Genomic DNA, 72,089 nt, shown 5'->3' on the forward strand with positions numbered 1-72,089 from the left:
GCAGGGGCGGATTAAGCTTGGGCGGGGCCCCAGGCTGAAACTTTTTGGGGGCCCCTGATATATATATATATATATATATATATATATATATATATATATATATATATCCTAATCAGCATACTATTCAAGATATTAATGGATTATTTATAACTTATAGGAACATTCGACGCCGATATTTACAAAACTGCTAATTTAGAAAGCTGTCAATTGTGTTCAATTACCTTCTTCTTCTTCTCTTATTCTTCGTTCTTAATTTTAGTGTTGGAAGGGATCCCCTCCAAGATAATTAAGTATACGTGTCAACTGGTTATGCGCCATTGAGACCATTGACTCCGATTTCAGCCTGCTTTTCTTTTTTTTAAATTTGTTTCCATAGCCTTTGTCTACAAACTACAGCAGATGTTTGATTTTGGAGTTGTCTCTCCTAGAAGAGTAGCAATTCCCAGCTAACGAGCCTCATCTGCCCGAGGATTTGAACTCGAGACATTTCGGTTAAGCATCCACGAGCTTTATCGACTCGACCACGCCGATTCCCTAACATCTAACCAATATGTACTCATTTTTAGCTGCGTACCTGGTGGTTGGACGATGTCCCGCGTCTGGTGGTGGGGGAAGTTAAGCCAGGTGAGCGCCTACGGATGAATAAGCGACCAACATGTAGTGTTTCAAACCAACATCTTCGTGAGACTGATTTTGTCCACAGTTTGCCATTTAGTTGGAGTCAGTGGCGTAGGCAGTGGGGGGGGGGGGGGGTTAGGGGGGGTCATAACCCCCCCCCCCATAGACCCCTCGGTATATATATAAAAAGTATGATGGGGGTGGAAATCGAAAGTTTGAGGGGGGTGCAAATCGAAAGTTTGAGGGGGGGGGGGGGTGCAAATCGAAAGTTCGTCCCCGGGTAAAAATTGGAACCCCCCCCCCCCCTTGAGACGATCCTGTCTACGCCACTGGTTGGAGTTCACTACGTCGAGGCCTGCCTGGCTAATTGGAGTCAACCTCCTGAGCCGGTATATCCGTGTCAAGATAGTTATTATACTGTCATTCAATAATTTATATTGGGCATATTATAATGTCGTTATAGAGCAGACTATAAAGACTGTTGGCACTTGTTTGATTGCAGATGCAAAAAGACAAAAGATAATTTCAAATTACTCTATGTAGGAAATTATTAATAACATACAGAGGTTAAACTAGGCCCAACTAAAACAGTAAGCACGGTATTAGCGTAAAAAAACCACACCTCCATCCTCATAGGTGTGATCCATTTATGAGGCCAACAAAACGTTGGATTTCCACAGGCGTCCATTTAAAGAAAGTCATCCCTGGCCTGTAAACCCGATATTAACGTTCACTAAAAGTAAAGGCTTACAAGTGTTTTAAAAAGTTTAAATCATAGAGTGTTCACACCAGCTTCATGTCATTTATGTTTCAGAATTCGACCGCTGTTTGTGTTTTTAACTCTAAAATTAACCCAATTTATTGTCATAAGCAAACGCTGTCCGGGCTGGTATTTATACTAAAGTGTGTTCTCGAGTTTGATATTTTGATCAAAAATTGAAATAAACTTGTGATTCAAATATTAAAAAACAATTCACTTAAAACGGAAATTTACTATGACTGAAAAAGAAAATTTGGGGGCCCCTAAAAATCGGGGGCCCCTGGCTGCAGCCCCCTCAGCACCCCCCTTAATCCGCCACTGGTCAGGGGTTTCCAACTGGTGCATCCTCCCTCACCCACCCATCCTGTATCATTTCCTCACTTCACCCCCCCCCACCAAACTTTCATCCACGTCTGTTCCTTACCGCCCCCACTTCAAACCCCCCCCCCCCCTGTTCACCAGACAAAACTCGAAGATGGATTACCAAAGTGGCAATTGTTGTAAGCCCACAAATCATTTTTTGTTCAAGACAGCGGTGATGGTTTTAGCCACATGTGGCTGTGGGAGAAACAATGTGCGCACCACATAGCGCATCACGGGAGTGCACCACGTGAGTTGTGAGTGCACCACGTGAGTTGTGAGTGCACCATGTGAGTCATGTGTGCCTCATATTTGATGTAATCGCACCATGTAAGATGTAATCGCACAGTGTAAGATGTAATCGCACCATGTAAGATGTAATCGCACCATGTAAGATGTAATCGCACCATATAAGATGTAATCGCACCATGTAATCGCACCGTGTAAGCGCACCGTGTTGAACCACACCACGTGTCCCATCTGTTGGACGGGGAGAGTGGCAGTCACGTGATGTATGGCAGAGTTGCAACAGCAACATGCACAACATGTGCCCAATCTTCTGGCTTGTTTAGATACAAGTTGCAGCAACATGTGCACGATGTAACAAGTTCACTTTATAGATTTGGTAGCTTGTTAAGACAAAAGTCGTAGCAACAAGTTCACGATGTAACAAGTTCACTTTATAGTTTCAGGTGGCTTGTTTAGATACAATTTGCAGCACGATGTAGCAAGTTCACTTTATAGTTTCTTGTAATAAGACAAAAGTCGCAGCAACAAGTTCACGACCGAGTGGCAGGAAAGCATAGATCACTTAGAGGTTGAACAAGTGATGTTGACTAGAAAATCTAGGCTTATATACACCATGGTCACATGTTTTAGTCTATTATGTTTTGAATGAACGCTGTTTAAAGAAAAACCATCCGCAATAATCAACACTAAATTTTTAAGAAAATTATATTTCTGTCATATATACTTGCATTATAAGTTTATAACGTGATAACTGATATACAGCTGTACATAGAGCGCGGGCAGCGAGTTATACAAGCTGGAGGTTGTAGTTTAACATCGAGGGAACTAATTGGTACCGGCTGCTTTAGATTAGGATTTTTTTCTTCGTGTCTGTAGACAATGGCTGAATTGATGTAGACAAAACAGGTTTTTTTTTTAAATTCTTTTGTATTGGGTAACTGACGCTGCTTAAGGCTACTTGAATGTTCATTTACAGTCTTAGTGGCGCTGTTTAGGGCTATACAGCCATACCACACAACCACACAGCCATACCACACAGCCATATCACGCAACCACACATCCATTCCACACAACCACACAGCCATACCACACAACCACACAGCCATGCCAATCAGAGACACAACCACACACCTTTATCTCTTAGCACAACTCTCACACACACAATTTTCACCACACAGCCCCACCGCTCACACACATCAATCACACACATCCCTCACACACATCCCTCACACACAACCCTCACACACCTATCTACCACAAAGCCCGCACGACTCTAAACCCACACGTATCACACAAGATGTGGACGTTGATTTAAACCGCTTCTAGAATTGTGATGGTCACTGTTGCGCTTATGGGGGGGGGGGGGGGGGGGCACCGGCCCTACATGACGTCATGTCATGTGATCTCAAACTTAATAAACTGGTTTAAGTGTACTTCGTGTGTGGTCTACTTTTTTCTGCCATAAATGTTATGGTCCAATGTTTATAAATGTTCAGCGTTTGATCGTCATACGGTACAGATCAAAGTTTGAAGGCTCGGGTGTGTGATCTGTATACAAGCAATACAAGCCAATGTTTATCTTAGCTTTTGTTTTTAGCTTGTGTTGGGGTTTAGTCAAATCAGGGCACACAATTCTAAGTGGACTGTAACACAATGTGTGGGAATGTATAAGTGAGGGGATAGTTGTGTGGGGATAGGTCTGTGGGCTAGGTGTTTGTAGTTTGGTGAGTGTGTGGATTTGAGTGTGAGGATTGCTCTGTGGCCTAGGTGTGTGTGTGTAAATGGGTGAGTGTGTGGATAGAATGTGGATGTGTGTGTGACTAAGAGTGTGTGGATATGTGCATGTGTGATAGAAGTGTGTGGATAAGTGCATTGGTGGATAGGTGCTCGTGTAAATAGGAGTGCGTGTGGATAGTTGTGTGTGTGGATGTGTATGGATAGGTGCATATGTGGATAGGTGTGTGTGTGTGTGTGGATAGGTGCATGTGGGTAAAGAACGATAAGAAAACATTTGCCCCTTACCTCTCCGTGTATGTAGTTGTTACCTTACATGGGATCGAACAACCAAACTTAGGAACATTCGAGTGGTGGTATCTCTACCCCCCCCCCCCCCCCCCAACCCAGGCACGATACAGCGTCTACTGGGTTCCTGTCGGGAGAGGGCCACCGTGCTCCGCCCCCGCCCCTCTCACCCGCCGGCCCGCGTCTTAGAATGCAACCTGTAGCTGGCCGTGAACCTACCGTCTGCCAGTCACCAGCCGTCGGTGGGGGGAGGGGGAGACAGACCGGCGTTTGTTGTGGTCAGTTCTCTACTGAAGGATGATTCACGTGGGACCTAACTTGGGGAACATGTTCAGGTATTTAGGGACGTGCGGCCAGGAACTAGCATAAACACGGGGAACATTGGCCAGGAACTAGCATAAACACGGGGAACATTGGCCAAGTATGAGGAACTAATTGTTTTTTCTGTGACGCTGTTGGCTCAAGTGGATTCTTGCACTTTTGTTTGTTTCTTTCATCAGTGTAAGTGGTGCTTACGTCAGTAGCACACGACAGTAGATAACGTATGGCTGAAATTGTTTTCTAATGGCCTGATTAATTCTGGTACGTAATTAGTGGCCATTCACTGCTGACTAGATCAGGAGTTTGTGATGAATGAATTGAAGGATAGGTCTATATCGTCAGTGCATTAGGACAGTCAGTCAGTCAGTTTGATGTGTGTGTTTAGTTACGTTTAAGCTTCGTCGTGTTAACAAATCTGGATTAAGTTCGTGAAAATGTTGAAACGGAAAAAGGAAAAGAATCGAAGCGCTTATTCTAAGGTAATGTAGATCTTTGTAATTAGGCCGAAATATATTTTTCTAATTGGTTTCTTTAATCAACATAAAAGTAAAATTTAATTAGATCTCTAAAGCTAAAATTGTTTGTTTCTGTAATTACCTCATCAACAATGAATTTAATTAATGTAGTAATTAGTGTTAAGTGTCGTTCTGATGTGCTCGGCACTAGTTTTGTATTCAGCCATTCCTCTAGTCTCTACATGGACCTAACCACACAGGTGATCCAGGATTTGTAGGGTTAACATCCATTCTTTTTTTCTTTTTTATATGGCTGGGATGAGAGGCGTGCTGTAATTAAAGCAGTTCCACTCTAATGCGTCTAATTGTCAATAGGTTAAACCTACCCCCCCCCCCCCCCCCCCAGTTTTTTTCAGATCTCTCCCCGCACAATATATATATATATATATATATATATATATATATATATATATATATATATATATATATATATATATATATACGGTCCGCATCCCATAGATGTTTCAAATGCCCTTCTCTCCCCTCCCCCACTTGGGAGAAATCTGCGTGAAAGCTACCCTGCCCACACCCATATGCCCTATCTATACTGTATTGGCTACTTCCCACCTCCCAACATAAACATTACAGCCAGTGTAAGGAGTTTAATTACCGTAGACTAATTAAGTTTTAAGTTGATTAAAAAGTCTTTTACGTTCAATATGCCCTTGACCTGCAACCGAAAGTGTGAATACTCCCCCCCCCCCTCACACATACATGCACACAAATACAAGCTGTTAAACGATTCTACATATATCACTGATCCGTGTTTACCTAAGGTGATTAACACTGACATATTGAGGGCCTGTAAATATATTCAACCTGGTGATACAGTTTTATTATAGGCCTAACACACTAGGGTAGACATGGATATACAGAAGGTCTTTACACATGAGGTATATTTAAATAATACATGTGCGTGCACAGTGTACCTGTACATGTAAATATTTGTACATTTAGTTCGCCCAATGCTGTCCGAATACATGCTTTGAACACAACTTTATAGATATGCTGAAAATAAAAAAAAAAATGGTTTCTACAATCTTGATTGATTGCTGCAAATTTCAAGCCATTGAACAGTGTAGATGTTGGGGGGGGGGGGGGGGGGTAGGGCTACTGTAAAGTAAAGGGAAATAATAGTAATACATAAAAGAAAGGGGAGACTACATTAACAAAAAAACAAAGTTGGAAGGGAGGGGGGGGGGGACTACACTATAAAAACAGCCTACAAACTGTACTAACAAAGTACAGTAAAGGGAGCTCAAATATTGATATTGAGTCGGTCTCTGTAGGGTCATTGAATCCTCTTTTCGTACCCCAAATTGTAAGGACGGTAGCTTACACTAAGTGAACAATTTTCTGTAGAGATCTACCTACACAAAGATGATCTAAGTTTACCTCTGGTGTCATTATTTACATGTTTTACTGTTTGACACCCCCCCCCCTTTTCTCCACGCCTCCCCCCCCCCCTTCTTCTCAGGTCACGTCTGTAAGTTGACAAGCACAAATATCTCGAGTCCCACAAACACACACGGGTACGGGCCTTTCATAACACTGGCTGGGCTGACATGTATAGGGTGACCGCGGCGTGTGTGTGTCGTGTTGTGCCCCTTTTGTCACACGCTACAGACCTGTTTTTTTTTTCCTGGATCTACGTGCATTCTGTCTTCACTGATAAGAGACATTGCGGGGGTCTTTTTTTTTTTTTTTTTTTTTTTTTTTTTTTTTTTTTTTTTTTTAGATCTGTAGTGGCATTTAGGTCGAGGGGGTCGGGGGTGTAGTATGTCGTGTGAAGCGGGGGTGGGGGAAGGGAAATGTCACAGTAATATTTTCTAGGTCGAACAGCTGAGTTAAAACAAAAGTAGGTTAACGCAATTTGAAAGTTTGTACGTGTGGGACTTAAAATGGGTTCGTTGTACAGTTGTAGTGATGGAGAAATGACCACGTTTGGGGGAGGGGTGGGAGGGCACACGATCGTCCATTTACACGTACTCAAACTGTCAAATTAAAGATATCGATACCGTAAAATTAACAACTTCGATAAGATTCGAGTACCCCCGCTGACCTATATTTTTCTTAATCCCTCAAAGATTATCCCATATCAGTTGACCCCGGGCCTGACACCCCCCTGGTATCTCACAATGGGCCGGTCTACGCCCGGGGGTGCGAGATTGGCCGTTGGTGATTATCTTTTAAGTGGCGCGTGAATCATGACAATGGTGCTGTATCGTGGACGTACGGCGGTACAACAGCCCTCCAAATAGCTCCTTGATGATGCCCCATCACTCACAATACAAAGGTCATGGTCGCTGGGATTAGGGGGCGGGGCGGAGAGCGCTGCGACCACCAGTCTCATAAAAACAAGCGAGGGTCTCAAATTTAGACTCAGAGGCCTGACATTCTTCTGATGTTCGAGTACATATTTTTAAGCTTTTATCTATCTTAATATTGAACTAGAAGACAACTTTCTTTGAGCAGTCCTGCGCTTTTAGACTTTCTGTAAGCTTTTAGACTTTTTCTAAGCTTTTAGACTTTCTGTAAGCTTTTAGACTTCCTGTAAGCTTTTAGACTTTCTGTAAGCTTTTAGACTTTCTGTAAGCTTTTAGACTTTCTGTAAGCATTCTTAGCCTCTAGAGTCACAACCCTCTGACTGTTTTCTTACTGACAGTTGTCATCAATGATCACTCGAATCTCTGTTACATTTTTTTCTTCCTTGCTCACCCATCAACATTCCAATCAGAAAGTTAATGTTTTCAAGGGAGTTAATCTGTAAATAAAATTATCTACACAAAGGTTTTCTACAACAAGTCATTAAGTCAAGTCAAATCTCAATGTAGTTAAAAACATACTAAAACTGTTTCTGTAGTACACTGACATTATTTCTAAGCAACAAAAATAGAATATTTTTTCGGTTACTTACCAATGTTTTGTTACTTTAAAAAAGTATAAATGACGTGTGTATATAATGCTATAAATACTTTACTACAATTGTTCCACGTTACATCCGAGTGTCCCTGCTACAAGTGGGCCGTCCCATGCCCAGATTGAGCGACGATATTGTCTCATCCAACTGAACATGCAACATCACAATAGGATTGTTCCACAACACGGGTGACTCCACTACAAATGTGTCTGACTCACTAGTGACTCTACCACTTCATCACGCGCATCTTTGACTTGTTACACTTATAAACCTGCTCATACTGGTTGATTTTTGATACGCAATTTTTTTGTGTCTAGCATTTGCCAGTAAATCTTTGAGCTCATTGTGTTTGAAGTAATCGGATTTCTAGCTTTGAACGATGAGCATTGTTTTAAATGACTGTGTTCATAGCATCTTTGTGGTGTGTGGTTTAACATTGTAATTAGTTCTGTAATATCCTTGCAATTAATTAACATGTGGAGGATACGATTAGAAAGAAATAAAGGAATAAGCGACTTAACTTTATTCTCTATGGTAACGTATGAGTTAATTTTTTTTATCTATGTGAGTAAATCAACAATTGACTTGTGTACGAAAATTACAAACATACAATTTAAATTACTTGTTCCTGATAATTACATTTGCGTATGTGGGTTTATAGATGTTTCTTAAAAACACAACAAATTTGCTCGTAGTTTACAAGTCTCGGATCTGCGTGTGTCTGTGCTTGTGTGTGTGTGTGTGTGTGTACCTTTTGTAGTGCTAGGAAATGGATTGTAGCGATGGCGATGATTTGACGTAGTTAATAGTTTTGTTGGTGATAGATCATTAATCTTAACGTCAAGATGGGAGAGGGGGAATCATGTGGTTATGGCTATCTTTTCATTGCATTATAAATCCGCCTCAATGGGGTCAATTCTCTCCCCCTTTGTTATTAAATAAGCCGTTTATTTCCCCTGAACACCTCGCCACCACAAAACGTCAGTGTTGCTCTTTAAATAAGTAAAAACATTTGTACAACCATTAGCTGCGCTATTTTTGTTGGGTTGGTGGAGACACTAGAGGCCATCTGGCTGGCCAAATGTCAGCGCGCCCCGGGGTGTCTGGTTGGCGCCCTGAAGAGGGCGATAACTCAGGTGGCGACCCCAACACTAGTACCCCTGTTTTAGTCTATGGGGTTCTGTTAGGGTGATGCGGTGGATTCTGTTAGGGTGAAGTGGTGGATTCTGTTAGGGTGAAGTGATGGGTTCTGTTAGGGTGATGTGGTGGGTTCTGTTAAGGTGAAGTGGTGGGTTCTGTTAGGGTGGAGTGGTGGGTTCTGTTAGGGTGAAGTGGTGGGTTCTGTTAGGGTGATGTGGTGGGTTCTGTTAGGGTGGAGTGGTGGGTTCCGTTAGGGTGGAGTTATGGGTTCTGTTAGGGTGGAGTAGTGGGTTCTGTTAGGGTGGAGTGATTTTGGGTGAATCGTCGTCTTGCGGTAAGCTCCTACATATTGGCTAACACGGAAAAACTTGCGCAGAACCGTATTGCAAAATCTTAGGGAAAGATTAGCACATCGTCTTAAATAACAATACGCAGGAAAAACAAAGACATGAAACAAACTATACGTTAGTAAGGATAAGAAAAGGCTGGATAAAACTAATAATTTGAATGAAATACACAAAAAATACATGGATGTTTTAAACTTAAGAAAGAAGTAACATTCATACAATGACGATGTCTATTTTTAGTGTTTGTTTGAAGTAAAAAATAACAAACCCAATAATTTAAAAAAACTGCAAACGAAGCGCAGAATGTCTGTATTTGTTGGCAATAATTCACTCATGCACCAATGTCACATTAGACATGAGTGTCTCAATGTGCAGGCCGTTACTTAACATCGTTCATCTGTTCACGTCGACTTTTGACGTCACACAACAGACAATTAACGCGGCATAGCGGTATTTCTTTCAGCTGTTAAACATGGACTTCCGTCTTGTGTTAACATTTTGTCTGTAATTAATACATCAACATACCCACCTATGTTCTGATTATGGATAATTATCATCAAGAACAGTTTGTGTGTGATTAGTTTCCTACGAAGCACATTTGATATTCCAAAATTTTCAGGTAATTACTCAACTATCTCCTGTGTTTATATCTTTACAACATTCAGTGTCCAGATCCACAGAAGGTCGTAGATCAACTATTGCTGACTTGCCATTTTGGCATTACATTCGGGTTACTTCCGTGTCGATTCCCTTTTGGCTTATTTCTTTCTCTCATTAGTCGTATTGCCAATTTGGCAACTATTTTGTCAACGGTTTTGGTAAAAGATTGGTCCACTGAACGGGTAACTTCATTTATTAAGCTGTTAAAATTAAAGACTGGTCCCTTGAACAGGTAACTCGTTTAATTAAGCTTTTATCTGCGCTGTTATTCATAAAAAAAAAAAATATAAAAAAATCAACTCACCGTTTTAAAAATCTCGATGTATTGATACAACGCCATTTAATGTACCATCGCTCTTAGCTTCAACCATGGACATTTCATAGCGTAAATCTAAAGATGTATTCTCTGTTTCATGTACACTTTCAAGGCGTGATGCTAAAGTAGGCTGCCAATTGAAGTAAAAAGCGGAAATAATTTAAAATAAGTTGTAGTACAAATTATTGATCACTGTTAAACCAGAAATGGTACAATAGATCTAATCCTTCCCCGGGCACTTAAAAAAACTTTTCACAACTCCTTTGATGAAAACAAAATATTTTCTTTAATTAAATTATATTTTCTTTTTTAATTTTCACGAAAAATACTTCCAGTAATCAAATTTTTACAGTAGGCCCTATTTCAATCCGTTTTTTTTTTCTTTGTATTTTTGTCATCATGTTTAGTTTCATAGATCGCCGTAAAAGCCAAAAGCCATGTTAACTTACCATAAGATTTGTTTGTTTTTTCTTTGATGTTTTAATGGATGAATTGTGTGTATTTTACTTCTAAATTTTTTGTGTGGTTTTATTTCCTGAATAAAAAAAAAATTACATTTTCTGGCACTTTCCTTGGCACGGTAGACAGGTACAAAAGATGCAGGTGAGGTGTGAGAAAGGTGGAAGCTGATCCCCAGGTGCTAGAGGTGGGATTAGATAAGGGGATCTTGTAGCGCTGTCAATGAGAAGGCACCGGAAGTGGGATCAGAATTGATGGCACAGATAACAGGACTCGGGGAGTCCTCGTTTAAACCTGGTGCTAACAATAGGAGTCAGTCCTCGTTTAAACCTGGTGCTAACAATAGGAGTCAGTCCTCGTTTAAACCTGGTGCTAACAATAGGAGTCAGTCCTTATTTAACCCTGGTGGTAACAATAGGAGTCAGTCCTCGTTTAAACCTGGTGCTAACAATAGGAGTCAGTCCTCGTTTAAACCTGGTGCTAACAATAGGAGTCAGTCCTCGTTTAAACCTGGTGCTAACAATGGGAGTCAGTCCTCGTTTAAACCTGGTGCTAACAATAGGAGTCAGTCCTCGTTTAAACCTGGTGCTAACAATGGGAGTCAGTCCTCGTTTAAACCTGGTGCTAACAATAGGAGTCAGTCCTCGTTTAAACCTGGTGCTAACAATAGGAATCAGACCTCGTTTAAACCTGGTGCTAACAATAGGAGTCAGTCCTCGTTTAAACCTGGTGCTAACAATAGGAGTCAGTCCTCGTTTAAACCTGGTGCTAACAATAGGAGTCAGTCCTCGTTTAAACCTGGTGCTAACAATAGGAGTCAGTCCTCGTTTAAACCTGGTGCTAACAATAGGAGTCAGTCCTCGTTTAAACCTGGTGCTAACAATAGGAGTCAGTCCTTATTTAACCCTGGTGGTAACAATAGGAGTCAGTCCTCGTTTAAACCTGGTGCTAACAATAGGAGTCAGTCCTCGTTTAAACCTGGTGCTAACAATAGGAGTCAGCCCTCGTTTAAACCTGGTGCTAACAATAGGAGTCAGTCCTCGTTTAAACCTGGTGCTAACAATAGGAATCAGACCTCGTTTAAACCTGGTGCTAACAATAGGAGTCAGTCCTCGTTTAAACCTGGTGCTAACAATAGGAGTCAGTCCTCGTTTAAACCTGGTGCTAACAATAGGAGTCAGTCCTCGTTTAAACCTGGTGCTAACAATAGGAGTCAGTCCTCGTTTAAACCTGGTGCTAACAATAGGAGTCAGTCCTCGTTTAAACCTGGTGCTAACAATAGGAGTCAGTCCTCGTTTAAACCTGGTGCTAACAATAGGAGTCAGCCCTCGTTTAAACCTGGTGCTAACAATAGGAGTCAGTCCTCGTTTAAACCTGGTGCTAACAATAGGAGTCAGCCCTCGTTTAAACCTGGTGCTAACAATAGGAGTCAGACCTCGTTTAAACCTGGTGCTAACAATAGGAGTCAGTCCTCGTTTAAACCTGGTGCTAACAATAGGAGTCAGTCCTCGTTTAAACCTGGTGCTAATAATAGGAGTCAGTCCTCGTTTAAACCTGGTGCTAACAATAGGAGTCAGTCCTCGTTTAAACCTGGTGCTTACAATAGGAGTCAGTCCTCGTTTAAACCTGGTGCTAAAAATAGGAGTCAGTCGTTTAAACCTGGTGCTAACAATAGGAGTCAGTCCTCGTTTAAACCTGGTGCTAACAATAGGAGTCAGTTCTCGTTTAAACCTGGTGCTAACAATAGGAGTCAGTCCTCGTTTAAACCTGGTGCTAACAATAGGAGTCAGTCCTCGTTTAAACCTGGTGCTAACAATAGGAGTCAGTCCTCGTTTAAACCTGGTGCTAACAATAGGAGTCAGTCCTTATTTAACCCTGGTGGTAACAATAGGAGTCAGTCCTCGTTTAAACCTGGTGCTAACAATAGGAGTCAGCCCTCGTTTAAACCTGGTGCTAACAATAGGAGTCAGTCCTCGTTTAAACCTGGTGCTAACAATAGGAATCAGACCTCGTTTAAACCTGGTGCTAACAATAGGAGTCAGTCCTCGTTTAAACCTGGTGCTAACAATAGGAGTCAGTCCTCGTTTAAACCTGGTGCTAACAATAGGAGTCAGTCCTCGTTTAAACCTGGTGCTAACAATAGGAGTCAGTCCTCGTTTAAACCTGGTGCTAACAATAGGAGTCAGTCCTCGTTTAAACCTGGTGCTAACAATAGGAGTCAGTCCTCGTTTAAACCTGGTGCTAACAATAGGAGTCAGCCCTCGTTTAAACCTGGTGCTAACAATAGGAGTCAGTCCTCGTTTAAACCTGGTGCTAACAATAGGAGTCAGCCCTCGTTTAAACCTGGTGCTAACAATAGGAGTCAGACCTCGTTTAAACCTGGTGCTAACAATAGGAGTCAGTCCTCGTTTAAACCTGGTGCTAATATAGGAGTCAGTCCTCGTTTAAACCTGGTGCTAATAATAGGAGTCAGTCCTCGTTTAAACCTGGTGCTAACAATAGGAGTCAGTCCTCGTTTAAACCTGGTGCTTACAATAGGAGTCAGTCCTCGTTTAAACCTGGTGCTAAAAATAGGAGTCAGTCGTTTAAACCTGGTGCTAACAATAGGAGTCAGTTCTTGTTTAACCCTGGTTTTGATGGCGCCTACAGCCAAACCATAAGTCAAACAGATCTAACCCCCGCTTTAAAACTGGCATCTTTGGATCTTGTCTTACCGTGTGTCTGAATTCATTAACGTCGTCACGCTTGTTTTTTTTTCTCTAATTAGTGAGGTTCAAGGCCAGTCTGTTCCTCATCATGCGGTTGGATTTTTTACATCTCTTAACGAATGAGTAGATCATTAGGATAATACGTGTGCAGAACAACAAACATGCAGTCCCGACTTCAAACATTATTCTAACCATCGTACAGACATAAACCTGACTTACTCTAACCCTTGTACAGACATAGCCCTGACTTACTCTAACCATCGTACAGACATAACCCTGACTTACTCTAACCATTGAACAGACATATGCCTGACTTACTCTAACCGTTGTTTTGACTTTGACCCTAAACCCAACCCCAACCTGCTAAACATATCTCCTCAGTACAAAACATCTTTACCTCAGTACCAAACATCGTCAAACATCTTTACCTCAGTACCAAACATCTTTACCTCAGCACCAAACATCTTTACCTCAGCACCAAACATCTTTACCTCAGTACCAAACATCTTTACCTCAGCACCAAACATCTTTACCTCAGCACCAAACATCTTTACCTCAGTACCAAACATCTTTACCTCAGCACCAAACATCTTTACCTCAGCACCAAACATCTTTACCTCAGCACCAAACATCTTTACCTCAGTACCAAACATGTTTACCTCAGCACCAAACATCTTTACCTCAGCACCAAACATCCTCAAACATCTTTACCTCAGTACCAAACATCTTTACCTCAGCACCAAACATCTTTACCTCAGCACCAAACATCTTTACCGCAGTACCAAACATCTTTACCGCAGCACCAAACATCTTTACCTCAGTACCAAACATCTTTACCTCAGTACCAAACATCTTTACCTCAGTACCAAACATCTTTACCTCAGTACCAAACATCTTTACCTCAGCACCAAACATCCTCAAACATCTTTACCTCAGCACCAAACATCGTCAAACATCTTTACCTCAGCACCAAACATCGTCAAACATCTTTACCTCAGCACCAAACATCTTTACCTCAGCACCAAACATCTTTACCTCAGCACCAAACATCTTTACCTCAGCACCAAACATCTTTACCTCAGTACCAAACATCTTTACCTCAGTACCAAACATCTTTACCTCAGCACCAAACATCTTTACCTCAGCACCAAACATCGTCAAACATCTTTACCTCAGCACCAAACATCTTTACCTCAGCACCAAACATCGTCAAACATCTTTACCTCAGCACCAAACATCTTTACCTCAGCACCAAACATCTTTACCTCAGCACCAAACATCTTTACCTCAGCACCAAACATCGTCAAACATCTTTACCTCAGCACCAAACATCTTTACCTCAGCACCAAACATCGTCAAACATCTTTACCTCAGTACCAAACATCTTTACCTCAGCACCAAACATCTTTACCTCAGCACCAAACATCGTCAAACATCTTTACCTCAGTACCAAACATCTTTACCTCAGCACCAAACATCTTTACCTCAGCACCAAACATCGTCAAACATCTTTACCTCAGCACCAAACATCTTTACCTCAGTACCAAACATCTTTACCTCAGCACCAAACATCGTCAAACATCTTTACCTCAGCACCAAACATCTTTACCTCAGCACCAAACATCGTCAAACATCTTTACCTCAGTACCAAACATCCTCAAACATCTTTACCTCAGTACCAAACATCCTCAAACATCTTTACCTCAGCACCAAACATCTTTACCTCAGCACCAAACATCTTTACCTCAGCACCAAACATCTTTACCTCAGTACCAAACATGTTTACCTCAGCACCAAACATCGTCAAACATCTTTACCTCAGTACCAAACATCTTTACCTCAGCACCAAACATCGTCAAACATCTTTACCTCAGCACCAAACATCTTTACCTCAGCACCAAACATCTTTACCTCAGCACCAAACATCTTTACCTCAGTACCAAACATCCTCAAACATCTTTACCTCAGCACCAAACATCTCCACCTGACGGCGATGAAGGAACAAAGATGACCTACACACTGACAAATCTCGTATGTAACTTGTGAAGGGAGCTGCTCTATAGTGTGGTGTCTGATGGCTGAGCTATCTGTATCAGCCATCAGTGTCGTGGGTTCGAGACCCGCCTAGCCTGTCTTATAAAAACTAATTTACAAAAAAAATAATTAAAAATCATTAAACAGCCGCCCAGTTTTAACATCGTGTCTTAATCATTCCTTTATCAAATGAAGCAACACAAATTTGGAGAAAAAAAAGGAATTATATTTCAATATAAGAACCGCATCGTGTATTTACAGTTTAAATCTAACCACCAGAATTCTGTTTTCAATTGCTTATCGAACCTTGAAAATATGTTTTATTTTTAGTTGTTTCCAAAAAAACATAAAAAAAAAACAACAACAAAAAAAAAACAACATAAAAACACTTCTGAAACAATTTAATGGCAAGTGGAAAAGCAGCCCATCCATCTCCACCCCCCCACCCCACCATCTCACCTGTTCCCTCATTGTTTCCTCCTTACCTGCCCCCCCCCCCCCCCCCCCCCAGCAATGGACGGTAAACATGGACTCTCTCACCACTATAACCTGTGCCAGACAAAAAACGGAAAGTTTATTGTTTCTCTAACGTACACGTATCCTCTACTTCCCCCACCCTAACCCCGGTTCAGACTTGACATGTATGTATCTTTTGTCTGAGTCGGGATTACATTATACACATACAACCATATGTAAACATAATATTAGCAATATATACTATGTATCTTGCACGCGAAATCTAAACTTCTTTACATTCTGTTGTTTATAAATCTTTCTCGTGTTGTAGTCTTTATGGTAGAGCATTTATTACCACAATATTATGGTGAAAATATACTGATATTGCCAGATCTTTCAGAGTAGGTACTAGGTTCAGGGTCTTTGTCATTTGTATGACGCTACACTGGTTCAACATCGCTGTCATCTGTATAACGCTACACTGGTTGATGATGTTCATCATCGCGGTCATCTATCTGATGGCTCAGTGGTTAATGATGTTACACATCTCTCTCATCAGGTTAAATTGCTAATGAGCCCGTTGAGCCCGGCTCACACCTGCCTTTGTTCCAGATATAGACCCGGGCCTATCGTCTAAGGGATTGTTTGTTTAGTTGTGTGGAAGGGGGGGGGGTAAGTTTACATCCCCTACGCCCCTATCTTGCACGGGTGGGGGGTAGTAACAGCTAAGGATTCTGGGTCATGAAAAGAACGAGTGTTGTCCCTTTGTTGGTGAGCAGAAAGTTCACATAGCTAGTAGTATCGTGGGGATAGAAACGTCTCGTGCAACATGGTTCACAGTTGGTGGTAGGAAGGTGTCATACCGTGGTGTTTATTTTTAATGGTGTTCCCAGCGTTTCTCAAATAGTCTTCTTGGTGGAGCTCTTCACCAGTCTATTGTCACACAGCTGCAGCATTTTGTTAAAAATATCTCCCTCCTCAACCCCTTTGTTATATAAGGATTAGAAATGATTAGTACACTCAATAGGAATGTACTAATCGTGTACTAATGGCTACAAATCAGCCATCTACAAGAATTATGAGTGATATTTCGTTTCTTATTTAAACTTGCTTAGCGTTTTTTATTCTTCTTATTGATTTCATTGGTTAAACAAACTCGTTGACGACTTAGTAAAAACGACACAAAAAATCAATTTAGTTTTCTTTATAATAATATTAGGATTAAAATAAACTAATAGCTTCTTTAAAAGAAATAAAATATCTGAATGAATTTTTAATGAATGAAACAGGATTAAAATAATTAATTAATGAACTCTGCAGGCCAACATGCAAGTCGCTAGTCTCCCGTCACAATCAACATCCTCCCTACCCACCCCAGCTACAGCAACACGGTCAATAATTTCTCGAATTTTCTTTGTCCACACAGTCGCAATGCTTCACGTGGACATCTGAAGAGAAACTTTTTTTTTTCAAAAGCATCCAGATTTTTAATGCGATTTTTTTATTGATTAAAAAATAATGGCACACGATGATTCATTAACCCAACACTGTTAAGCTCATGATAACCAGAAGATTAGATACACATCTTGGAGCATTTCTAGACTTCTGCGCTACAATTTATTTCAGCTTATGGGGAAAAGGAGGGGGGGGATAGTAACCATGGGCGCCATCCTGTACACTAAAAATCACCAACTAGTTAATAATTCACGCCATCTTTTTGTATGATGAATGACGTTTGAGAGAGGAGCAGAGAGGGTGGAATTGATGCTTACTGGTGTGGAATCACACGGTAGATAAGTTCAGTTTAATAACGTCAACATTACATGCCGAAAAAACATTTCAATAGGCGTGGAACAAATGTGTGTGTACAGCGTAAGACGGTCCCGCCGTTATGATGATACCATTCTCGCCAGTCTGTTTTTAACAAACAATGTACCGGGGAAATGATGGGGAAATTCCTGTCGGATTCCTGCAGACGACCATGTCGTGAGGTGAATGGCTCCCGTTGTCAGGCGGGATAATTGAACAAACACACAAAAGATGGCGCTAATAATGAATGTTGACGTCACGGGGTCACACGCTCGGCTTGGGGTACCACCCCCCCCTACCTCGTCACATGAACCATAAACGACAATGTTAATAATGCGAGCCCAGAAATATGACGTTGTAATGAAGGCTGTCAGATTTTATTACAGTGTTTTTCTTGCGGTTTTCATTTTGAAATATAATGGGCTTGCATGTAGATTCATCTGAACAATGTGTTCTGATAACATATAGATCTGATATCTTTTTAAAAAATCCAGGTCTACGTGTAACATCAACTTTATAATAAATGTTATATGAATATATTGACAGGTGCTACTATACCAACTGTAATAAAAGGTGTATAGACCTCGGCCAAAATAAATGTTTAAAAAAGTATTATGAACAGAGATCCAGGCTTAAAATCTATTGGCTTTGTAGACCTGTATAATGAGCATTTTCATGTGTTTTTTTTTTTTTTTTTTTTTTTTTTTTTTTTTTTTTTAAGATATTTTTTTCAGCGTAAATGTTTAGGATTTTTTTTTAAAGCCCTGCTGTGTTTATTTCACCTGCCAGTTTGGCCGCGTTTGTGATTGTTATTTTAAGCAATTAAAATCTGAGCTGTTTTTACCATCGCTTGCAGTTTTTGAAGAAATGCATCTTTCTCTGCTAATGGTTAAATGATCATTCTGATGAAATTTGGGAGGAGCGTATGGGTTAGAAAGAAAATGCTTTGAAGTAGGAACATTATTATGATTATTCTCGTTGTCTAAAAAAATATTACAGTAATTTATTACGTTTGAGCTTTATTATTCCAAACACACCATTGCCTTAAGTCCTACGGCTAGCTTGTAGCACACTTCTACTTCAAAACTTCCTAATTGACATAAGCCTGGTTTATCGCTTCGAATACCCCCCCCCCTCCTCCGCCTCAATTAGTAAATACCATGTCTGTCTTCTTTACTCGTACGTTTTGTAGTCTTTAGATGATCTTGGTAGTGTCTGGATCTGACCCCTCTTATTGATGACCCCTACTTGCAGTAACAAAATAAGCAGCTCTGAACCCCCCCCCCCCCCCCCTCTGTCAAATGTTGGTCTACTTAAAATACATTCAAAACTTGCAATCTGTTAATGGTAGTGCACCTATAAACATAAATAATATCTTTTGACCCAACTATTGCATAGATTCAACAAAAAAACTTTCCATAAATTCAACAAAAACCTTTCCATAAATTCAACAAAAACCTTTCCATAAATTCAACAAAAACCTTTCCATAAATTCAACAAAAACCTTTCCATAAATTCAACAAAAACCTTTCCATAAATTCAACAAAAACCTTTCCATAAATTCAACAAAAACCTTTCCATAAATTCAACAAAAACCTTTCTATAAATTCAACAAAAACCTTTCCATAAATTCAACAAAAACCTTTCCATAAATTCAACAAAAACCTTTCTATAAATTCAACAAAAACCTTTCCATAAATTCAACAAAAACCTTTCCATAGATTCAACAAAAACCTGTCCATAGATGTAACACACAAAACAAATCTCCACCCCATCGAACCACTTGACATCATAGACTCTTAGGTAATTCAGGTTCTATTTTCACAGTTTAATACCATTTCACTGGGTAAAACATTAGCGAATACCTGCCAGAAAAATCCGTTGGTTTTAAGATTTTTTTTTACACTGTTGCTCCAAATTAGTATATCTGGATTTTTAAAAATCTGCTAGCGTTCGCCATTTTTTCTGCGTTAATGATTGATTGCCAGCCTAATTACCCCGCCCCTCTCAAGGTAGCAGAACAGTTTACAGGTGTCAGTCAGGAACAGCTTCCTCCAAACAATGACCGTCAATACCCCCCCCCCCCTCAACCACTCGTCGTTTCCTGTTGTTAATCCCCCCCCCCCCTGCACATACTGATAGACATACATCATATGGAAGGTCACTTTATCAAGCCTCCATCGCCATTTACTGCTGACCCTACGAAGTTTTAATCAACCGCAAGCCATGTGTATTACGTAGCGGGTAGTGTTAATGAGATGACGCACTAATTAAAGGTAGTATTAGTTACATAAAACACTAATTGGGTGTGGTAATCATGGATTGTGACGTATTGTCTCTATACTCGCCCCGCACCCCAGTCTTTTACACATCTAAACGATGTAGTCATAGTAGACAAACTTGAGGAAAGATATGCCAGATGGCAACAATAAAAAGCTAAATAAGAAGTAAACGGGCTATCGGTGATTAAAGTGTGACGATATGAAATAGAGATATGCAAAAAGTTGTTTGATGGCATTAAAAGACAACTCCTTAGCTCTAAAAAATAATTAATGCATCTCGTGGGGGAGGGTGGAAGGGGAGGGGGTAAAGCGGCAAAGTCTCCTCCCGGAGTTTCAATTTCCACCCCCCCCCCCCTCCTCCTTGGAGAAAAAAATATGGAAGAAGCCCTGGCCATATTTCATGTGAAGGCTTATTCACTAAACTATACATGCATTTATATAATCTTATATGCTATATATAATTACTAGTTTCCCTCATTGTAGCTACCCTTTTAGTCTATATCTAATCCCGAGTATCGTGGTTTCAAGCAGCTTGACATTTCACCCCATTTACAATTATTTACAATGAATACCTTTTGTAATGGGTGAGTGAGTTTGTTAAATGTTTTTCTAAACTAGACCAATGACCCGTGATAGTTTGGTTACTAGTATTGAATGGACCAATAAAATATCTTTCATTGTGTTCAACCAAAGATATGGGTCTCGTCCGCTGGTTCCGCTATGCTAGTTTGCCGAACGATTTGAGTTCATTAGTTCACTGGCATATAATTCGGGTAAAACCATTTTTAGAACTTAAAAGCTTTTTTTTTTTAATTATTTGTTTTTCTAAGTTTAAAAAAAAAAACACTTTAAACCGGAACTAATTTAGTTTTGGTATTAAATTCTTTAAAAATCTGGCAAAATTTTGAAGTTTTGCTTTGGATTCATCTTTCAAAAATCAGCGACATTTAAATTTATTCATGTAAATTAAATAGATCTAATCTAGAATAGATTGATTTAGTTTAATTCAGCGTAGAGGGTAGAGCCACTTAGTGCATATAGGCTTACCGCTTAGTAGACAGTCCTAGGCTTTTAGGAGTAGCTTTATTAACCTTTAACTTTTTACTCTCCTCCACTAGACTCCTTAACTCCTAGACTGTTAGCCTAAGTCTAGATCTAGATCTAAGTAGTTACTAGAATCTAGATCTATGTCTAGACCAGATCTAGAATCAAGACTAGTATATCTAGATTCTACTAGATCTAGATCTAGTAGTACAAACTATTACTAGAGATCTAGATTCTAAATCTATAGGCCTATTACAATCTAGGATTCTCTAGAATGTTTTTTTTTTAGATAAAAAAAAATATTTTGACTTTTTTTTAACGTCAAATAATGTTTAGATCTTTTTGCTAGTTTTTTTTTTTTTTGATGGAAGCAAAACATTACCAAAAGACATCATTTAAAACTATTAAATATTTCTGTTTTCAGATGCTGGGGAACATAGCCAGTGATTTGGATTCTCTTCTCACTGACCTCTGTCACAAAGAAAAAACCAGCAAGGGGGATAACTCAGGAACACTTCATTCATCAGATACTCTGGGCAAAGATTCTTTCTTCTCCTCAGCTGGCAACACTAGCAGGCGACAAGATGATGTCGTGTAAGTATTCTCTCTGTTGTCGTGTAAGTATTCTCTCTGTTGTCGTGTAAGTATTCTCTCTTTTGTCGTGTAAGTATTCTCTCTGTTGTCCTGTAAGTATTCCCTCTGTTGTCCTGTAAGTATTCTCTCTGTTGTCCTGTAAGTATTCTCTCTGTTGTCCTGTAAGTATTCTCTCTGTTGTCCTGTAAGTATTCCCTCTGTTGTCCTGTAAGTATTCCCTCTGTTGTCCTGTAAGTATTCTCTCTGTTGTCGTGTAAGTATTCTCTCTGTTGTCGTGTAAGTATTCTCTCTGTTGTCGTGTAAGTATTCTCTCTGTTGTCGTGTAAGTATTCTCTCTGTTGTCGTGTAAGTATTCTCTCTGTTGTCGTGTAAGTATTCTCTCTGTTGTCGTGTAAGTATTCTCTCTGTTGTCATGTAAGTATTCTGTTGTTGTGTAAATATTCTCTCTGTTGTCATGTAAGTATTCTCTCTGTTGTCATGTAAGTATTCTCTCTGTTGTCATGTAAGTATTCTGTTGTTGTGTAAATATTCTCTCTGTTGTCATGTAAGTATTCTCTCTGTTCACTTCACCTGGCCGGTCAATGAGTGACCCACCTTGTTTTGTGACTGTTGCTGTGTTAGTCGCCAAATCTCCCTGTTAAAATTTTCCATTCAGTAGTAATCCTCTTTAACTGCTAGCCAAATGTAGTGAAGGCCTGTGAAAGCTGAACAAATATTTGTGTAAATAGTGCAGCACTGAGTCTTCATTGCTTTAGTTCTCTATGGGCATGTTTGTTTATATTTTGTTTTAAGTAGGCTACCCAAGAATAACTGTAAGATCAATATTTTAAAATCCACTCTGTTGCCTATATATAACTTATAAATTTATTTTTTAATGCATTACAATTTATTTAGTAAAAAGTGATGATAAACACTGTTAAATGTAATATTGTTTGCTTTTTCACATCCCACCAACACTGTAATCATTACTTAAACAACCAACATAAACCCTAACACTGTAGTATAGCTAAGCCAGCCTTACCCAAATGTCTGTTATTTTCTTTACGAAAAACTCCAGCCCATCCTAGTATTTTAAAATTCAAATAACAGATCAATCCAGAAACTACGCAAATAAGTTGAGTGTCAGTCCCCTATTGAATTCCTCGTATTGACTTTTTAACTCATTAATCTCCACTCCCTATGTTTTTCACAGTCCTTGAATTATACCTGTATTTTTTTTTTTTTGCAAACCTAATCTTGCCCTCTAATCATTCATGCTGGGTTAAAAAATTAAACCTAAGCCTTCAAACGTTGTTCAAGTTTACAGGTAAACACAGTTGGTAAAAACCACTAGCAAGGTGTGTAGATATGAATGACCATGATCTTGAGATGATCTCTACATACTAATGTAGTGTAAGCTAAGTGTGATTTGTTGAGGTGATCATTAAAGAATTGTCACCAATTAACTGAATTGTAATTAGTGAAAAATTAGTTTTTTGTAAAATCAGCCTTGTCCCACCAAAAAACCTTCTACTAAGTTGTTTAACTCATTTTACCTCATTATTTTTTAAAAAATACATGCTTAAACCTAGGACTACATGTAACCAATTCTTTCTTTACATTTTTTGAAAAAGCTCTTGTAGCAAAGCTTATCTGTTGAGTTCATTTTAAATGCAACACCATCATAACCAAACCCTTGCATTTAGTTGAAAGCTTTGTGGTTGTGTGTGCATATAAAAATATTTCTTTTAAGTAAACAGAGCGTATAAACTTCAGTGTCAGTTTAGATAATGCGTACTACAGTTATGAATGACTGCCTGAATGGCTGACAAATTGCGTATGAATTACCTGGTATTGTACACTCCCTGTTTAAGTGGGAGGCCCCCACATGGAGGTATAAATTATGGGAAGGTGTTTTCTATTTGAAAGGATTTAGGATTTAACCTGTTATTAAATAGAGTCAACCCTTCCTTATCTGAAAATGTTTGAATAATTAGTTATTTTAAATGCTAGTATTTCATCACCTTGTAAAAAGGGGAGGGGCTAAACGGGTATTTTAAATATGAATATGTCACAAGCGTGCCCTTCACGTGTGCTGTAAACGTATGGTTAAACAAGTTTACATAAGCTGTTTCATATCCTGTACGTTTCTCAGTATGAGTTTGACTAGCATGGTGAAGACATCTGTGTTGTGAACATATTCTAGGATTGTATTTGTAGAGCCTGGAGAAAGATGTACCAGGACACCCTAATGTGTTTGCTGTCTGTCAAGTTCAAAATTTGGCAGTTATTAAAATTGTAGGCCAAAGAATTTTTTTTTCGTTTTTAAATATTTTTATTTTTTATTGCAGCATTTAAAAATAAGCCTTCAGTTTAAGAGTATTGTTTTTTTTTTAATTTATTAAACCAACCGTGATATCCTTGTGTATGTACATGCCAAACTCACCTGTGTTTATTTAGTAGATAAACAAATGTGTTGTTTTGTTTACCTATAGATAGTGTGTGTATCACTCATGTTGTCAGACTTAATCTTCTAATAATACATTAGAATGGGATGGTCCTGTAGTCAGCTATAGAAATAGAGTCCTAGAGGTGTGGCATGGCCACTGCAATTAGCAGTTGCAGTGATAAATGCCATCATGTGCACCACCTGCTTTATGTGGGTCTGCTGTCAAAAGTAACTTGTCTTTTTATCTAGTTTTTTCCATACAGCCAGCTATGTTTAGGACATTTTCTACAGCACTTTGTCTAGCTTGCTACTTCCTTATAATAGTTTTATTCTACAGCTATTTGTATTGTTTTGTTCTTGCTTGTAGAAGTTTTATTCTACAGCTATTTGTCTTGTTTTCTACTTGCTTGTGATAATTTTATTCTACAGCTATTTGTCTCGTTTTCTACAAGCTTGTGATAGTTTTATTCTACAGCTATTTGTGTTGTTTTGTTTTTGCTTGTAGTAATTTTATTCTAGAGCTAATTGTCTTGCTTTTTACTTGCTTTTGATATTGTTGTACAGCTATTTGTCTTGTTTTCTATTTGCTTATAAGAACTTTATTCTACAGGTGTTTATCTTGTTTTCTACTTCCTTATTACAATATTTTCTACAGCAGTTCAGCTTTCTACTTGCTTTGACTTTGATTTTAAAGGCAATGTTTTGTGTGTGTACAGGAGTAGCAATCACAGCCTAGTCAGTTTGATTTTAAAGGCAATGTTTTGTGTGTGTACAGGAGTAGCAATCACAGCCTAGTCAGCCTGAGTGACAACGAGCGCAACGACTGTGAATCAGTGGACAGCGGTCATGATGGCCGATGTAGGATTGGACCCTCACCTTTGGTGTTTAACTCAAACCACTTCAGCACTCAGCCACATCAGGTGTGTTTCATTTTTATCTTGGGCTCATTTAAGTTCAATCTTTAACTGATTTAAGTACAGTCTTTGGCTGATGTATTTAAAGAAATATTGTGGCAAAATAAATACAAAATTTAAACATAGTGTATTTTCTCTACAAAATACAATTATTTGTGTGAAGAGTTTTTTTTTTGTTCTTATGTTGACTTATGTTCCCAACCTAATGTAGACCCATTTCCTTCTGTTATGTATATCTTTTAATCTTGGTTTACTTGATGTTCTACAGTACCTAATGCTAATCCATGTCATTGTCCTGTACCTAATGTTAATGTCCTTGTCCTGTATTGTAATTTTAACTCGTGTCATAGTTCTGTATTATTAAGTTAACCCATGTCCTTGTCCTGTATTGTAATTTTAACCCATGTCCTGGTCCTGTATTGTAATGTCAACCTATGTCCTTGTCCTACACCTAAAGTTAACCCATGTCCTAGTTCTGTATTATAATTTTAACCCATGCCCTAGTTCTGTATTATAATTTTAACCCATGCCCTAGTTCTGTATTATAATTTTAACCTGTGTCCTAGTCCTGTATTATAATTTGAACCCATGTCCCTCTGCAGTGTTCCTCCCCATTGACAGTGAGAGTAGAGTTGACTCCCAGCATGGACGAGATGAGGCCAATCAGCACACTGGAGAGGCTGATCAAGACCAACTCTATCTGGCTCCTGGCAACATTAAGCAGGGCTGGAGCAGTTCATCTGTTGAAAGACAGAGACACAGGGGTAATTGTTTTTTCATCAGATATACAGGGGTAATTGTTTTTTCATCAGATATACAGGGGTAATTGTTTTTTTCATCAGCTATACAGGGGTAATTGTTTTTTTCATCAGATATACAGGGGTAATTGTTTTTTCATCAGATATATAAGGGTAATTGTTTCTTTCATCAAATATACAGGGGTAATTGTTTTTTCATCAGATATACAGGGGTAATTGTTTTTTCATCAGATATATAAGGGTAATTGTTTTTTCATCAGCTATACAGGGGTAATTGTTTTTTTCATCAGATATACAGGGGTAATTGTTTTTTTCATCAGATATATAGGGGTAATAGTTTTTTCATGAGATATACAGAGGAAATTGTTTTTTTCATCAGATATACAGGGGTAACTTTTTTTTCATCAGCTATACAGGGGTAATTGTTTTTTCATCAGGTATACAGGGGTAATTGTTTTTCATCAGATATACAGGGGTAATTGTTTTTCATCAGATATACAGGGGTAATTGTTTTTTCTTCAGATATACAGGGGTAATTGTTTTTTCTTCAGATATATAGGGGTAATCACTGTTTTTAATCACTTACCTGGAGATATTCTATGGTTACCCATCTGATCAGAAAAATGTTTTTTATTATGTTTAATTAAAACAAGCTTCCAAAAATTATTCTTTTTTTTTTTAAATCACAAATTATTTAAAAATTCAACTATGATTACTCATCAAGTAATTTCTTCCCCCGCAGAACTTTATTGTCCGTAAATCCAGCCAAAATAACTCGCTAGCTCTGAGCGTCCAGTCCAGACTGTCTGGTCATCCTGTGGTGGACCACTACCTGATAGAGGGCAGCAGCAATGGCTTCAAGCTACAGGGCTCATCTCATTACTTCCACTCCATACCAGCCCTCATCGCTTACTACGTGGAGAACATGCAAGTCCTACTTTTTGCCTTCCCATTACATTTTATACTCTCACCACCTTTTTTCATGTGACATTTGGTCACACTAAAACATGAATTGTATTAAAGGCAATGATTTGTTTTTTTTTTTTTTTTTTTTTTGGAACTTAGTTTTGAAATGTTTTTGTTTTCTATTTTAAAAGTGATGAGATTCCTTACCACTTGTGTCTGCCAAGAGCCATACAACAAGCAAAATCTACCAGAGAGCTGGCGTCTATAGATATGTTGGGGCAAGGTGAGTGTTCACATTCTTCTTTTAAACATGCCAACAAAAAATATTGCTTTTTTTTACAGATGAAAATACTTGACAATGTTTTAATTGAACAGCAAATTTTTTTCTATTTTTTATGTATTTAGTTTTTTGTCTTTCTCAAGCTAGAATTAGGCAGGGGTGCTTATTCAGTTACAAATTAACATTCTAAAAATTGTCTCCCCAGATTTTTGGTTGTCCCCCCTGTCCCGCAAATCTCCATCTCCTGAACCACTGGTCGGCCTCCTGCACAAGTCATCCAGCGAGCCAATCAACATCCAGCGCCCTGCTGTCCCACAGGATAACAGTGCGTCGCAGGTCACACAGAACACCGTCCCCTCCAGATCCGCCACAGATTTCTCTCACTTCATGAAGAATCAGCTGGAAATGGAACGCTATTTCCAGCAGCACATCCATGACCCCCAGAGTCCAAAGCTACAGAACGGAGCGTCCACTCCAGTTAAAAATCTGGAACACAAACAATCCGAGTCTGTTTTAACTGTGGATAAACCCATACCTGGTGAGCTACAGAAGTATGTGTTGAATAATGAGAAAACACAAAGACCATTACCAGTTTTACTAAACCAAGATTTAACACAACACAATTTACATCGTCACCGCTTAGCCAGTGATGAATCCTGGGTGTTAGCCTCTAGTCCAGCAACTTTTAAACAGCCAGTCAAACCTGCCAGCCAAGACGAGGATATCTACAGGTCCAACCCTACCAACCAACCCGCAGACCAGCAGCACGTCATCCACTTAACACAGCTTCACTTCACACATGCATCACAGGGGGCAACGTCCTTACCATCTGAACATCAGCATTCATCCCCTGGGGACAGATCTTGGACCCCTCCCAGGACAACCCCACCTAAATCAAAAACAAACCTTTACTTCACAACAAATCTGGGACTGTTGGAAATCCCTGAGAACAGCTACTACACCTCCAATCTCTCAGACAAGCTCAGCGACTACGAAGACATCTGGAGGACTTCGTGTTGTGAATCTGACGCTGATAAAAATAACACAAAAATGATTCACGACCCCCGGGCCGTCCTGGATTCTAAAATAAACGGCCACGGTAAAAAAACAAACACCAAAGAAATGAAGAAAAAAGTACTTAGAAAAACTCCGAAAGATTCACCTCCGACCCGCAGACTTCTACCAGCTGGTCGTGACTCTGTGACGGGTGGCACAACTGGATTAACTGCCCTTGAACAAGCCAGGATGATCGCAGGCTCTGTCAGCGAAGACGAGGCCCCGTTGACTTCTGGGAACTTTGCTGGTAGGGGAGATAACGCTCCCAACCAGGAAAACACCGCTCCATCCATCCCTCCTGTGCCCGAGGTGTTTGTGAGTGAGAAACAGATTGACATCTCCAAGCATTGCACCCAGCACAAATACATCACATCTCACTCACTAGACCTGGGCCAACTGGCCACAGCAGCAGACAGCAACAGATCCTACCAAGCTGCCACCTGTGTTGCCCTCAAGGAGTCGTCCACCTTCACCACCACAATGTCTGTGATCATGTCAGACCCAGCCATGGGCGACATCTGCTCTGAGAATAACAACAAAGTTCTGCAGCAGCTCAACTTCAAGAAACCCATGCTCTCCCCGCTTGGACGTCTCTCCCGGCTAAAATCTTCCTCTGAATCTTCCTTGGCCACAGCTTCTAGTCCACTGTATGCTGAGCCAGCTGATGCTGTTAAACTCAGAGACAAGCACGGCAAGGCCATCAATATTCAAGTCAGGCGCCTTTCTGCTCCTCTTGCAGCCAATCAGATTCTAGACAAGCAAGGTAAATCCCAGCATAAAGTTTCCAAAAATCCACAACTTGATACTATCCTGTCTCCTGATGCCCAACCTTCTAGTGTTACTCAAACCAAATTCTCATTTGACACGTCCAACTTGAAAAATCTGGTCCCTTCTGCACCAGCGCCAGTTAGTAAACTTTCCCGTAGCTACAGCATGAGGACGCACCAGGAAATGTCTCAACTTCAGCGTAAACAAAGCTGGAAAGACAGACTAAACAGGTTGAAATTGGGAACCAAAGTTCTGACTCAGAACTTGACGCAGTCCAACACAGTCAGTGTTAAAACAAGTATAGCAACCCACGGACATGTAGTCTTGGATAGTGTGTTATTCAAAGAGGATGCTGGTGTTCCCATGGCAACGTCCACATTAAACAGTGGCCACCCTGGCAAGTTTCCTGTGGAGAGTTGCCAGGAAGTGATCAGGTCTTCCTGTTTCTCTGAGTCTTCAACAGTGCAGGATTTGATAACATGTGCGTACCCAGAACTTCTGATTAAACCAGTGGCTGTCAACTTCCTCAAGCCAGTGGAGCAGGGAACCAGCGCCCCACCCTCAGAATATGACAACATGCAAGTTTACAGGGTAAGGCTGTCTTTAGTAGCTCATCAGTTAGGTTTCCTCTGCTGCCTTTATTCTGATCAGATCTATAATTTTACTAGGTTTCAGCCCACCTGTAAGGACTATCACCCTAGACTATGATTATAACAAATAAATTTTCACCAACTTATAAACCTGTTAAAAATAATTTCTTGGATTTATAAATATACTTATCAAAATGGTTTTTTCTACAATTGTTATAATTTATAAAGCAAAACACCGTACTCATTAACTCGTTCTTACTACAAGTGTCTGTTATCTCTTGCTTAGAATGTTGTGGTTGCATGTTTTAAAGCTTCTGTCATTATTGCACTCAGGAAACTTGTCAAAATGAAGATTGACACTTCGTGCATGTTTCCTTCATTATAAAAGTGTTTTTGTTTGAATACCATCAAGAGATAAAAATATTAAATATTTCTTCAGTTTTAAAAATAAGTTTTAGATTCAATGTGTGCAGTGTTCTGTAGGCCATAAATAGCAGGTGGCAGATAGTGCACATGTTTAAAAAAAATCTGTTGAAGCATTGAAACTGAGAATATTTTGTTCACTTAAAAACAACAAATAGAAGGCATGAATAGAGCATGATATCAGACAGCTGGTTTGTGAAAGAATGTTAGTTGTGTTACAAGCAACAATATGTCACTGTACTAATATCAGTTTGATAACGCTGTTTTATACTTTCACATTAAACGCTTTACACAGTTAAGTGAAAAATGTATTACAAGAAGTTTATGTTGAAAACAAAGGATTACATTGTTTATTTCTACTCTTAACTTAAATTCCATTTAAGATAACAAAGGTCCATATTGAGTTGAATAGTTAAAATTGTTGTTAATCAATAATCAACATTGTTTTTGTTTGTCTGAATTTTGTTGAAGGAATGTAAACATCCTGTTATAGATCTAATTTTCTGTAGGAGTCTACACTTTTTAAAAATGAATATTCACTTTGTTTTCTGTAAGATTTTACACATAGCTATCTTTTTACTGAATATTCACTTTGCTTTCTATAAGACTTTACACATTGCTATCTTTTCACTAAATATTCACTATGTTTTCTGTAGGCCTCTACACATAGCTATCTTTTTTACTGAATATTCACTTTGTTTTCTGTAGGCCTCTACACATAGCAGTCTGGGTACTGTGTATTCCCCTCCCTGGGAGACAGGCACAGCTAACAAATTCATTAGGGAACCTCCAGCCACAGTCCTGCCCCCAGCCATGGACTTCCATGAGAGAATCCACAGGTGGCAGATGGCCAACAGCAACTACCACGACACCGGCGCCGTCCACATCAACACCTCCACCACCAGCAGCACGGCCCTAGTCAGTCACCAGTCACAGGACCACCACATCCACCAGCAACAGCTCCAACTGCTGCAGCACCAGCAGCAGCTGAAGACAGAAGACAAAGCCAAGTCTTCCCTGACTAAGTCTGTTGAGGTACACAGACAGATGAGTGCTGAGTCCCACCAGTCCCACAAGAGGGTCCAGCAGACAGACAGCAGTAGTCAGACACACCAGCAGACCAGCTTAGCTGGGCACAGTGGACACAACCTCACCAGGCATGGTCAGTTAAAAACTGAGAATAAATCAGGTTCATTTTTGGCTAAAAGCTTGATTAGATCTGAACATTATTTTATTAAAAAGTAGCTATCTCTAATATAGCTTAGTTTCTCTTATATACTAAAAGCATTTATTATTTATTCAGAAATAAAATTTGTAAGAAGGAAATAATCTTTAAAATCAATTACAAACATCTAATTATTTTTAATTAACATTATATTAATTATAAATATTTTCTACACTATTTACTGATTTGCATCATTTTTACATTTTTGGATCCCTTAAATCTAGCTTCTGTGAAGATGTTTAAACCATCTGAGTAGGTTCCAAACATTGTATCTACTCCACAGACTCAAACAAGAGAATACAGGAGAGCCCAGTGTCCCATCAGCTGTCCAGCTTGACCATCACCTCAGCCAATTTCGCAGACATCTCATCCTCAGCCCACACATCCCCCCACAGACTCTCCTCCCACTGTCCAGATGTGGTCAACTGCCACAGCTCCCCTCTCCAGCAGAGCTACTCTAGCACAGGGTCAGAGGTCAAGCTTTCAGAGACCACTGGTCATTTTGCAGGAGAGGATGATGTTTTATTTGGTGGGGAGTTGGCCTATGCCAGTGAGGACTTGAAACAAAGACTTCGGCCTGTCATTAGTAAGAATTCATTTGATTTAAAAACAGATAAAACTTAGTTCAAAGAATCTTCATTGATAGAAATAAATTTTTAAGCTGCTTAAAATGCAGAATATTTTTTGCACTAAAAATGCAAAATTTGTCCTCTTCACCACAATTCTTACGGACCAGATAAAAAGAAAAACATTAATGCATCATTTGTTTTCAATAACTATAGTGTATTTTCTAATGAACTTTATAAAAAAAAATTTATAGGTCCTCAAGTTTCTATTTCACACAGCGATGGCAAGTCTCCTGGAGCTAAAATTAAAGATTATATCTTCAAGTGAGTACATTACTACAATCCATTTTAGCTAAGCGTTCATTAGTTTTTAGTTGATTTGTTTTTTTTGTTCATATATTACTTTACCTGATTTTAACTCAGCTGAGTAAAATAATTCTGATAATTTTCAAAAGATTAATTTTTTTTGTTTGTTTAGGCTTTCTGGTGATAGACAAACAATTTTTGGCAGCACAATAGAAAATTTCATCCAGTGTACACTAGAGAGCCAGGAGACGAACCCACAGTATGTCATGAGAAATGTGAGTAGTGGTCCAGCCTTGTGTTATAGTATTGTGCTGTAGCTGTGTAATAAAAATAATAGCCTCATTATAACATTCAACATAACAAATGTAGCACATGAACAATGTATTAGTGGAGCTAGAGTAATACCTTGAGCACTAGCTCAATAAATGTATAGTTAAAATGTCTGATGTTAAACTGATGTAACAGTTCACATCTTTTTGTCTCTAGGTTCGTCAGTTTATGACCGGTATTAAAAACTATCTAGTCAAACATGGGGAGGGAAAGCTTGAAGATCTAATTGAAAGGGAGAGAAACAAGGTACGGTAGATTAGTTATTTTTAAAAGTTACTTTATAATTTTCTTACAATTAACTTAGGATAAATGTTTCATTATGAAATATAATTAAGTTTGAAATAATTTCTCTCCACTGCACACAAAGAATATATGGAAAATTTTTTTTAATTTTCAGCTGAACCCCAATGAAATTTTGAATATTGATGCCATAATAGAACAAGCTCTGCATGTCTGTGTGCTGCGACCACTCAAGTATCATGTCTACAGGCTGTTTGTTGATAAGTACAGCAAGTAAGTTGATATAGAGTGGTGGGGGTTGTTTGTTGATAAGTACAGCAAGTAAGTTGAAATAGAGGGGTGGGGGTTGTTTGTTGATAAATACAGCAATATTGTGGGGGGTTGGGAGGGGTTGGGATCCTTTTTTTTTAAGGTGTGGCAAGTACATTGAGATGAAAAATGCAAGGCATGGGGATTTTTTTCTAACTAAAAAAACCTGTATGAATAACGTCCTCAATGAAGCTTGTAATTCACTTTGTTCTCTAGAAATGGGGCTTTGGAACAGTTATCAAGGAACATTAAATATGCCAGGACAAAGTCTGCACAGGATATTGGTGTCAAGGTAAACTACATCCTCATGAGAATTGTTTGACTGAATACTTTGCTATTACATAAAGACTTCCTGTTATCAGTAAACAAAAACTGAAGGCGTCCTTTACGAACTAAGTAGTTCAAGCTCTAAGTTATCAATTTAAGATGACAGCCTGATATGGCCAATCTCAAGCATCACTTGAACCAGTTTTTTCTGATAATATTAGGATTGTTTATTTTAATGCAGGAAATGTATTTCTCATAGTTATATAATCAATATCCTTGTATTTACAATGACATAAATTAGAAATAATAAGTTTTAAATTCTTAAATCTACTTGTCTATCTCTAGCCTGGTCTCAAACTTCCCCAAAGTACAGATATGGATGTCATCAAACATTACCTTGACCTGATGCAGAAGTCTTACTCTCCACTCCAAAAACTCCAGAACCTGCTGAAAGCCACATCCACAATCCATCACTGTGTGAGTCAGGGCTATTTATAGACTGAGTTTTCAGATTTTTAACCTTATGTGTGGTTGATATAATCCCCCAAGTTTGAATTTTAAATGTCTGCCCTAGACAAGTTATAGCATGCTATATGGGCACAAACATAAATTTTCATTGGACTTAAATGTTTAATTGTTGTGGCATGGTAAAAATCAACCTCTGAAAGTATGTTATGGGTAGTAAACACCTGGTGACAAAGACAAATAAAAAAATTATATGATCTGTATGAAACTAATTAGGGCATTCATGGAAAGTGGTCGTAATATCACAAGTGACAACTTCTTCAACTTGCTTGCTCTTCAGTGATAAGATTTATGACCTAAACTTCTTGCAATTCAGTTAAACAAGGACATGAATTAAAATTTAATTAGTCAAATCATAAAATATTTTCCCTATGTACACTTCTTTTTAGCATAAAAATTGGGAGTAAACAAAATCAATAATGTTACAAGAAATAATTTTAAATTTAATCTTACAAGTTCTTATTCAGTAGCCTTATTCTTTATTGTGTATATGCTGTGATGTGAGGTATAACCTGATGTTTTTGTGTCCACAGGTTCAGGGGAAACACCATCAAGTGTCCAGCAGAGCTCCTTCATCACTGGGAGCTGATGGTGAGTTGCTGACAGAAATAAGATATTATATGACTTGAACTTGGTTGTGTGACGAGAACAAACATTGATGCTGGTTTCATGCCAGCCAACTGGTTTCAGCCAGCCAAATATTCCCTTAAAAAACTGACAAGATCATATTGTGAAGTTTTCATATCCATGTTAATCTCTTGCATACATTTATCTAAAACATAATCCCACTGTAATTTAGTTGCACAATGTTATCAGTCTGGTACTAAATCTCATTTGTAATTTACTCAGATTTCCTGCCCATCCTGATCTACGTCATTGTCCACTGTGGATTGGTGTCTGCTGAGATTGAGGCTGACTTCATGTGGGGACTACTACAGCCATCCCTGCTGACCGGGGAGGGCGGGTACTACTTAACAACACTCTCCAGTGCTGTGCTGATCTTAAAAAATTTTCAGGACACCCACCAGCTTGTGCCTGCTCAGATGGAGGTGAGGTCATTCACCCTGATTAACATCTAGGTTTAGTTTATTAACATATCTTTTTTTCCCATTTACCTTATTTGAGCAGGCCAACTACTAAACATAATTAGTTATGAGTTTAAATTAATTCTTTTCTACTTATAGAAAATTTAATTGAACATCTTTTGTGATGTGATATTAGTTTGTGTTTTGATACATTATTTTGTATTTCATTTGCTTTATTAAAAATGTTGTTAGGGTCGACTACCAACAATATCTGACATGCAAGGCTTCCTAAGGATTGCAATACCCGATGAGCTGCATGGCTCAATAACATGGAAAACTTTACCTGTCCGACCTAACATGAACACCAGGGATGTTTGTGAGTTGATTTCTTTATCAAACTAAACTGTCTTTTATTCATTTTTAAAAAGTATTTTCATTCTCATTAGACACTAATAAATATATTTTTTAATAGGTGCAATGGTGGCTCACAAGTTTAAAGTAACAAATCCTCAAGACTATGGTCTTTATCTGTTATGTGATGGTCAAGGTAGGTACAATGCACCTTCATTTACACATACATTGTACTAGCCATTTCTTGACATTGAAAAGCTTTTTGGATAACTTCAAATTTAGCAGCACTAGGCTTTATGAAATTTATACCTGAGTGTGTTTATTATTTCATGAAGACTTGTCAATTGTTTCAGAGTTCCATCTAGCTGACACAGACTGTCCTCAAATAATCAAGGGGGATAATCTTGCTGTGGGCAAGACCTGCTGCTTTGCTTTCAAAAGAATTGATGCTAACATTGCTTGGCCAAAGAACATGAAGCATTCCTCATCATGTAAACACATACTTGTTTTATATTAGACAAGTTTTATGAACTTCTGTTCAAGTTTCAGTATTCAAGTAATATTTTAAAATAAATTAAGAAACTTTTTCTTTCTTTCAGATGTAACAGACTCGTTTTGAGGGAGATATTCTTAGAAAACAATCACATATTTAAATTGTTGCAGGACTGGCCAGTTGAATTTCCTCACTACTTTAGCATTGCTAGCAATGGACAAGCTGGCTCCTGCTGCACCTTAACTAGTGTGTAAATTATATCTAATGGTGCTAACATTTCATTTTTGAATGTGATAAGTCATGAGTGTTTGTAGTTAAGAATTATATGTATAATTTGATGTGTGAATTAGCCCTTTTGTTTGTGATATTTTTTTCCTCCACTGATCACATGATGAATGTGTATGATCACTATTGGTATTACATTAAATATATATTATAAAATTGCAATCATTTAAAATGTTTTTCTAGTGGAAATTGCTTTTGTGCATAATATGTATAACATTTTGCTGTACAATCTTTAATGAATGTGTTGCAGTGTCAAAACCTATCATATAGGTGTTGCTTTATTTTTATGCTAAAAAAATAAACATTAAAATTGAAGTTTTTTTGTTCTCAAACTTTATATTTTACATGTTTTCAAACAGATCAATATTTCACAGCATGAATACAAAAACAGTTGTAATTATCACAAAGTATTGTAGTTGTGTAAAAAAAAAATTATACTTTTTAAAATCTATATTTGTATTAAAAATATATCAGTTTTGACCAACCACCTCAAACAATTTCTGAATAGAATTAGTATGTTATTTTAAAAATTGACTAAAACTCTTGACCCCTGTGTTAGGGTGAATTCAGCAGTAAATAAAATCAGAAAATAGCAGTAGATTTAAAAAGGTTATAGAGAAACTAAAAAAGTCAACATGTCATTGATCCATAAGACAATACATTTTAAAGTATGGTGACAATAACTTCCTTTCCAGAAAAACTGCTACCATAGTAATCAGACTAAATTACAGAATGATATCCATAAATGCATTTGGTTAATAATACAACAATCAACATAATAAAACCTTAATTACATTATTTTACCAACTGGCCAAAAGTTGACTTAAACTGGCTAGCAATATCAGATGTAACCTTGTCCCAGCTTTCTCTATTTTCTGGCAGGGGGAACTCCTGCACTAACTTTAAAATTCTGTCCTGAGTAAAACTAGACTGACTGTCTCCTGCACTCCACAGCAACTCTAAAACTTTAACTAAGACCTTGTTGACCAATAGTTTAGTGGAAAGATCAAGGTTTTTGTTGTCTCTAGAATGAAGAAGTTTATGAAAGACTGTCTCCACATGAAGTAGTTCTGATTTTACCAACAGTACCAGTAGTTTAGTGTAGGCCATTAATGTTTCATTCTGAAAAAATATTAAGGTAAAAACAATGTACAAAAAATGTAAGTCAATTTTTCATGTCTGAGCAAAAATATCAAACAGGTTTAATATTTTTAATAAAAATTTATTTCCGTATGGCCGGTGAGCGCTTGATTGCTAACACAAGTGGAGTTAGTCTAATGAGCAGTGTTTGTCGTTTGGGGGGTGGGGAGGGGAAGAAAACTGCCCTGACTCGACTCATTACTTTCTACCTGCCCCTGTTGAACCTGTTAGGTTTATGTCTGGATATATTTAACAAAGCCTTTGATGATCATCTAAGAGGTTAATTGTAAAGAAATAATACCTGGGCATCACTTTTGGTAAGCCATTGAATGGAATGTACTGACATCAAATTGAGGACTTTGATTTTCATCCTCTTCTTTTTTCTGACAAACTCGGCCAGTTTAATGCTAAGTTTATCATTTTCATGCTTCTTGTTTTTACACAGATGACAGAGTTGGATGAATGCCTCAGCTGCACTGTCTGTCCAGTTCTGAGGTGCATCCACAACTGTTAACGAAATAAAACACAAAATACTTTAAAAACTGTTTATATGGAACAATAGGAGATATTTTTAAAATATTGAGTTGAATGATGCGTTTGATATTTCAAATAGCTACATTGAGCTACAAATCAAACCTATGTATTATGTGAGAGTGTAGCTATATTAGAATATTTTTTTTCTCAACATGCCTAGTCTAGATTTTCTATGATAAACTTACTGTATTGAATGATTAAGTTCATTAAAAAGTTGGACATCACATAAAAGGCGAAATCCATTGTTATCTGTAATAAATAGTGTACATAGTTAAAATTGTGGATAATTGGGTGAAAAAAAAATGTAAGTTAATTATGAAGCAAACGCTATCCCTACCATTCTTTCCTCCACACAGGCAGTGAAGTCCTGGATGAGATGTATCATATGCGAATCATCAGGCCTAGTGCCAGGTGTCAGTGCATTAATATACCAAACTCCATAAGACTGGGGATCAAATAAATTTAGAATAATACCTGGACTCCAAAAACTGAACAACTCAAGTTTCCCCAAACAGTCGTAAAAAACTTGCAACATTTACCAATGCCTTATCAATAAGCTCAGACAGCTGTTCACACTCAACAAAGGCTGTATCAAGACTAGAAGAGGAGAGCTCTTCCACTTTTTTTGAGTAATCACTAGGATACAAGGTCAGGTTTTTTGGATTGCTTCTTGCACACTTCTCAGCTTCACGGACAATCACTCTTTGAAAGAGCACTGAAATGGGGGAAAATGAAAGCTCTCAATCATAGCACTGAAATGGGGGAAAATGAAAGCTCTCAATCATAGCACTGAAATGGGGGAAAATGAAAGCTCTCAATCATAGCACTGAAATGGGGGAAAATGAAAGCTCTCAATCATAGCACTGAAATGGGGGAAAATGAAAGCTCTCAATCATAGCACTGAAATGGGGGAAAATGAAAGCTCTCAATCATAGCACTGAAATGGGGGAAAATGAAATCTCTCAATCATAGCACTGAAATGGGGGAAAATGAAAGCTCTCAATCATAGCACTGAAATGGGGGAAAATGAAAGCTCTCAATCATAGCACTGAAATGGGGGAAAATGAAAGCTCTCAATCATAGCACTGAAATGGGGGAAAATGAAAGCTCTCAATCATAGCACTGAAATGGGGGAAAATGAAATCTCTCAATCATAATTTTTGGTTTTCTTATTTTGCTGTTTATTATTTCTGTGATGTGTAACATGTTTATGTAAAATGTAACAAACAAAAATGTAGTTGTCTAAATACCAGGTGTTAATTGCACTTTGGACCACTCTTGCATTCTTTTCAAAAGCATCTTTTCACAGAGGTGAACAATAGTTTCCCGAATTTCTTCTTCTAATCCATACATCAAAAAGTTGATTAGTGCTGGTATTTCTTTAGTGCAACAACTGAAAACGATTAAAAAGAAAACTTTAGAAACCTAAGTAACAATTAGTTCCCAGAAAGTTGTATTTTCTGCCCCCCCCCCCCCCCCTCCACTTATAACAAACTGATGTTCTAATTAGTTGGCTGTTATTTTTAGACCTGATGCAAATAATACATACTTTTCAACCATTTCATAGAAGCTTGTCCTTGCATTTTCAGCAAAACTATTTGCAATAATATTGGACTGAGCTACAATATTACTCTGTGGAAAATAGAAGCAACATTTAATGAAGAAACTGACTACATAAAAAAAGTAAAGCTCCCCTTTAAGACCTAAAGATCCATAGGGCAGAAGAGTTATCAGAAAAATGTGCAATTGAAAACAGCGCAAATACAAACTAATTATGCAAATACACTTTAATTTTTGACATATTTTGTGGAAATGTTTTATTATGCTGCTATGTACATGTAGTCACTCTTTGTTAATGTTTCTAAGTGCTCAATTGAAGAAACCAAAAATGCCCATATGCACTTTTTTGCACATCTTTCCGGTCACTGGTGTTCAAATGTTTATTGACTTTGGCATATGAATGGGTGTGGTCAGCACCATGTCCAGCCGCCTTTACATTCACCAACATATGTACCCATCAGAGCTGGGTGTACTCAGGGATATCCTGTCCTACAGTCCTGAGTCCAGACCAATATCCGAACTCAAGACCTTCAAGCCGTAGCCGAATGTTGTATCATTTGACACCACACCATCCCAAACTGACAATATACTCAGCAAATATTCTAGATGAAATAAAGTTATATTAATTAAATACCTTTACAACATCAGCATTAACACCTTGAGCAACTCCAATAAACTGCATTCTGATCTCAGATTTAGCCTTGAACAGCAGCAGTCGTAAGATCATTCTGTGAGTGTATTCTGCCAGCTTGGCTGTCATTAGGTCAATGGTTGTGTTTATACAAGACTTCCAATATGGATTGTTTTGCATCAAATTTGCCTCCAAATCCTCCTTTAAAAATTTGGAAAAAATAATAATTTTGGAAAAAAATAAATGGGTAAATATTCTACAAATATGTTAAATTAAGTAAGAAGGACATAGAAAATAATAGACATACCAGGTCATCTGCATCTTTACTAGCCAACAAGTGAGTGAGTACATACGCAGGAACTATTTCATCATCAATAACACTACCAGGCTTAGATAAGTCTGTAACACTAAAGAAAAAGCAAAAAATACAATTTTAAAAAACTATTAAACAAACAGCACTACCCTAATACAATGTTAGACTTCTTTGTTCATAATTATTACAAAAAGGTAGCAAATACAATAAGACCAATACATTAGTTATTAGATCCATTATTTTAGCATTATGTACCTGGAAGGATCAGCACTGATAACCAAAGAAGATCCTAACCACTCTTCAATTTGAGAGATATTTAAGGTTGCCTTGGTAACTGGGGCCTTACTGACTTCAGCTAGGGGTGTTAAGGGCAGAACACTACGCACTGTTGTTGTTGGGCTTTGCTTCAGGGCAAATTGGGTTAGCAAAACTTTGCCTTGCTCTGAATTACAAAGATATACAAACATATTAAGTTAGACAAAAACTAATAAAATACTTTACAAAAAACAAATTAACCCTATGAATCACATAATGCTTGAAAGGAAAGCTAATTACTGTTCTACAAATACACTTTACAATAAATGTTACATTATAAATCAGTTGGATGGGGCAAACGAATATGAATCAAAGTTTGCTACATTAGTTAAAGAAACCAATCAAGGAAATTTAGAATAATGTAACTTAGAATCAATTACCTAAATAGGGACAACATGATGACAATAAACTCTGGGATACAAGTTTCTGCTGATCCTGAAAAACAAATGCTCACACAAATAACATTTACGGAAATATTTTATCTAGGTTTATGTTTACAAAGTGTATGATAAGTCAAATAATAAAAAAGTGTGCAACAAAACAAAAATCATTTCACATATTAAAAAGACTTGTATTGAAATAATAAAGCAGAGCTGTATTTTCTTAGAAACTTACAATTTGGAATTTCTTCGTGCAATGATGCCAGTTGGCCAACTCTACATCTGTAGATTCCAGGGAGAAGAAAAATCCAGCAGGTACTGATGGAGACTATAAAATTGAAGCATAGAATTATTAAACTAAAAATTCATTTGTATTTTATGACTAATTAGATAGTTAAAGAAAAAGTGTTAACCTCAAAGAGCCAGCTAATACAAGATACGATCAATAGACCTGTATTTTGATGGCCAGCTTTGTACAGGTGTTGCCATGCATACCTGGAATAAAAATAAACAAAAGCTTTATGAAAAAATGGAATGAGCTGCAAACAAGCAATAATTAAAATCTATTCAAAAAGTAAGTTTTCAGCAAAAAAAGGTTATTTTATTCACCTCTGAACAAAATGCATCTTTTTCAGCAATGATTTATACACAGTGAGTTGAGGCGCCATATAGTCCATCATTGACAAATACTCCACCATCCATGGAATACTCAAGGAAAGATGTCCATTTTCAAATGCACATTTTAACAATAATGGAAAAGGTACTGGCAGAGGGACCTATAATTAGATAAGTAGATAAGAATTTTAACTTGCCAAAAAAACACAAAACAAATACTCCTATCAAATTTTAATAAAAATTACCATTTCTCTCATGCGTAGCAAGATGAATGACTGTTCTTGAGGAATGTTCAGAGTTCCACTATTGTAAGATGCAAATGTTAGGTAACCCAAGAGTTTTCCTAAAACACAAAGGGTTAAAACTGTTTCGGAGAAATTCTGAGAGCGTAAGGGCATCTGAAAAATATGCATATTCAAAACCATTCATTTATAATTCGTTAATTACTCATCAATACAAGAAATGGTGTTGGTAAAAATGAACTATTTTAAAAATATAATTATTACAATTTTAATTACTTACTAAAAAAATAGTAATATTAAAAATTAAATAGCTTCACACTTACATCGCTATCAATAATAGCTGAAGAATGCAGATTTGTGACACAGCTAAAATCCATTGCATTTAACTGCAAGCAAAAAGGTTGCTAAATCATGCATGCATATTTTTTCTTAGCAATTTAATAAAGTCAAAACAAAATAACTACTATACAAAATTTTACATAGTAGGCCTACCTCTAAAATTTTATAGACCACTAGATTTTTTAAATGTTCATTGAAAGCAGGACAGCTAAGAGTCTCAATAAAATCTTTGAAAAACATTTGGGTATCTGTAAAACCAGGTGCTGGACAAGCATTCCCACTGCTGGCATTTGAAGTCTCAAGAAATGCATTATACAACCTGTGCAGATATTTTATATATTTGTATGGATTAACACTACCATATACACATAATGAAAGAAAGCACAGAGTTAGTTACTACATTCAGAACATAAGTATCTCAAATCTCCAAAGATATAATTATATATACCACTGTGCAACTGAGGGTATTCTGACTAATGTTAAACTTACGTCTGAAATAACTTTTCATTCTCTGCCTTGCTCTGGATCATTTTTATAATGTCAACCTTTTCTCCTCCATTCTTTACACAACACTGCAAATATAACCAAACTGTTCTAATTAAAGGTAATTAAATATTTGGTTTTAAAGGCAATCTATTGGTAGAATCTATGTTAATATGATGAGATAAACATCTAACCAAAATCATATGGTCCAGGTACAATTTAGCAAGATGAAAGAGGTTGACCAGTGAGTTCTGCTCTGGGGTGCACCCGTCATAGACATACTGGATTTGATTCTCAATCTTGAACTCATAAATACTGCTTGTGTCATGGTAATGCCGGTAGAAAGCATAAAAATTATCTCTGTGAGCAATAAAAAAATTTTTTTTGAAAATAACAGAGAGGCTTGTTGATAAAATAGTGGATTTAAAAATCAGAGCTCAAAATGCTGTACCTTTGACATTTGAAAACATGTGCAAAGTTTGCATCTGGAAAGCTGAAATTGCCATCTTCTTGAGGGTTAAATGCTTTATGTTCAATATGAAGCTTCACAGTTGACTCCTTCAACACATGAAATAATTTAAACGTTATTCTTATGCAAGTTAATACAATGAAATTAGTAGAATTATTAAACAGTCAACAGATTATTAAAAAATACCTTATTCCGGTTTTCTGAAGCTTTTTGGAAATAATTATGTAATTTAGGTGAAAAAGCTTGGATCCTCTCATTGGAGGCAAGAAGCTGCAAGAACGTTCCATCAAGAGATAAAAATATTCTAAAGATAGAAAAAGATTCACAATATATTGTAAAACTGAGAAACAAAACAGAAAGAAATTGACAACATACTGCAATAACAGAGAAGCAATCTAGATAAACAATTTGCACTGCAACTTGAAAATCTGTTTTCTTTGTTGAAAAAATAATGTACCAATAATAAATAAACTAATTTAATAAGTTTGATGATAACAGCAGCTTGATAACAATTGCATAAAATTGCAACATATTAAACATTAAATTACTCACCGTTTTAATCTTTTGATAACTGTGACAGCAAAGTAAACACCATTGTGAATGGAATCAAAATATGTTTTTCCTATATGACTTTCTATTTGTGAAAAACAATTACAAAGAGTAAGTTTACAGAGCTTGCATCTATAAACAATATTGTCATGGAATTAAGCAATACAAATAACTAAAATAAAATAATCAAATTCAGATCACTAACCTACAATGTGTAGTACTTCACTATCCACACTAGCACAAGTCAACAGCTGAGTGATAAAGTATAGTTCTACAGCCAGGTTAGGAACTTGGTGTTCTGATAAAAGATGTATGAAACTTTTTTAAAGTTGGTTTTTATCAAACAGCTTTAACTTAAGAAACCCAAGTCTTAAAAACGTACCTTCAATGTAATGACAGTATCTTCTGGCATATTTCTTTAACATCTTTTTATGTGTAATTTTTAGTGGATCAGCAGCTGTGCCATGCTCAACAACACATTGTTTTTCACTCTTTGTAACTTTCACGCAAGAGTTTAATAAGATGTCCACAGTCTCATCTTCTTCATCAGATTCTACTGGGATAGTTATCTGTTTTTCAGATCTGAAAGTATGAAACAAAAGTAAGCATGCGTCGGACAAATATTAAATTCCTCCAATTAGACATGAAATTAGCACCTTAAGGAATGATTGAAAAAGTGGCAAACCTAATTGTTGGCGCAGAACCATCAGATATTGGATTCACCTTCCAAAATTTCTCTGCCTCTTCATTGGTTCTATTACTTGTGTATTCATCCTCATCTTCATTTTCATCCTCAAATATATCCTTTTCTGTCACAGCCTTTTTTAAAAGGGATTCCAAAGAAAGAACAGGTGCACGTTTAGATGTTTGATGTGATGATCTATGATGAATATTATTTACTTTGCTTTCAGCTTTTACTGTGGAGCTATCAACTAAGTTAACTGTATTGTTTTTAGCAATGGTCAACTCTTTACTATCATTTGAGAGTAACACATTTCTTGCATCTCCAGAATTACACATCTCATGTTGTTTGCCACTTAGCTCATCTTTAGAAAAACTTAACCTCTTTATAGGAGAAGGTTTAACTTTCTTTGGTGGGGATGTAGCATTAGCTTCTATCTGTTCAACAAAACGATTCTCCAGCATTTGAATAGCTTTCCTCCCATTGGCTAGTCCACTTTTTTTTGTTGAATTTCTTTGTGGAGTCATGAAGCTTTCAAGAGTCAGTGTGTGAGCACTTCTGTTTGATAGAGTTGGTTGGGTTTTATTTGGCCATTCTGAAGTTTTTGCTTTTCTATGTTTTCCTTTGGATCCTTTTCCGTGTGAGCCTTTATTACATTGTGCCTTGTCTTTCCCTTCTATGTAGGCATCCTGTTTGTCAGCTGATGGAGGTTTGGTGGTACAACCACCAGCATTAACAGGAGAAGTCTGTAGGCCTGAACTTGGAGAAATTCTGGCAACATCTGACCATGATGAACTGCTTGAAATGAATTTCGGTTTAGATGTTGAAAAAGAATTTTGACTATTTCCATTAAGATTTACTTCTGAAGCTGGCTGATATTTATGGTTTTTATTTTCCACATTTTGATGTCTGGAGTCTAATGAGACTCTTTTAACCTGTGAAAACTTGTCTACAGAATTAGGTGCATCTTGTGTGAAATTGTGCTTAACAGGCCAGTTTTGATTATGGTGAATATCACACTGTGAGAATAAATGTGTCACTTTTTTTCTTTCACTTTCAATTCTTGGCCACACAGGCTCACCATTGGAGTTTGACAAAAACTTTTCAGCAGAACTGTTAGCCTGAGTTGTTTGAAAGGAGGCTGAACTGTCATGTTTTGAAGTGTAGTGACTATTATTTTGACTAGAATCAGAGCTAGAAACAGAATGTTCAGTAAGAGGACTAGGAGGTAACGGCTTGAGCCCTTTATTATTGGAAGAATTTAAGTCTGCATTATGCTGATGTTTAGATGTTCTGCAGTCAGGAAAACTGTTTTGAGAGTGCGACACAAAAGCTGATGCATCGCCTGCACGAGGGACAGAGCAAGGTGTATTTGAATGATTATGGGCTTCTCTGATTGGTGTAGAAGTTTTAGGTGAATAAACATCATACAGTTGTGAGTTTGGACCTTGTTGTTTTGGGTGGTCTATTGATGCATCTTCTGATATTTCTATCACAGAAGAATTGCTGCATGCTGAGATATCTGGTCTTGCTGTAGACCTGTTGAAAGATGGAAACAGTAAACACACTGCAAAGGCTTTTTGATATCGTGTAACTAAACAAAGTAAACATAATTAACTGTGGTTAAGTGTATGTAATATGTATGATTGTTTTTATCAGTTATCACTAGTACACTTACTTGATAATATTTAGCTGTGGAAAATCATGTTCATGATACGAGTGGTTAATGTCACTCTCATTAAACTTAGATTTCTGTTTATCCCTGAACACAACACCAGGTATCCTTTCAGAGTCCATACTGTCTACTCCCTTGGGCTCATAGGGTTTGGAGTAAGAGTTTGGTGCTTTAGGCCATCTGGGGTTTGGTATATAACCATACCTGCGCTCAATTAGGCCATTTGGTGGTTCTTGCCTACCTGATAATCCAATATTTATAAGAAGGGTAAGTTTTGTTACTATACTATACTATATTATTTATTATTATGTCTAAAATTAATTTTAATTAGAAAATTGCTAACCATGTTAGCTGAAATAAATAAAAAATAAACCTAGGCCTATATTACTGAGTATTTTTTTTTAATGTTCCAAAAAAATAACATTTACTTTTGAGAAGCATAGCAAGTGTTATTTTAATATAGAATATTATAATAAACAGAAATGTGTTCCACTTTCTTTATAATTAGACTATTGCCTTATCATAAAAACAAAAAAAGACAAAGCTGACAATAAGTAACATTTTACCTCTAAATAGCCTCTTTTTGGCTTTAGATTCTTTAAGCTTATCGTTATTGCCATCTCTGAGCTGTTTTGTAGGAGATGGTACCCCTTGACTTAAGCTTAAAAGCGGCCTTGTCTGTTCCCTTAGTTTATTACAAAATTGGGCAACTCGCACTCCAGGGCTAACAAGCTCAGCTGGCAGGTCTTCATCAGATGAATCAGTTGAGGGACACTATAAGCAGGTAAATGTTAGGTCTTTAAAAAGTAGTAATAGGCCTAATTAAAATAAGGTTATCAGAAACTAAAATAAATTGCAACATTCAGAGCTAAAAATTGCTCAATAAGATGGAACAGTCCACACCCTTTAACAATTTGAATGTACTATATTGAAGGTCAGAGTTTTATGATGATCCATATAAATTTGAAGGCTTGGCTTTTAGGGCATGATTTTGTAAAATAATTACTTACCCCAAACTCTAATTCTGAATCACTGACCACTTCACTGCTCTCCATTTTAGTATATTTCAATGTTAGCAATAATTTTGCATCCTGAAATGGAAGTTGATGAGAATAATAAAGGACACATGCCTTAATAAGGCCTTTAGGCTAATTATTATTGGCCTAGCTATACTATAGGATAGGCTATGACAAACTTTAAAAAAAATCTTTTCATATTAGGGCGTATATCAATAGTCCAATTAATAGGCCCCCTAGTCAATTTAAAGTGCTAAATTGTTTGTAGTTAGGAGCCCTACATTTACTAATTAGACTATCAAACAATCTAGACCTAAGTGAAGCTGCATGTTGCATTTTTACTTTGGTGCATTCTTGTAAAGAACAGCCACAAATAAATTTAATACATAAGATAAGTGAAACAAGTCTACATCAAATGATCAAATCAAGGTAAATTGGCACTTAATCTCCACATTGCTGTAGGCCTATATTATAGGCCCTACTGATAGGCCTATTTATTTAATATTAACACCTCGCTTCATTCAATAGCTGGGTACAACAGCAACTCAAATTGAAGTTACTCATCTATCTTAGTCTTAAACTTAATCTAGATATTATATATTATATATATATAGACTCTAGAGCTTAATAATAATATCTTGGCTTGGTCATACAGTACAGGACACTCATTCAGTCATTCTTAATCTTAACTAATCTTAACAATATATTTCAATATAGGCCTATTGAATATAACAAACAAGTCTATAAATCTGGAGTAGAATCTAGATCTAGAATAGAATTCTAGAGATCTAGATCTAGACAATTAATTAAACAGTAACATTGACCTAAGTACATTTTAGTAAATATTAAAATAAAATATTGCGTTGAAATTGAATTGAGTTGTTAATTTATAATTTTATTGATTTTGTTTGTTGTTTTGAACTGCTGATTTGGCGGTTTGTTCCTGGCTGTTTCAAAACCAAATGCGATTAAAAAATTTAAATTAGATCTATAATCAATATAGCTTATTTAGATGCTTTCGTGTGCAGCTAAAATAGCAATAACTATCATATTTTTAGTAGCCTTTACATTGCTTGTTTACATCCATCTGGTAACTGGTCTAGATATTGTCCTAGATCTAGCATTAAGTCACATTATTAGTATTTACACCCAGTGTGTGCGATGCAGACGATTTTTAAAAACTACAACTTGCTTAGCCAGATAAAAACATAAGGAACACTGGCCATACCTTAAAATGTCTTTCTAGTTAGGCCCTAGGTAGTTTTCCGCTGGAAATTAGCCATAATGATGTTGAAAATTAAATTTATTTTTATAAAATAATTGACTAATATGAATTCTAATGAAAATTAGAATTATTTATCACTATACTATTGGTAATTAGTGTCTCGTCTATTTACTTGATTTGAGATGAAATATGTATTTTTATTTGCCTAGCCTGTGTGAAATTAGAAAATTGCAAAAAGTTGTAGCGATTTTCACAACAAAAAAATTACTAGATTTTCTAGATCTAGATTCTAGATCTAGAGTCTAGTCTAGATCTAGATCTAGAGATAAATATAGATCTAGATTCTAATTCTAGATCTAGTTTAAACGGATTTACCGTCAAGTCAAATAAAGCGAAATGTAGACTCTAGATCTAATTTATAATCAGTAAATTCACTAAAGGAATTAGATAGATCTTATTATTCTAATTTAAAAAAAAAAAAATGCTTTTGGCCGTTGGGTGAAATGTTGACGACTACACACACAAACTTAAAAAATATTTAATGTTCACATGTTGAAGTTGAATGTTGTGGGTCATTCTATAAATCTATTCAATGCTCATCGTTGATCAAGCTTAGTAGATATTTTAGAGAAAAATATGTATAAAAAACGTTTTAATAACAACATTTTATGTAATAATGCACTAAAAGGGAGAAAATGAGAAAATAATGATTTTCTTGAAATATATAAATAATAATTAATACACTACTATTTAAATATTAATAAATAACCATAGTTAAATAGTATAAAAAGCGTGGATCACCATATTAATAATAAATTCTCTTCTTGGATACCCTAGAAAACACCAAGCTGTAAACGCGCCTAGGGGTCATCCATAAATGACGTCACGCTATTTTGGACGATTTTTACCTCCCGCCCTCCCCTTCGTCACAAAAAGCCAGACCCCCCCCCCCCCCCCCGAAAATGACGTCACACCTCAGCCTACAACCCCCCCCCCCCCCCCCCCTCAAAATTGCAATTGAATTTTTTTCTAAAACGCAAAATAACGTCTAAAATTCGTTTTCTAACATTGCTTTTTTGTAATGCAAAACTGTGACGTCGCACCATCTGAACCCCCCCCCCCCTTTCCCTCATCACACACCGTCACAAAATTACGGACCCCCCTCCCCCCTACGAGTGTGACGTCATTTATGGACGACCCTCTAACAGCCCCTTCTCTTCCTCTCTAGGCATATCCCTACCACCCCCACAATGGTCTGGTGAGCTGTGCTGTGGTTCACGCCAAATGTTTACAATCATAGAGCCGGGTTTAGTGACGGCTATTAGGGGCAGATAATTTAAACTTAGGGGAGGTAACTGAGGCTGCTTTCACGGGGGGGGGGGGGGTATATGGTAGGGGTTGGGGGAAAGGAGGGTTGGGGTAGTATCATCCTTAACGACCTACTGATAGTGTTTTAAAGCAAATATTGTTTGTAGCAGCACTATTACTGTCGAATTCACAAATTATGAATTACTGAAAAGTAGAAAATAAAACAACTAAATAGCGGCATATGATACGCCGCGGGTCGGCTCGTACTAATAATATTATCTTTGATACCTTTTTTTTTAAACCAAGAGCACTCTAATCTTACTTTATCCATGCAGTATATGAGTTCAATGTTCGAAGGTTAATTCAACTTGTTGATGTCCATGGACCCGACCCATAAATGGATGACCCCTTAGTTATACCTGAACTAACATTTTTTTCTTTTGTCACCAAAATTGAAGCTATCATTACTATCAATAATGGCACAATGATTAAGTTGACACCACTAGTATTCACCTTCTAACTGCATTCAAGGCTTTACAAATGTTTCCAAGTAAACATGCTATTTTCTCTAAACTGTGGTTTTGATGTTGGCATTGAAACATGCTTTATTACAATTTCATAACACAAGGTGTCACAACTATTTATTTTGTCATAATCATAAAAAACGTATCAATGGTGCCGGACCCAAGGGACATGCCTTCCTGAACTACACAGATGCCTTTAGATGGGACCCGAGGTCCATAAACATCAATGATCACACTTGTGAGCAAATGACTTGCATCAAGACAGAACGTTTTGGCTATTGGCTTTGTAGTCTGGCGCTCACATTGCTGAAGGAAAAAGAGCTTGAGACACTGGTAGGAAAGATGGAAAAAAATCTGACCAAATAGTGGCAACAGCACCGGCCCCTCAAGAACTGTACTTGAAATTTCTTTTACAAATTACATAGTTAAGTCAACAGAAACACTCTTATGAAGACTTCTTCTTCTTTGTTTTTAATTGTATAATACTGAAGGGAATTTACTTCCACACAATTAAATATTACATGTCAACATGTTATGCGCCATATGGCCCACCAACTCAACACCTCAGCCTGCTTTACTTTCAGAATTTACCACAATCGCTTTTTTCTCACCAAAGTACGATCTGTATGGCAGCATCTCATATATCTCTAACTACCCCTTTGTTATGAAGTGAATGTTGCATATTGTTAGGTATGAGAGTATTTGTATATAGGAGTTTTGTGTAAATAAATAAATAATAGTAATGTGGTATGGAAGGGACAGCATGGTCAAAAGATGCAGCGTTCCGCTACTAGCCCAAAGATTTCAAGTTGGGTTTGGTCCAGAATTGAGACTGTATAACATTTTTGAGTCCACCCAGCTCTGATAGGTACCTGACTCATGTTTGGGAAAGTAAAGGCGACTGGGCATAGTGCTGACACCATCATTCCATATGCCAAGAAAGATGAACTCTTTTTCACATGTGAAGTATTTATGTAAGGTAGTTGCTGTGTGATTGAAAGGTACTCATCTAGGTTGTGCATCAAGTTATATTTAAGAACCAGGTAGTTTTGTCTGGTTAATTCCATTAAGTTTGGTAGTAGTCTCAAATTATGGTAGTCAAATCTCTCAAAGCCAGCTGATACATCAACAACTAGCCAGAACAAACAGTATGGTATTTAAAATGTTGTAATTTTAAAATTGTTTTGTTTCATGTTACATTTGGTAAATGAAGTACTGTTACAACTTCATTTTATGTTTGAATAAAGTAGTATTGCAACTTCATTTGATGTTTGAATAGTGTGCTACTAATTCATGTTATGTTTGAATGTTACAACAATGCTATATGTCATACCTGCAACTTACAAGTACAAGGTGAAATACAAAACTTTAAAAAAAAAAAAAATTATCCTACCATTACCAACTCAGACTCCTTACCTTTTGTCTGTATAATATTAATAACCATATTTATTTATAACAGTATTAACAGGCATTCTACATACAACGAAAAATTAGATACATTTTGTATGTTGTACTGGTTAGCTATCTGTTCCTTCCTGGAATCAAGACTTATACAAAAAGGTAATCTCATTATATTTCTTTTTTTCAATTCAATTGTCTACTAAAGTCTACTTCATGATTCAGTAATGTTTTTTTTTAACTAAGCTCTAATAAAGAAATCAAATAATAACACAAATATTTACATGGTGTAAAAGCATGTTTAGTTTAATACAACATTTCAGTGAAAATGTTCATCCAAAGCAAAGAAAATAAAACTATGAACTCAGCAGCCACCAGTTAACATGACATTAAACTGTGGATTTAAAATGACCTATTTTAAATGGTTGATGCAGGTTGAATAATAAAAACATTTGATTTGATGTACTCATTTATACAAAGAAACATAGACCCTATTTGACAAAAAAATAATATAGTAAATGAACAAACTAAATTTTACAAGAAATAAAGTGAAAACTATCAAGTCTGGCACAAGTCTAAGAGGACAAAGAAATAAAAAACGGCCACGTCGTAATTTACTTTGTTACTGCCCCTTGACTATTATTAAGATCAACAAAAAAAAACTGACATCAGTAACAAATTTTTAAAACAACATTCTCGGGAATCGGTTGCTTCCAAGCTTTATTTTATATAAAAGGGGCAGTTAAAAAAAACAGACAATCTAGACGCGTTCAATCAGTATACACAAATTAATTCATCACAGAAATAACAACTACTTTCATTCTCCTTCTTTCTAAAAAGCATCATTTAAACCAGCATTCACAGCTATTTCTCTGAATTTCACACAGTGCAGACAAACAGTCAATTGAACTTTTACAGCATTTAAACTATACATTTTGAAACCTCTATCTTTGTTTATTTTGGGCTGCTTCTTTTCTAGTTGCATCTTGTAATAGCTGAGTGTCACATTCATCGGCTGGTAATTGGACGTATCTAACAACAGATCCTCTAATAAAGCAAGTTTTCACAGACAACTGAAACACAAATACCACAATAAGATATTTAACATATACAGTCTTCCACATTGGAAGTGTTGCTTGATCAAATAATTTGCATTTTACAATTAGAGCATAATTAAATGTCTAACAAAGGAAGAAAATGTTCATGTGTTTAACTTCTCTAATTAGTAAAAGAAACGGAGGCTATGATTATAATTTAAAGAAATACAAGTTCAAATACATATGACCTCAGCATATTTGAGTGGTCAGCACTATTCTCAGCCACCATTGTTTCCCAACCATGAATTAGGTGTCCTTCAGAGCTGGGTGGACTCAAGGAAGTCCTACAGACTTGAGCCCAAACTATGGGATTAACTGTTCTATTGATGACAGATACAAAGTGTTAAATAAGATGAACCAACCATATGAGGATACTTCTCGGGGTCTGTAACACTGATATCTGTAAGTTTGATGTTCAAAAACTGATCCACTGAGTGCAAAGTCCCACAAATACTAGAAAAAATAAAAGAAACAGAAATAGTTAATTAGGTATTAGTAATAATTTTTTTCGCAAATCAAACATTTTGATTGTAGATTAAATAAATTTGCAAGATATAGTCTATAGGAGAAAATTTTTTCATAAAATGAAAATTACCAAAGATCATTTTTTAGCTCAACCACAACTTCTTTCCCCACAAGGGACTTGAAAAATGAATAGAACAACTGGAGATGAAAACATGTTTATAATTGATATTGTTATATTTATCAGATTGTTTGTAAAGCAAACTAGATTAAGAATAGCCTACACAAATTTCAAGAATATGTAACATTAACCAGCAAATATAAGTAAAATTTCAAGTAATGATTTCTTGTTAATAAAAAAAAAAGTGAAAACAATCTAAGCTTAAAAATATTTGCAAGTAAGAAAATAGTGTGTATTTGTTTACTTAGTCTCCAATCTAATGCTGATACTGATCTTTTAGCCAAAATTGTAGTGATGTAAAATTTAAGCCTAATTAATTTAAATTATAAGCCCTAATAAATTTTGTTCTTAAACATAATTTAATAGTCCTTCCTCGTAATAGGGATTTTTAGAATTTTGCTGAGTTCCCTACTCGTTACTAAAAAAATGTATTTAGTAAAAAAAATTTGTACTTTCATAATTTTATTAATTACATACCTACTCCTTAGATATACCTTACAATACATATACTATGGTATAGACCTAAAGGGTAAATAAATTAAATGCTTATAGCCTAATGTCTATATGGACATTGATTTCATTATTATCCAAATGCCCGAGACAAAATGCATGAACTAGGCTCATTTTCTATACATTTCAGACAGAATTAATGAAAGTGAGTATAAAATATTAAGAATAAACACAAATAACATTGAGCCAGGTGAGATATGTGGAAAAACTGAAAGCAGAAGAATGTTTATATTTAGAAGTATAGTTGATATGTATAGGTGGCTCTGGAGCAGGCAAGAGGTGCTTTGCATCAAGCAAGCGGCTAACAAGACCAAATTCAAGAAATTTAGGCCTAATTCAAATGTTTTACTGAATAGTGCTGAAAACTTAACACAAACATAAGGGGACTAGAACAAGCTAAAATAGTTTCTAAAAAGCCTAATGTGGATTTGAAATATCAAGTGATTTGACAAAGTACTTAACACATCATTAGTGTTAGAATAAACAGGACAAATCCCAGAGGAGCAAGAAATTCAGATAAGGTCGAGATGAATAGGCCATAACTTATGTTCAGGAAACTGGCAAAATAAATAATAACAGAAAAAAATCTATCATGGAATTTACAAGGATCAAGAAAAAGTGGGAGACCCCAAGAAACCAGCTTTGGGAATTGAATAAGAGTAAAACTCAACTTTAGTTTATAGTTTATTTATTTGCTACTTCTCATTCACCTCCACCTGAATGTATTATTCATTTCAAGCACAATAGTAAAAATACACCAAACAAAACTGGAGGTGAACGTTAAGCAGCAAATCAATTATGCTAAAATGGAGTTTTGTGAAGAAGAGAATGACTTGAAAGTTGAATTTTGCTAGGGTGGCTTAGTAAAATGAAAAAAATATGCTCCATTGGGGAAATTAAGATTTTTTACTCTATTTTTGTAGGTAACATAGAATAAAGACATCTAGATTCAGGCCCATGATGTAGCCTACTTAAACTTTTATTTTCAGAATAACAAACTGCCAAACAAACACTACCCCTGCTCAGTGCTACCAACTACCCTGTGCATTAAAAAAAATTGACTCATAGGCACATATTAACTCATTATATAGTCCCTGTGTAATTAGATATAGATCCAATTAGGATATTGTGAAATGAGAAAACATGGTGATTACAAATGTCGCGATAATTTAAATATAAATAAAGGGTAATAAATCGGTTTTGTAGATACCATTTTTCGAAGGCAAAGCGTTTACGGAAGTCGAAGGTGCTTCCGGTTATAATTTACCAACTTTACCTAGATTACTCGCCAAAATATAAATTAATAATTTCATTTTTATCCTGAGTTAAAAGGTTTTGCGGGATAGAATTATTTTTCTAGAAATTAAGTATACATTGTTAAATAAATGAATATGGAAATTAAAATATACGTACTAGACTCTACCTTTTATGAGAACCCTAGCTGACATGACATATTGACAAAATAAAACTTAACTAGATCTATATTTTGACGAATTAAAATGAATAAACATTCTTTAAATAATTATAACTAATTACTGCCATGAGCACCAATTATAAGCGAAACTAAATGACAATCGTCGTAGTGTTAGGCCTATCTTAAACCCAGTGATGAATTATTACTAATTTTGGTGGATTATTTAATGTTTATTATTTTTATGCTGTTTTAGTATGCTTAGTTCAGTTTCTTTGAAAAATAACGATTCGTGAGGACAAAGTTACTATCTTTAAAACTGTCTACAACACCACCATGACACGGCTCTATATATTTACTTTAAAATTAGATGTCGCGAGATTAACGATTAAGTATGGGCTCGAGAACCCAGAGTTGATGACTCACGTTAGAGAAAATTAAAAGCGGCTGGGCATAATGCTGACCACACTACTATTTCTTTTGCCGAGATCACAGAAACAGGCGAACTCTACTTCACCTGGCTCTTGGATTTCAGTTTTAACATGCTCATAATCATAGTGGTTATCCATAAGCGACGCCACACATCTACTAGTGGATAAAGACAGTGGCGTCGCTAGGTCTAGTGTCCCCCGGTGCGGCACCGTATGGTGTCACCCCAATTTTTCTGTGAATTTTACCGTTGGTGCCACCTCCACCCCCACCCCCCCCCGGTAAAATCTTTAATACGAATGATGTTTATCTATAGTCGGTTGTTAATACAGCTGGATGTAACATTGTTTTATCTAAAGTTAGCAAATTTACGTCATGGTGTCAACCGCCTCTCCCCCCCCCCCCCCAAATCCCTCCATTGTCTGGATAGCATTCATGTACTTAAAATACTTTTAACTCTAAGTAAGCATTCATAAAACTGGCAAAATAAAACAATCATTTTATAAATCTTGTTTGTTTTTTTTGGTGTCACCCCCCCCCCGCCCCCGCATCGCGACACCTCTGGATAAGTTTAGGAGTTTTGTCACGGAGGGTGGGGGAAAGGTGGGGAGGGGGATATTAAGAAAATACTATTAAAAAATTGCGTTTCAAAACATATTTAAACATTTTTTTATCAGGTTTCAGCAAGGATTTGGGATAAGTCAAAACAAAAGGCCTTAGTGTAGACTGTATCTTATGTAGAATGGAAAGTTGGGAGGGAGGGGTAGGGTTGCCAGATACCTTTTCCGCAAATACTGGACACCTTTCTATCCTTCCCTTCTCAGGTATGCCGCAAAGCAGAAGAAGGGGGGGGGGGGGGTAACAGAGTATTATTAATATACTTGTCCAGTATTTATATTTATTTTATCTTGGACAGTCTGCTCAAATACTGGACTGTCCAGTTCAAAACTGGACACCTGGCAACCCTAGGGGGGGGGGGGTTAAAAAACAAATTAAAAGTATGTGATGCCATTTAAAATCGACTTTAACACTAGTCTATTCTAGAGCTGTTGTAAATGTTTCAGCCATTTAAATGTGTAAGTCTTTCTTCTTTTGTTTTCACCGGCAATGCGAGAAAAACTGGCATTAGCCAAAAACTTACAACAAAATTAGCTAACATATGTTATTGATTATTTTTTTTTATAATAGTGGTCAGTGTTATTTTAACTGTCTGGATGGCAAGCAAAGCCACACGCCACATGTGATTCAACCATATGAAAGGACGCAGACGGCAAACCTCGCTCGCAGGACGTGTACATACTGGAGAAAAATTATCACGTGATTCATAGAAACACGTGACCAAATTATACGTCATACTGCCTTAGACGTACATTGATTAAAGAATTATTTTCCCTCGTCTAATTAAAAACTCGCAGACTTCCGTTTTTAAATTATTGAATAGTATTTGTTTAAACGTTGGGACCAGGGTTACATTTCGATTAGACCAATTTTATTTTTAAACTGGAGTCAGGTGAGTCGGTTCGGCACTACCTGGCCAGATTTTCTCTTTATGCAATGCCAAAACTCAATATGCCGCGCTAATAAGCGTTAGAATTAACTTCCAATTTACGCCAGCTAATAGATTTTTGTTTTAAACCGTTTAAAATTAAATTTTTAAAGGTGCGTAAGAGCTGAACAAACATACTAACGTTCTATTGACAAGTTAAGGGCCCCGACAGTCTTTAAATAGTAAAACTTTTATTTCGGAATTTCCCCAACATGTATGAGCACATTTTGCATGATGAAATGTACACACACACATTGCACGCGTTGTAGACCATTTTCTATTTAAAGTGCGATGGAAGTTCCCCATCTTACGAGCCCATGAATCATTCCCATCTTCCGTGACTATGAATCATTCCCATCTTTTGTCCCCATTGTTCGCACCGCGCGGCGCTGCGCACGCTCAAACAAAACAATGGCCGCCGCTTAAGGCGAACACAATTATGTGGGATCATCGCTTAGAGCATTCACAAGCACTTGTTTCACAAGTTTGTTTAAAACCTGTAGTGTTTTTATGATTCGAATCTTTTAAGAAGATGTCACAGCTTAGTGTTAAAATAAAGCACAGTTATTATGAAATATATTTTTGTTTAAACGTTTCCTAATTAATCACAAGTGATTATAATATACTTTTAAAGAAGCCTTAGTCAATCCCCCCCCCACCCCACCGAATTCCCAATTCCGTCCCCACAAACAATAAGTGGCGATGTAGAGCATTCTAATAAAATAAAAGCTTGTAGAAACCTACGTATATAAATGTCAGGCCATCTAACTGAAACGGTACTCAAATTATCGGTTTTTTTTTTAGAAACAGGACATAACTTACCACCTCCGTGTTACCGGAAATTGCTCAAAGATTGTAAGAAAAAGAATATTATATACGAAATTCCGCCCGCCTGACTAAAGCTGTTGTCATACTCACAAAAACATACAAGATTGCAAAATTGGGGTTTCGCACGATTTATCCAAACTGTACCTCGTACAGGAAAAAGTAAAAATTAAACAAGACAGTGTCGCTTATGATAAACACCATTTTATTAATTGCTTTATCTAAAATGCATTAGAAAAGGCATTGTAGGCATAACAAATAATTATTAAAGCTTTCTTTTAAAAGTTTTTATTTTATTTTATTTGACTGAAATTCGGATTTTAATTTTATTCCAGGATTAAACAATACAAAAGCATTATTACGTGAATGAACGCAATGCGTTTTTCTTTAAAACCAATAGCAAAAAAACATATACAAACATTTAGTTAGTACAAAAAAAAATTTTGATACCCAATCAATCTCTTTATTCACAAAAATATCATTTTGAATTTTATTTTCGACATTTTACCTCTTTTATTAGCCTACATATTTGTAACATTTTTAAGGCTTCGTATTGAGCTCTTCTCTCTTCATTATGATACAACAAAAAACTTTTCCTAGTTTACAACGAAATAATTCACTTTAGTATTGTTGAACTTCGTTTTAGGTTACATACAATTATCGATTATATTTTAAAATAAAATAAAGTAAATTTACTAAGTCTAAAATGTTTACATTTATTTTATTTTTTTATTCATCATTAATTAATCGAAGTTATATGATACATTTTAAAAGTATTAAATAATTTAACGGATGTAATTAGCTGTAAAATGACGGTGTTTTTTCTTGCTTTAATTAGTTTTATGACCTAAATGGGCAGTTCAGTTTCTATACGCTTACAGCGATGAAATGAATCGATAATAAACGTAAAATATGTAATCGTTAAAGGAACTTTCACAAAAGGCAGATTGTATAGTGTATGGTTTAATGGCCAATTTTATGGTGCATCTGTTTAGTGGCCGATTATATGGTGTATCCGTTTAATGGCCGATTTTACGTTGTGTCCGTTTAAAATCAAACAAAGGCTACAGTCGATTCTTCGGTTGTTTTTTTAAAATCGATAATTAGTCATCAAACCCTCATGCACAGATCTCTGCAGTCTGCAAGTGGTAGCGCGTGTGTGTGTGCATATGTGCGTGCGTGTGAGTGTGTGTGTGTGTGTGTGAGAGAGAGAGAGAGAGAGAGAGAGAGATAGAGAAAGAGTGTGTGTGAGCATATAAGATGAGTGAAAAACAAACATTAGCCTCATCGATATATTTTAAATTTGAGTAATGAGTTAAAACCGTAGAGCCATACACATTCAAATTTTTAAAAAAAATTTAGTGTGGCTTTTTATTTTGAGTGCGTTATTAATTATTTAGTGTTGTTTTAATTGTAGTGAGTATTTTTTTACGAGAAAAAGTACGATAGTATCGCAATTTCGGCGCTTTAACAAAAAGGAACATTTTATCTCCGACATAGAATTTATTTTTCTTCTGTTGATTAAAAATCATCATCGACCGAGCATGGTTTAATCATTTAAATACGACAGTTAAAATGATGTTTCTAAAATTTATTGCGTTATTGAATTTCATCAATTTTTCAGGAAACGATCATGACATAAAACAAAAAAGAACTTTTTAAGTGGAGATTTCCGTTGAAATCGTTCTGAGCTGAATTTTGATTGGATAATTCGTGTTTGGTCGTTGACGTCAGCAGCTCGTGTAGTTTACGTCATGTTAGTCCTTCTGTACGGCTCTAACTCTTTTGTGAGGAAAAAAAATCGACAAGTCTCCCTAGTCTGAGTCACGTGACTATTAGTCAGTCCCTCCATCTGAGAAAGACGACCGTGGCAGAGGTAGCTGAGTAAATGAGGGTCTCATTCAGAGAGGAGGAGGGACCGGGAGGGTTGGAGATTTTACCTGGGTACAGTTTTTTTTTCTTTCTTTCATTGTTTGTTGAGTCGAGGGGTGGAAGACAACGGTGACGGCAGCCGTTGACAATGGTTGTTGAGCTCTTCGTGCGGGGGAGAAGTGGCGAGGATAGTTGGCTCACCAGGTTCGATAACTCCAGCGGGACTCCCGGCAACCGATGCAGGGTGATCCGTATAAAATAATGTTTTTTGGATTTTTTAAAAATAACACTCGTACCTTACTATATGATATTTTGATCTTTAAGCAAACTTTACATAAGTTTTATGACTCTGAAGTTTCCTGAAATTCTGATAAAAGTTAAACCGGCCTACTTGTATTCACAAAACTGAATGAAGTAAGAAAAATAACAAGAATAAACCGTTCGTTTGATTATTTCTGCCAATTTTGATGTAACACTTATTTTACATATTATTTTAAAGTAGTTAATTTATTTTTATTTTAAAATATTTTAATTTCTTACAATCTAAAGAAAAATTATTTTTGAATTATGTCCCTTACCCCGTAAAACATAACGAACTCATATTATCCAATTCTGCGGTTAATTGCTGAAGAACAATGAGTAAAACTCAGGATAGTAATTACTACGAAATAATTATAACCGAAAGAAGTTTACAATCGATTTTGCAATATTACTCTGAGCGAAGATTAGAAATATAATTATGTTTAATCTACAGAATGGTTGATCAGGGCGCATGCGCTAGATTTGCTCTCATCTTATCTAAATTACTTTTTCTTCTGAATGGTTAGGCTGGACATCTTTACACTTTATGAAATATTACTTTAATTAAATCATAGTTTAATACTTTGTAAATAAGAAGTTGCGGAGTAACAATAAAAAACTGATCAAAATTTATTTTTTTCTATTTTGTTACATATTGATGGTTTAAATACCATTGTAATGAATTTATATGCACAAAAATTTCTCAACTGTAAGGTGACACTAATATACTGAAACTTTTTGCCCGCAATTTTGTTCCTTCTATTATACCTTATAAGATAGGACCAGTTAATTAAATATATTTGTGGTTGATTAATGTATTTAAGAATCTCGCCCTTTTTAATTAATAAAAAAAAAAAGTTTTTTTTCCAGCAAGAAAAGGTTTTTAAATTGGTATACTCTAACGCCCACCCCCCCCTCCACCCCCCCCCCCCCCTCACTCCCCTAATATAATTAGTCTCCCCAGGAGTGCTCTCGTTCATGTAATAATTACCCGGATAACGTATTAAGTCAACGAGGTGCCCATGTAACTAGTACACCTGCATATTTAATTAAAAGCCTTATCTTAACGAGTGAGTCACACCTCGCTTTATATAACCTTGGCATTTAACTCATGGGAATGAATATCACGAGCGGACAATTGCTATTATTGAGAAAACGTTTTAAATCTTTTTTTGCTCAGCACTTTATAATCAACTCGGATAAAGTTTTTTTTTTAAATCAGTGACATTATTGGAGTCACACACCGAACTCTGTGACGCCATTAGAGTCACACGCCGAACTATGTGACGCCATTAGAGTCACACGCCGAACTATGTGACGCCACTAGAGTCACACGCCGAACTATGTGACGCCATTAGAGTCACACACCGAACTATGTGACGCCATTAGAGTCACACGCCGAACTATGTGACGCCATTAGAGTCACACACCGAACTATGTGACGCCATTAGGGTCACATACAACACTGAAATCTTGTGATCTGCTAGTATTCATGAGCCCCCCTACCCCCCCCCCCACCCGCTCGTGACAGCTCGTGCGTCTCACGTAAACAGATCTAACACTCACTCGTGAAGTGTACGACCAGCGTTGTCACCATCCGATATATTAGAAGATAATTTCTGTAACCCGTTCCAGCTAATGTAACCAGAGGAACCAGCAGCTGCGACCCCCCCTCCGCCCCCACCACGTCAACCCACCCCCGCAACATCAGATACCTAATACGACTTTTCTGAGTCACACATGTGACATGACTGTGACAGGTGGCGCTTTCCTCTCTGTGACAGGCTGACAAGTCACGCGTGACCCTTGACACGACGCGAGCGAGTGGTACAGAACCAAACTTTCACCCTAACTTGAACAACTGTTAACATTGTGAACATTCTTCGCTATAACCGTATACATTGTCAAAAACATTAGAAAAAATAATCTAGTCGCAAGTATCTTAGCTAGTGGTTCGAGTTTTTTATTTTATTTTATTTATAATTACAAAAACAAAACAAAAAAAACCTAATCCTTTTATAAAATAGTCGAGGCGGGCTAGCGGAGCAAGGCCGTGGAGCTGTTCCGCACGAGTGGTTCCCAGGGCTGTTCTGTTCCCCCGGGGTCGGGGCCACAGCGACGGTGAGTACGTAAACCCAGGGGCAGGGGGTACAGGCTAAGCCAACAACTTAATTACCGCAGTCGTGGACATTGCAATTATCCCCCAATCATGTTGATTAAAATAAAACGGACGCCGTCATTAAAGTCTCTAGCTTTTAAGAGGTTGTTTTCATTCATAAATAATTGAAGCTGGCATATTCCGAGCTGATTTAACCAAATAAATTATTTGCATTTACTACTATAGTTAATATTCAAAGTATTTCAGCATTAGTTAGAAGCTGCAAACACACACATACAGACACAGACACAGACACAGACACACACACACACACACACATATATATATATATATATATATATATATATATATATATATATATATATATATATATATATATATATATATATATATATATATATATACATATATACATATATACATATATATATATATATATATATATATATATATATATATATATATATATATATATATATATATATATATATATATATATATATATCGAAAGTAGAAAATAAAACTTTTTTAAGCTTTGAAAATATTCCAAGTTAGGGTGAATGAATTAAATTTTTTTTTTATTGCCGTTGGTATCCTTCTCTGTTTCATGTTATGTAAACAATGAAGGGAGTCTCCTATGATGATTGATACTGTGACGTCATTGGGAACAGGGGCTTTGTACCCGGTCCAAGCCTCGTTCTGGATTGAAATTAATCATAAATGTGTCACACTGGACAACACACCTTATCCCATATCGTGCGCCTATTGACCCCCCTCTACCCCCCTCTCTACCTTTGACTCCCATGATTCAGTTCCTCCCCCCCCCCCTACTGCCCTATTGGCATCAACTCTCTCTGTGTAAATCTCTCACGGTACCATAGGCTGACTGATTAGCTGGGGTCAGCTATTAGTCATAAAACCTGACCCTGACTGATTAGCTGGGGTCAGCCATTAGTCATAAAAGATCAACTACCCAGTGCTAGGCTGGGGAAAACCTCACAGAAAAAACCCAATACCTAGCTATGGCAGGCAGCGATGGTGTATCGCCAATATATCTCAGTTCACTCTCAGTCAATTTTTTTTCATGGATTATTCCGTTAAAATTTATTTTTATTTAATGTCGTGAAGGTGATTTAGTATACATGAAATTATTAAAGACAGAAATTAAAATTTAATTGAATCAAGTAGGTCTTAAGGAAACGAATGGAGAAATAAAAATCTTCTATACTGGAAGCATTAGAGGAAGAGTCCTTCTTACACACGTATACATATACCGGAACTACGAATTTAGCTTGCATCATTGACTTTTGAAATATAATACTCTAATTGATACCCTCATCTTTTCCCATTTGTGTATAAGACACATTGAGCAAATGAAATAGTGTATCTGTTTCTGTTTCAATGATCTCGGCTTAGTTTGGGAAAGTGTGGACATATATATATATATATATATATATATATATATATATATATATATATATATATATATATAATCTGCTGATGACGGTAAACAAAAGTTTAATTTTTGAATGATGGTGCATAACTTGAAAGTGTTTTTTTCTCATGTGTGTGTGTAACCTGAACCTTCTACAGCCGTCTAAGATGGTGAACACACCTGGATTACAACCTTGTGATTAATCACAGCAAAGATCGTATCGTGTCGAAATCGTGAGCAATTAAATCCAGCACGACAGGCTCTAGAGAGCGTCGGCACGTGCGACTGCCGGCACGACCTGCGCACGCGCCGTTTTATTCTCCCGGACCACGTGCCGCCCGTTTCCCTTATATGGAAGTGGCAAGGTGAGCGGTAAAAGACGACAGGAGACGGAGGGTTTTTTTTCACGTGAATGGACCTGAGAAATAAACCCGGCTGTTGTCTCTGAGTCACGACTCACGTGAGCTGTGCACATGCACGCGCAGAGGGCCCTAGTCGTCAGGTGAAGGGACAATAGAAGACAGTGGGGGTGGGGGGGTGGGGGGAGGGGCCCCCGTGAGGAATTTTCTACTTGTGTATTTAGGCCAACCGCCGCACGCGCCAGTCTTAGAACTCGCGTCAATCTTCCTCCCCCTCCTCTTTTACTCCCCTCCCTCCCCTCCCCTTTTACTCCCCCTCCCCCCAGCTCTTTGAACGAACGACAACCTTACTTAATGCCTTTGTCGGAAGTTTAACGTACAATTACAAAGCTGTTCTATTAAGTATGACTAACAACTTCTACAGCGGGGGAGAAAAAAAAAGAAATGGCTGATTTATTACAATACGAGTTACCGTACTTAGAATGAAAGTGAAACCGGAAGCTTGACACTTCAATGCGCTTCCTGGACCGGCTGTGTCACAAACAAATGGCACCATGTTCTAAGTGCGTTTGGAGTATTTTTTGTGCGCAGTCGTCTCGCTTTATGCCTCCGTTTTTATGTTCAGCATTCCGTATTTAATCTTAGGTGTATTGTTACGCCGCCGCAGTGTACGCTCGTTAATGGCGCTGTTTACTTTCTTCCGCCATCGCCAATTAAACCCTGATTGTTTGCACGCGAGATCGCATTTTAAGCGGCTATTTAGGGCAGACGATAGATGCTAGCAACCAACTCAACGGTAAGTTATTTAGCGCCAGATCTGAAGAGTGAGTTCCGGCACCACTTACGGCAACAGGAAGCAGACGGCATCAGATGGACAACTTGATCTGTTCCCGCCACAAAACAGACCCCATGTCTTCTGTCCAATGTACGTATCTACGATCGTCTGCCCAGGAAATGACAGACCAGAAGTTGTTTACATGTGTCCGGCCAATGATCGTAACAACACTGTCATGATCTTTCAGCAGAGAACATTTGTACTTTTATAGAAACACTACCTGCAATTAGTGGTTTAAAGTGTTTCTTTCTGCCTTTTTTCTCAGGGGAGGGGGTTGGGGGTGGAGGGCAGGAATGTTTTAAATGAAGTAACCCATAAAATGTTTTAAAGAACGGTAAATAAGTACGCAGTAAGGGATGAAGTGGTGTGGATTGTGGATTGGTGTGGATTGTGGATATGCCGACGACCGTCCTTTCTGTCGAAAATGTATGTAGAAGATCCAGGCCACACAATTAAATGCTGGCTACAGGGCTTGTTTAGATATACTTTTAATTAAAATATAATTAATCAGTTATATACCGAATAATTTTAATTTTCAATAATACCAACCGTATCGTACGATGATAATAAAGCGTTTTAGAATATATTGAATTTTGTAGGTAAAATCTTTTTTTTTTTTAAATCGTATCATTTAGGGTTTTATCATGTGTAAAAAAAAAAACTAAAAATTGGGTATGGCGAAACTTGCCCTTGTGGCATGGCCCCGGAGAATACAGAGCACGTCTTTCAGGACTGTTCCTTATATAGCCAGGCGCGATCCAAACACTGGCCCCTATACACCCCACTAAAGAAAAAACTGTATGGGGCACCCGCGGATCCGGAGAACATACACGAAGTTGGACTTGTTTAAATCTTCCACCATAAACTAAATTAAGAACGAAGAAGTAGAAATTATTTTGACGCGGGATTTTATAACAGGAAGTACTATCTAAATATGTGTTTTTCACGAGTGAAAGTAGGTGAAATAGGCTTATACTGTCTAAATTTGGATTGTAAAACTGCCGATATTTTCTGCTGATTAAATTGTCTTCCAGCTTATATTAACATCACGTGATCAAGCGCTAGTAAACAGGTGTGCATTCGGTAATGTAGGACTAAGGCGAAAAAAATATACTGAACTTAAGAAAAAGATTGAAGAACGGCTTAGACATGAAAACACAAACAGCTGAAACTAGTTATCATAATATTTATACGGCTCATATTTTCAGAGGTCGTGTGTGTATTATACGTTTTTTTTTATCATGTTGTGTCTGTGAAAAAAAAAAGAAAACATTTAGATTTCTTTAAACTGTCAGTTAATCTTTGTTGGTGGAGGCGTTCAAAGCACTCAAGCGCACTGAGATCATCCCCCGCCAGTCCCCCCCCCCCCTCCCTGTCCGGACCCCCACCCCACTCTTTTCTTTATCCAAGACCTAGACTTAACCTGGAGTCGGACGGTTGGGGGTGAGGGTGCTGTTGGGAGGGAGCATCCACCTTACTCACGCCCAAACTCAGGCGTCGGACTGCACCTGGTTAGGTGAGTCAGACCTGAAAACAAAGGAGCCGACGGCCTCCAGAACAACACCGACCCCCAGTCAACGGCCCTGGGAGGTTGTGTCATACGCTCCTGGGCCCGCCTTATTGCACCTTGTTCCGTGATATTAAGGGCCATTGTTTATCTCCTTGTCAAGTTCTATTATTTAAATAAAAGCATTTTTCATGTCTTCTTTTAATATGTATAATATATATATATATATATATATATATATATATATATATATATATATATATATATATATATATATATATATATATATATATATATATATATATATTTACCACATTATTTCAAATTTTAAAAATATTTGACGGACTCAGTCGACAAATTTGACAGACATTCAACAGACTCCGCGCCACGCCGCACTATCCATGTCATCTGTCACTAGTTGACGTGTCATTACTGTCCACAACTGACCACCGTCTGACCAGTGACTCTAATTTGACAAGCCGTGATGGATATTCGGATGAACAACATCCCTTTATTTGCCTTTCGTGTGCGGGGAACTGTGCACGTCTGCCATCTAAGACGTCTGCACATTAGTCGCCATCACCATCTCGCGCAGACGTGTCTAGGACCGCGTGAAGTCTGCCGGACTTCTGATTTCAGTTCCGTGAAAATAATTGGTACAACTTTTACGTTAACTTTCCCCTTTTGTTTTATTAATTCCTAAACATTCGATTATATTTTTGTTATTAATTTTTTAATGAAAGTATTTTCATAAAAACATAAGCAACACGTAATACATTTTCCGTCCACGAAATAGTACGGTTAAAAAAAGCATTAATCGCCAGTTTAACGATCCGAATTTAAGACCGTTTGTTTTATATGCGTTCTACGTAATGGCAATGATTTATGGCTCGCAAAGCGTGGCAGGTTTCCGTGACCGGAAAGTCATACATAAGTTATGACGTAGTTATGACATGCGCAACGACATGCGTTAGAACACTGCGCATGATCTAGTTATGAGACGACTGAGTGGAGTTTTTGTTAACAATGATTGTTTGTCATTAATGTCTGTTGTTAATGTCTGTTGTTAATGACTGTTGTTAATATAAGTCGTTAATGTATATTGTTAATATTTGCCAATGCTTATTAGTGCCTGTTAACTTATTTTTTATGCTAGTTGTTAGTTTTTCTTTTATAGTTGTAATTTTCCTGCGTCAGTTATTAATTTTATATTTTTAAAGTGCTACTTGATTTTTTTTATCAATTATAGTGCTTTTGCTTCAACCGCAAGTTTGTAAATCGGAAATATATAGTAAAAGCGCTAGGTTTATAATATGTAGATGATGTTCCGTAGCAACTTAGATATTAGAATTTTTATTTGACAAGATTGCTGTAAATTGTGACATTTACAACTATTTATTAATACTGACACTATGATGCAGACAACAGACCAATGCTAACACCATGACGCAGACAACAGACCAATGCTAACACCATGACGCAGACACCACCAGACCAATGCTAACACCATGACGCAGACACCAACAGACCAATGCTAACACCATGACGCAGACACCATCAGACCAATGCTAACACCATGACGCAGACACCAGACCAATGCTAACACCATGACGCAGACAACAGACCAATGCTAACACCATGACGCAGACACCAGACCAATGCTAACACCCCACCACACTGCCACAATACATCAGATCCCCCCCCCCCCCATCAAAGGGTTTTACCAGCGCCATTCAGCTCTCACAACACGCGCATGGGCTATCCCAAAGTCCTGCTAGTGGGCACGTGACCGACACTGACCACTTCCTGCTTGGCGCGTTCTCAGTGATTTAATCAACTGGCCAATGGCTATCTCGGTAATTAGATTGTATCTTGAGTTGGTTTGATCCGCTTATATTTGCCCTAATCAATGTCAGGGGAGTTGTGGGTCCTGAATCAGGGGCCGCTACTCACACTGTTGGTGCACAATTTCGTTATCTGCGTGTGCTGTACCGCATCAGAGACTAATTACAGCTCATTAAATTATAAAGTATTAACATATTGAAGGTTTTGGAACTTCGATATCATGTATATCTTAATTAAACAGCTACAAATTTAAATTTTACGACACAATCAACAATAACAGAGCAATAAATAAACAGCTACAAATTTAAATTTTATAACAAAATCAACAATAACAGAGCAATAAATAAAACACTTTAGTGACCCTGTTTCATGCGTCATTACTAGGTACTATACCTTAATTAGCTGTTCATACATTTTTTTAATAAAACATAAATATGATTAAAATATGCCCTGATTAACACACATTAACATAATCGACATTCTGAGAAGAGAAATTGAAACTTTTTGGGGTCAAGGTCGTTGAAACAAAGCACAGCTGACGGAGCAGACGATTCTAAGAACGTGCGTGCCCCCCCCCCCCTTCTATTCTTGGATTAATCTGGCTCTTTGTGTGGTTCCGGAAATTCCCTCACATCCATTGATGACCTCATTTGACCTCCGCGGTTTTGTTGTAGTGGGGGGGGGGGGGGGGGGTGATGATAACAATGAGAAAATATGGCGGGAGGTGGGGTGTGAAAGGAGGGTATTGTCTAAACAAGAGGGGGGGGGGTATTGTCTTTATCATTGTGTCTTTGTGACTTTCTATTTTGTTTTAGTCGTCGGGTGAAAGTTAATTCACCATTCACATTACTATCGATGAGTTGTATTAACACAATCGTAAATGAAACTCCTTCAACTTAAACCGTTAGGCCATTGGTTAGGACTGAGGTTAAGATTGAGTTTAGGGTTTGGACGAGGGCTTTACTAGAGCTACGTTTGGAGCTATTTGTTAGGGTTAGGGGCTGACTAAGTTTTAATTGTTTTACTTGATTGGTGATACTATGTGTAGGGAGATGTAAGACGTATGACTAGTAACCAACTGGTAAGTCTGAAAGCTAAACTCATGGCTAACTTTATAGTAGTTTTAAAAAATCTGAGGGTCTTGTGGGGAGGTCGATGTCTTATGACGTCACGGGTGAGATATGAAGTTCACTGTCTCATGATGGGCCATCGGGGGGGGGGGGGGGTGGGTGGGGGAGGGGTGTTGAGACAAACACATGGGAGAAAAAGATTTTAGGAGCCGAAGAAAGATTCGGGAAGGGGAGGGTGGGGAATTCAAGGTCAGTTTAACTCCAGTGAGCTTTGTCCCGCCTGACCCCGTGCCTCCTTTCAGTGAATGGACGGCCTGAGTCATTCACCAGACGGGTGGGGGAGGGGGGGGGGGCTGAAAATGCAAGTCGCCGTATCGCTATGGGCTATGATGGGATAATACAATACAGTAAGGGAGATAACCCCATATTTATGAAGCAACTGGTTCTCCGCAATATCTACATATTTGTAGGTATATATATATATATATATATATATATATATATATATATATATATATATATATATATATATATATATATATATATATATATATATATATATATATATATATATATATATATATAGGCGTATATATATATATATATATATATATATATATATATATATATATATATATATATATATATATATATATATATATATATATATATGTATATATATATATATATAGGTCAATACCTTAGTGTATTTTTATGGTAATCGACCTTTAACTAGGTGATGGTTGTTAGACTGTTTGCTAAATTTGAATTAGAACAATTAAAACAATTTTTAACCAATTCACACTGAAAACTTTTATTTTGATGCATACTGGGTGAACGATACAAAGTAATAATAAGAATGAAATGTACAAAAAAAGAAACAACATATAATTGAATAAGTACATAATACATAACATTATTTTCAATGATTTAGTTAGAAATAGGAAAATACTTCTTATTTTTCATTCAGAAAAAAAAACTATTTCAGGTAGATTAAGCTTAGGTAAACGAATAGTCAATGGTTTTAGGTGCAAAGTAGGTATGTGAGTATGTCTGACTATGTGCGGATGGCTGACGTGCTTGATGCGTGTGTCACTATGTACCTAAGTCGTACAGGTACGAAGTTTAAGCCGATAGGTGTCGACCTTGGCGACAATGAGCTGTACATACACACACACGGGCACATACATAAACACACACACATTCAATAAAAACACTTACAAAAAGTTATAGAAACACATACAAAGCACGCACTGACACACACTGTCACTGTAACTGACACTGACAAACACACACACACAGCAGGGACCAAATAAATAAAAGTCACAACCCGACGAACCACAGTGATGAATCACACTGTGAATTATACTAATTAGGCACCGGCTAGCACAGTTAGGTTTGTCCGCGCTGTTTATTATGAGAAGACTTGAACGAAACACAAACACCATAAAACAAAAGAGATCGAACAAGTGCGATTGAAGTTGAATTGGTCATTCAGAGTTATTTCCCTTTTGACATAAGCCCTTGCGGTAAAAATAACTTGGCTTGTAGTGGCGTCAAATTAGGGGAGAGAATGATAAATGTATTAGGGTTGTTCGTAAGGGGAGATGAGTTGTTAGCTTGGGGCAGAGGGGCGCAGAGAGGCGCCGAGGGGTGTGCAGGCCCTTGTTGTGTCATTAGGAATTCACTTGAGTTGGCTAACGGTTATTTATGATTTTAAAACTGAGTTAGTGCTGAAATAGAGGGGAGATGTCATCGAGTTGTGATCACGTGTTGCCCGAGGGTTGGCGCTCCCCAGGGGGTGAGGGGATGCTTAGTCATGCCTGTATGTGCATTACAATAGGGCGGGGGTGAGTTTGGTTCTTCCGAGAAAGAGGATAGAATGGTCAAATTGCGGGTTGGTGTATTTATTTTTTTTTGTTTTGATTTGCTGTTAGGTTTTGTTAGGATACGAGTAAGATTCAGAGCTAGGGTTAATGTAAGAGTGTCATGGTCAGGGTTTCTATTCCTGTTTAGTCCTATATTTCTTCACAGCAATCCCTTACTCTCTAACCCCACAATCCTCCCTCACATTACAATCGTTCACTCCGCTTTTATACCAGTGTTTGACCTTGGAATAACCATACATAAACACCCGGGGTCAACTTGGAGAAACACAAACACACTATCCCATGTGTTCTAGACTATTCAAACCTAACCTTCAAACGACCTGTAGTAAAGGTTAAGGTTAGATTCAGGGTTAGGATAACGCTAGAGTAGGGTAGGATTAGGGTAAAGTTAATTCCTATACACTATCGTCTTAAATCTCTGGGTTCAGTTAGCCGAGATGTCATATATATATATATATATATATATATATATATATATATATATATATATATATATATATATATATATATATATATATATATATATAGCTACTGCAAAACTTATAGTAAATCTGTCGCTGTTGGTTTAATTTATTATCTTACCAAGCTTATCAACACTTCAGTCAATTAAAATAACATTTTTAGCTAATTTAATTAAAGGTAATACATTTGTTATTTAGAGTTTTCCAATACAGCAATTTATATTTGAACAGAATAATCTCATAATAATAGTTAAGAATAAGTTAAGTAGCCGAGTTTGGGGAGACGGGTTCGATCATTATTGTTGACAGGTAAAAAGAATCGTAAAAAAATTTAAAACAAAAACAAAAATAAACTCAAGCCTGAATTTTTTTTCAGAATGATTGTTATAAAAGTTGCAAATGCAGAGTAGGCTACTTGAAAATATTTCGTGTTTGCGTTTAATACCACATTTTTATTTCTTTTCATCAAGCCTTAATGATAAACCGCAGTTTCCCTTTCGTGAAACAAGCATTGATTGGCTGTACAGAAACTCCGTGATAGAGCTTCTAAAAAACCCAACTTTGTAGCAATTTGTACTCTGTCGGTAAAATTTTTAAAATTTAAAAAAGTTTAAAAATAATATTTAAAAAAAAAAAAAACAAAGCAAGTTTACCGACATTCGTGTATTTGTTAAGTTATCGTGTCACAAACAACCAGAGTTTCTGCATGGCAGCTCTTCGGGGGGGGGGGGGGGGGGTGGCAACCCCCCACCCCACCCGAAGAAAGTATGCCGCCCCCCGAACGAGATGGAATTTAAATAATAAATATACACTCTTACTAGTGTCCCCCCCCCGAAAAATGTTGACCCCCCCCCCCCCTGAAAATTTCAATTGCGCCCC

At 37.1% G+C, this 72,089-nt stretch overlaps 3 protein-coding genes across 4 annotated transcripts; 1 reads left to right on the forward strand and 2 right to left on the reverse strand.

The window, feature by feature from the left end:
* Window positions 1-4,242: 4,242 nt before the first annotated feature.
* LOC131945184 (uncharacterized) lies at window positions 4,243-35,974 on the forward strand. Of its 2 annotated transcripts, none has more exons than XM_059306214.1 (21): window positions 4,243-4,809; window positions 21,445-21,614; window positions 24,818-24,962; window positions 25,559-25,720; window positions 26,457-26,641; window positions 26,812-26,903; window positions 27,106-29,315; window positions 30,446-30,899; window positions 31,246-31,548; window positions 31,783-31,852; window positions 32,007-32,109; window positions 32,321-32,410; window positions 32,562-32,677; window positions 32,930-33,005; window positions 33,326-33,457; window positions 34,039-34,096; window positions 34,355-34,554; window positions 34,783-34,906; window positions 35,003-35,077; window positions 35,235-35,372; window positions 35,481-35,974. In XM_059306214.1, the coding sequence occupies exons 1-21, from the start codon at window positions 4,765-4,767 to the stop codon at window positions 35,498-35,500; spliced, it is 4,968 nt and encodes a 1,655-aa protein (XP_059162197.1). In that variant the 5' UTR covers window positions 4,243-4,764; the 3' UTR covers window positions 35,501-35,974. The 2 variants fall into 2 exon arrangements, with proteins under 2 accessions (XP_059162197.1, XP_059162196.1); XM_059306213.1 differs by lacking the exon at window positions 4,243-4,809 and adding an exon at window positions 8,151-8,299.
* On the reverse strand, window positions 35,944-47,771 carry LOC131945185 (uncharacterized). Its single transcript, XM_059306215.1, has 29 exons — window positions 47,671-47,771; window positions 46,597-46,677; window positions 46,153-46,360; window positions 45,590-45,827; window positions 43,915-45,450; window positions 43,612-43,811; window positions 43,435-43,527; window positions 43,233-43,314; window positions 42,867-42,984; window positions 42,663-42,769; window positions 42,406-42,571; window positions 42,218-42,300; window positions 41,882-42,047; window positions 41,713-41,775; window positions 41,393-41,545; window positions 41,142-41,308; window positions 40,946-41,027; window positions 40,768-40,860; window positions 40,533-40,587; window positions 40,093-40,279; window positions 39,832-39,931; window positions 39,528-39,725; window positions 38,883-38,965; window positions 38,584-38,726; window positions 37,873-38,048; window positions 37,671-37,778; window positions 37,519-37,582; window positions 37,101-37,306; window positions 35,944-36,781 (listed from the first exon to the last, which is right to left on the reverse strand). The coding sequence occupies exons 2-29, from the start codon at window positions 46,639-46,641 to the stop codon at window positions 36,455-36,457; spliced, it is 5,247 nt and encodes a 1,748-aa protein (XP_059162198.1). The 5' UTR covers window positions 46,642-46,677; window positions 47,671-47,771; the 3' UTR covers window positions 35,944-36,454.
* Window positions 47,772-51,344: 3,573 nt separating this feature from the next.
* LOC131945183 (U6 snRNA-associated Sm-like protein LSm2) lies at window positions 51,345-54,638 on the reverse strand. The gene is made up of 4 exons (XM_059306212.1): window positions 54,518-54,638; window positions 52,750-52,817; window positions 52,517-52,607; window positions 51,345-52,130 (listed from the first exon to the last, which is right to left on the reverse strand). Exons 1-4 carry the CDS (start codon window positions 54,518-54,520, stop codon window positions 52,002-52,004), a joined length of 291 nt encoding a protein of 96 aa, XP_059162195.1. The 5' UTR covers window positions 54,521-54,638; the 3' UTR covers window positions 51,345-52,001.
* Window positions 54,639-72,089: the final 17,451 nt, after the last annotated feature.

This window comes from Physella acuta, unplaced genomic scaffold (genome assembly GCF_028476545.2).
Source record: "Physella acuta isolate Inbredline_101_S28 unplaced genomic scaffold, ASM2847654v3 ptg000531l, whole genome shotgun sequence".
Lineage (NCBI taxonomy): Eukaryota > Metazoa > Mollusca > Gastropoda > Physidae > Physella > Physella acuta.

Excerpts from the sequence above, each read along its gene's own strand:
- LOC131945184 (XM_059306213.1), top strand. The coding sequence starts at position 8,240 with ATGTGGAGGATACGATTAGAAAGAAATAAAGGAATAAGCGACTTAACT. Across the intron at positions 32,678-32,929 it reads TTTGTTGATAAGTACAGCAA|AAATGGGGCTTTGGAACAGT; the intron begins GTAAGTTGATAT and ends TTTGTTCTCTAG. Across the intron at positions 34,907-35,002 it reads CATGAACACCAGGGATGTTT|GTGCAATGGTGGCTCACAAG; the intron begins GTGAGTTGATTT and ends ATTTTTTAATAG.
- LOC131945185 (XM_059306215.1), bottom strand. The coding sequence starts at position 46,641 with ATGGAGAGCAGTGAAGTGGTCAGTGATTCAGAATTAGAGTTTGGG. Across the intron at positions 41,776-41,881 it reads TGGTCTATAAAATTTTAGAG|TTAAATGCAATGGATTTTAG; the intron begins GTAGGCCTACTA and ends TTTTGCTTGCAG. Across the intron at positions 40,861-40,945 it reads GTATTAGCTGGCTCTTTGAG|TCTCCATCAGTACCTGCTGG; the intron begins GTTAACACTTTT and ends TCAATTTTATAG.
- LOC131945183 (XM_059306212.1), bottom strand. Across the intron at positions 52,608-52,749 it reads GAGCTAAAAAATGATCTTTG|TATTTGTGGGACTTTGCACT; the intron begins GTAATTTTCATT and ends TATTTTTTCTAG. Across the intron at positions 52,131-52,516 it reads CCGAGAAGTATCCTCATATG|TTGTCTGTGAAAACTTGCTT; the intron begins GTTGGTTCATCT and ends TTTGTGTTTCAG.